General features: G+C 46.8%; 1 protein-coding gene across 1 annotated transcript; it reads left to right on the top strand.

Moving 5' to 3' along the window:
* The first annotated feature begins 6,663 nt into the window (after positions 1–6,663).
* On the top strand, positions 6,664–50,147 carry BCAP31 (B cell receptor associated protein 31). Its single transcript, XM_063119420.1, has 8 exons — positions 6,664–6,745; positions 10,945–11,105; positions 12,976–13,076; positions 19,524–19,671; positions 24,346–24,481; positions 39,290–39,416; positions 44,486–44,586; positions 49,456–50,147. The coding sequence occupies exons 2-8, from the start codon at positions 11,011–11,013 to the stop codon at positions 49,492–49,494; spliced, it is 747 nt and encodes a 248-aa protein (XP_062975490.1). The 5' UTR covers positions 6,664–6,745; positions 10,945–11,010; the 3' UTR covers positions 49,495–50,147.
* Positions 50,148–61,256: the final 11,109 nt, after the last annotated feature.

The following is a 61,256-nucleotide window of genomic DNA, read 5'->3' as shown; positions in this document are numbered from 1 at the left end:
CCTTATTGTAATTACCTGTATTAATAATAACAATGTTTCTATGCTGCCCCATAGCTAAAGCTCTCTGGGTGGTTTATATAAAATATAATTTTAATGTTGTTTTAATTTTTGTATCTTTTACTGGTTTACTTCCACTGCTCTGGAATCTGTTTCAGATATAGAGCGGTACACCTGTAAATAAATAAATAAATAAACTACACTTGGAATACTGTGTATAGTTCTAGTGGCTGCACTTCAAAAAAAGACATTGCAGAGCTGGAAAAGGTGCAGAAAAGGGCAGCTCAAATGATCAAGAAGCTGGAGCAAGTCCTCTTTGAGAAAAGCCTACAACGTCTGGGCCTCTTTAGCTTAGAAAAATGGGGAGCAAAGGGAGATGTGGAAGAGATGTATAAAATGATGCCTGATGTGGAGAACGTGGATAGGAAGACATTTTTCTCCCTCTCTCTTACTAGAACCAGCAACGCTTATGTTCTTAAGAGATATACAATTAGGGTGACCATATGAAAAGGAGGACAGGGCTCCTGTATCTTTAACAGTTGCACAGAAATTTATTATTATTTATTTATTTATTACATTTTTATACCGCCCAATAGCTGAAGCTCTCTGGGGGTTCACAAAAATTAAAACCATAATAAAACAACCAACAGGTTAAAAGCACAAATACAAAATACAGTATAAAAAGCACAACCAGGATAAAAACCACGCAGCAAAATTGATATAAAGTTAAAATACAGAGTTAAAACAGTAAAATTTAAATTTAAGTTAAAATTACGTGTTAAAATACTGAGAGAATAAAAAGGTCTTCAGCTGGCGAAGAAAGGAGTACAGTGTAGGCACCAGGCAGAACTCTCTGGGGAGCTCATTCCACAAGAGGGGTGCCACAGCGGAAAAAGCTCTCCTCCTAGTACCCACCTGCCTCACTTCCTTTGGCAGGGGCTCATGGAGAAGGGCCCCTGTAGATGATCTTAAGGTCCGGGCAGGTACATATGGGAGGAGGCGTTCCTTCAAATAACCTGGCCCCAAACCATTTAGGGCTTTAAATGTTAATACCAGCACTTTGAATCGGGCCTGGACCATGGCAGCCAATGAAGTTGTAAAAGGACTAGCATAATGTGATCTCGTTGGCCAGTCCCTGTTAGTAAACGGGCTGCCCTGTTTTGTACCAGCTGAAGCTTCCGGACCATTTTCAAAGGCAGCCCCATGTGTAACGCATTGCAGTAATCCAGACATGGATAATTGTAGCTAGGCTATCTCTGTCCAGATAAGGGCGTAGTTGGTGTACTACGTGCCATATCTAAAGATGTGACCAGATTTAAAAGAGGGCAGGGCTCCTGCAGCTTTAACTGTTGTGATGAAGAGGGAATTTCACCAGGTTCTCCATATATACAAATGACGCCTGCTGAAATCCCCTTTTCTATACAACTGTTAAAGATACAGGAGCCCTGCCCTCCTTTTCATATGGTCACCCTAATACAATAACACACACACACACACACAGATAGATGTGTGCCTGCCATTTTGGCCTCTCCTTGGGAGCCTGGCTCTGTAGATAAAGCCGTGGTTTAAGGTGTCTTCTAAATTACCTGTGCAGTGCTGCACTTCAACATTTACCACTACAGCAGTAGCAGGAAGGCTACCGCAATCACTGCATCTTCTTATGGTTTTATAGCCACATCAGGATCCAATAAACAGTTCCCTCTGAGCATGTACAGAGTACCATGCTTCCAGGCTTGCTGCTTAACTGGGCTAGCCAACACTGGATGGTACATCAGTGTGCTGTTTGACTGCAGCGTTGTCTCATGCTGCTATTGTAGTGCTATGTTCAACCCTCCGGAATCTATTTTAGATATGGCACGGTATATAAATATTATAATGTCTGAGAGCCACTTGGCTATGGTGGCAACAGGACAGAGGTGTTGAGCGCAGCAACTGCATCTGTGCTGCTGGCACTACAACATGAGGGGCTTCCAGTTCCTAGTAAAATCCTCCACACATGTAGGGGAAGAGTAGTGGAAGTACCAAGGAATCAATGCAAATATTTAATTAAAATAGGGCAGAGTTAGAATTTTCTTTTCACTGCATCGCTTTGACATAATTATGCCTTCTACCCTTGGCTGTTAGATAAAAGTTCTAAGGGGCTTTCAGCTGGAATGGGGAGTTAGGGAACTGAGGCTAACATTTCTGCCTTTCGTGATCTTCACGTGGGAAATTCTATTACCCGCAAATGGGAACCTAAAGTCTTGGGAAAATCATAAAGCCCGCTGCTCTTTGGCGTTGCCATGGCAACCAATGTTTTCCGTGTTGTTATGGCAGCTCACAATTCGTTCCCATAGAGATACAAGAACTTAGACTAACACAAAGTCTTAATTAACAGAAGGGAATTGAATGGAAGTTTTCCATTGGCCCTTGCATTTTGCTATTGCAAATCCTATTGGCAATTCGAGTAGTTCAATTTTATAGCGGAAATACTGCCCCCCCCATCCGAGTTGTAGAAATATAGGCTTATAACAAGACTTTATAAGTTTATGAATGAAACTGTATCCTCTCATTCGTTTCGCACTTCCTGGTAGTCGTCATGCCATTACTTCCGGCGACTTTTCTAGGCTTTAAAACACACACACGGGCGGCATTTCGGTTCTGACAGCGGACCAGGAATCATAGAGATAGGAAAAAAGAGACATGAATTTAGGATTTTAAACAAAAATCCCACTGCATCTCACTTCTTGGTTTGCCATATGTGGGTCAGGAGATGAGGAGCCGGTCTAACTCCCAAATCTCTAATTATACACTATCTTGTGTCTTTGCACTGCTTGCCCCCTTTTACAGAATAGAGTAGACTGTCAATTCATTTGTTTGTAGGAGACACTTCCCGATGTTTTATTTTGGCGCCATGTTCTCTCCCTGCTCCACCCCTTTACACTTTAGTGAGGTAAAAGCAACTGCTGCTCACAGGAGATGGTGGAGAAGGCCTAGACTTTAGCATAGGTGTGGGTTGTCAGGTGCATGTTCTCCCCAAACAAAAATGTAGAAGCAAAAATAGGAGCTTCTTGCTCTTTAAAATTCAAGTCTCTGGGCCAGAGGATGGAAATGTGCATTTTGTGGGAGTTGTTTTTTAAAAAAATAAAAATGCTTTTTTTTTAATTAAAATTGTTCCACAAATCCAATTATAGTCCAATTATTATCACCAAATTGCAGATTGGGAGAGGAAGAATGAGTCCGAGGAAATAGTTTATAGTGCATTCAGAGATGTAAGCCCTATTGGGACCTGCTCCCAGGTGAGAGTGCATAGAATTGCAGCCACATTCCTATTCCACGATTCCAATGCAGACTCTTCCCTCCCCTTTCCCCCCTGCCCTTGGGGGACTGTTATTGAGGGGCAAGAACAGGAGGGGAGAAGTTTAAACCACCAGGATCCTGGTCTGAATTGGGGCTGTGTGTGCTTACACTCAAGTTAGCAGAATATTTAGTTTGGTCCTAAGTACAAACGTGCCTTATAATTCTTTCCCTTATATACAGATACAGTTCTTTCCCTTATACAGATACAGCCATGTTGTACTCTCATTACTCCTACACACATTACCCAATGGATCATTACTTGGTAATATAATTGGCAGGTGCAGGGCCCAATCCTGATCAAGACTGCAGAGGGTGGATGAGTTAAAGGCCCCACAACTCCCAACTGTGGTCCTGATCTGAATTGGGGCCCCTGTCCCTGAAGCTTCCTTTCCCAAACTGGTGCTTTTCAGATGTTTTGGACATTTTCCAGCATTTTAAATGGATTCCAGAGTGGTCTTTTCTACCTTTAAAGCTGAAAGTATGTATCAGATGAGTCAGAAACTTGAAATTTAGCATGCTGATAGGTCTGGCTATACAATGTACTAGTAAAATCTAAAAACATGAACTTATTTTTAAACACAGAGTAACACTAAAACCCATGTCTGTTCAGTCAAGGAAGGCTTCCTGGGAAAAAAGCTATTTTCAGGTGGTGCCAGAAACAATATTGTCAGCACCTGCCTTACTAAGCCAGAGGGAGATTCATAGAAAGGGGGCCACCACACTGAAGGCTTTTCTCCAGATGGATTCCAATCTGAGGCCACAGGTCTATGCTGAACCAGTCAAGAGCTAATGGATGTTGAAGTCCAAAACATCTGGAGGGCATCAGGTTGGGGAAGGCTAAAGTAACCTGTGCCTCCCAGGGTTGTTGCTGTGAGGATAAAATGGAGAGGAGGAGGATTATGTATGCCTCCTTGGAGGAAAAAAGGTGAGACATTGACAGGGAAATCAGAAAAGCCCCCCTGAAGCGCCTCAATTTGAGGTGACACTTTCCCTCTAGCCCCCACCTTTGTGCCTTTTAAAACAGCTAAGATATAGAGATCTCCAAGGCTGTCCTGATTTCATGAAACACAGACTTGGAGACGTGCATTGTTTAATCTATTTACCATTGAAAGCCCTCTGACCAGGGATTTCTAAAGGGTCAGAGCGTAACTCTGGAATCCCTATCTCTCCTTGTGGTACTTATGAAGGAACAGAATGCAACGTTTTGTACAGATCATGTTGTTGTTTATTCGTTCAGTCGCTTCTGACTCTTTGTGACTTCATGGACCAGCCCACGCCAGAGCTTTCTGTCGGCTGTCGCCACCCCTAGCTTCCCCAAGGTCAAGTCTGTCACATCCAGAATATCGTCCATCCATCTTGCCCTTGGTCGGCCCCTCTTCCTTTTGCCTTCCACTTTCCCTAGCATCAGCCTCTTCTCCAGGGTATCCTGTCTTCTCATTATGTGGCCGGGGTACTTCAGTTTTGCCTTTAATACCATTCCCTCAAGTGAGCAGTCTGGCTTGATTTCCTGGAGTATGGACTGGTTTGATCTTCTTGCAGTCCAAGGCACTCTCAGAATTTTCCTCCAACACCACAGTTCAAAAGCATCTATCTTCCTTCGCTCAGCTTTCCTTATGGTCCAGCTCTCGCAGCCATAGGTTACTACGGGGAATACCATTGCTTTAACTCTGCGGACCTTTGTTGTCAGTGTGGTGTCTCTCCTCTTAACTATTTTATCAAGATTTGTCATTGCTCTCCTCCCAAGAAGTAAACGTCTTCTGATTTCCTGGCTGCAGTCAGCGTCTGCAGTAAACTTTGCGCCCAGAAATACAAAGTCTGTCACTGCCTCCACGTTTTCTCCCTCTATTTGCCAGTTACCAATCAAGCTGGTTGCCATAATCTTGTTTTTTTTTAGGTTTAACTGCAACCCAGCTTTTGCACTTTCTTCTTTCACCTTCATCATAAGGCTCCTCAGCTCCACCTCGCTTTCAGCCATCAAAGTGGTGTCATCTGCATATCTGAGATTGTTAATGTTTCTTCCTGGGATTTTAACTCCAGCCTTGGATTCGTCAAGCCCAGCACATCGCATGATGTGTTCTGCATACAAGTTGAATAGGTAAGGTGAGAGTATACAACCCTGCCGTACTCATTTCCCAATCTTAAACCAGTCCGTTGCTCTGTGGTCTGTTCTTACCGTTGCTACTTGTTCGTTATACAGATTCCTCAGGAGGCAGACAAGATGACTTGGTATCCCCATACCACCAGGAACTTGCCATAGGCTGCCTAAATATGGCATTGTTTATGTAAGAATGAGTTTCTGTTATGGAACATGTATGGGACTTGTGATCAGTCACAGGAGGGAGGAGGGAAAAGTATGACTTCATCAGAGAAACTTGGATGAAGTATAAATGTATGCTGATGTGGCTAATGGTTAGAGTCCCTGCTGTCAATGTAAATAGTAAATAAAGAGTCTCTGTTTCTGGACCGGTTGTGAAGTCGTAACAATATAAATGCAATAAATAAATAAAATAAATAGGCTGCAAACCTCTACACACACTTTAGCTTGGAGTAAGTCCTATTGAACAACTCAACGGGTCTTACTTTTGAATAGCCGAGGAGTGCAATTACAGCACAATTCAGTGGGACTTACTTCCAGGAAAGCATAGCGGACAGCAGCAGGAACAGCCTAAAACGGAGATCCCTGGTTGTGCTTTTTATACTGTATTTTGTATTTGTGCTTTTAACATGTTGGTTGTTTTATTATTGTTTTAATTTTTGTGAACCGTCCAGAGAGGTTCCGTCCCAACCGGCTATTGGGCGGTATAAAAATGTAATAAATAAATAAATAATAAATCCCTGTCAAACAAGTAACCGGGTGAGTGGATAAAATCCAATATAAGTCTTACTTAAAGTAGACCCATTGAAATGACTGGGACTTAATCATGCCTGTGGGCCTACTCTAAGTTGGATGTACACTAGATTTCACCCTGTGTGCGTGGAATTCTAGGACTATAAGTCCCAGCATGGCTGGCTGGGGGATGCTGGGAGTTGTAGTCCCAACACATCTGGAAGGCGCCGGGTGGGGAAAGGCTTCCCATATAAACCAAGAAATGTTTCTGCTCTGTACATCCGCTTTCCTTTCCTGTCATGGCGGAGCTTCCGGTGAAGTCTCTCCCCCTTTTTTTGAAATGTTATCACATGCGACACAAACACGTCTCCGGCGGTGAGGCCACGACTTCCGCCTTCCTCGTAGCTGTCTGTCTTTTCTTCTTCTTCCTTTCCTGCTTCCGAAAAGCCGCTTGCCGTTGGGTGATTGGGCCCCTCTCAAAGAGCCCACCCCCGAGGGGGCGGGGCTTTGAATCCTCCCCCTATTTCCGCTGTTGGCCAGGGCAGCTGTGGCTGGAGGTGGTTTCGGCTTGTGTAGGGCTTGGTATGTATTAGGTGTTGCTCTCTTTATCCCCCCCCCCCTTCCAGGTGGATGGGGAGTGGATGTCGGAGGCTCGTATATTAGAAGCCTTCCTGAAGGGGTGTGTGTGTGTGAGGGGTGGGGAAGGAACATTTTTCTACTAAGAGTTAAATGCGTCCCTCCCCTATTGATAGGAGTAGACTCTCATCCTGCATTTATGTAGCGTTTCCCCTTATTTATTTAGATGGGAAGAGAGGCGGGGCGGGGCGGGGGAGAAACTCTTTTTAGGGGATAGGCGGTGCAGCCTAGTTCCAAATTCCAGTTTCTGTCTCACAGTAGTGTATTCCTTTAACGCTAGTTCCTAGCTGTAACCAAATCTTAATCACGTGTAATTGCATTTTCCCAGCTCCTTGGGGTGCTCCACTCCTCTTCTCTGTTTTCCTAACTTTAGAAGGTAAGGTCTGGGGGTGGGCAAAGCCTATGGAACGCTTTCAGGGGCTGTAATCAGATAGAACACTGTATTAATAATGACTGTCATTTTGTAGGCATGGGGAGGTGTGGTGAAAAGGAGGTGGAGTGTGTGTGTCTGTGTGTGTGTGTGAGAGAGAGAGAGAGAGAGAGAGACATGCATAGACCTGTTCTGCAGTGCTTCCAATTCCCGCATGGCTCTCGAGTGTTCTAGAATCTAGTGAACCCTGCTGATTCTTCTAAACATAAAACCTGGAGCAAGTGAGAAAATATATCTTCTGAAACTTTAAGCCAAGCTTTTGAATAAAGCAGAATTTTCAGTGTGTGTGTGTGTGCATGCTCAGGTATTCATAGCAAAACACACTTTAAAAAAAAGTAGCAAAACATACTTTTTTTTTTAAAAAAAAGAAGTTACATTGATATTTACATAGCATGTTTCCTTGAAAGGAGATCAATTTTCTTACTGTCCCCACAAGTTGTCAGAAATGGCTTAAGGGTGAAAAAAAACCTCTCTGAGGCAGATAGAAGGCTTTCTGGTATTTTCTGTGGAAATCTGGGGTGTGGAAGTGAGGCAGAGAAGGCAGACGTGTCTCTCTGCTTGTTGTGAATCCCTGTTTAAGACCTGGATTGTATCTTTTGCATGGGATGTTTAAGCAATGGAAGTTGCAAAGCTGTTGCAACATCTTGGCAGTTCATATGTCTGTTTTATGATCTCCCTCATATAAGGCATAGATCAAGACAGTCTGTGGCAATTATTTGAGAAGGACTTCCCTATTCTGTAGAATTCTAGAATGTAGCTCCTGTTTATCTAAATATACTTATTCAGCCTTGGGGGCTTAGAAGCCTAACCAAGGTGGTCCACAAATAAAATAACAAACATGTAAAATCCAATTAACTAAAGCAACAGGCAGCATAAAAACATCTTGTTTCAACACAAACCAACAGATGAATAAAAATAATCATAGGGTTTGTACAAGAGTGATAAAGGATATATTAATCTCATAGTGCTTGCTTCTTACACATAGATAAAGAAGATTGCTGGTGGTGGTGTGGGAAGATGCCTTAGACATGTGACTTTTTTTCTTCTGGAGCCATGAACAGAAGACGACTTGGGTCTAGACAGATGTTTGTGGCTCTCCCCACATTTGACTATTCCCTTATGCAGCTTTGCAAATGAAATCTTAACCCCCCCCCCCTTTAACTTGTTTTTTTTCGTCTTGAATGTTCTTGGACTTACACTTTTAAAAGTTTCCAAAACCTATGTAAACTGAAGCTGAACTTTCCCTTCTTTCATCTCTTCTGTTGCACCAAGAGTGTTGTCTGCTTTGAGTATAACCCTAAGTCAGCAATCTTCACAGGAGCTTTAGCTCCAGGCACTGCTGCTGAACCACTTTGAGGACCCTTCCCAGGCTCTGGGAGAGGCCTCTCTGATCCCCCCCGCCTCCAGTCAAGTGGCAATATTGTACACCGGACTCAGCTGGAGGTGTTTTGGGGCCTCTCCTCCCTGTCCCCCTCCATGTTGTGGGTCACTAAGGGTGCAATCCTAAGCATCTTTAGACAGTAAAAAGATCTCCCAGTGCAAGGCTACATTGCTTGTTTGCTTGCTCACACATTCAGTTCCTTTTCCATCTCTGGTACCCATACAACGTACCACTGCAACTAGCCTCGTCCAGTCAATCATATTGCTCTTTGCTTCTTGGACTGGTTGATTGGTTCTGCTTCTCTCCCCCCACCCCCAGCCATCTTACAGCTGAGGAGTGGCAGGTCTTCTGATTCCCAACCCCTGAAACCTAGTCTGATAGCCCAGGTCACAGCAGCTGGCCCACCAGTAAAGCAAACAACAAGGAAAAGCTAGAGAGCTTCTGCTGAGAGTTAGCAGCTATTGCAAAAATAGAGGGAGGGCAGTGATTGGGAGCCACCAATGGCCCTCAAGCCTTGCAGTGACAATAGTTTGTTTGGATGATAGTTTCATGGAAACCAATTAATGGTGATACTAGCAAGAGTCTGGATTGATCCTTAATTATCAACTCTAATCCCTGCAACGTATTGGCTCATCCCTCAAATTAAGCTTGAGTACATCCTCTGGGTCAATGTATATGTCCTTGAGTATACTTTGGCCTGGTTGCTTCAAAGCAGAAATGCAGGTTGCTAACCACTTGGGCACTGGGAAGTTGGTGGTCCGCTTGTAGAGGCAAAGCGCTATTTTGGTCTCAAAGGAGCCAACACTGTTCTTTCAGGACCCCTCCCCTCTCACTGGGAAAGGATTAGACTGCTACTTCCTTGAGGGCCAGCATCAACTCAAGCACCTGTGCAACTTCTTCTAGGACTTTTCCTAGTTAGTAGTCTATTGATCATTGTGGGAGCAAAAACACTTTTGATGGTTCCAAAATCAAGATAGGTAACATTAATGAAGCATGCCCTGTTTGGTGTCCTACCGGGTTCAGGGAAGTTTTCTTCCCACCTGCATTCGGATAAGTTTAAAGATATATTTAAGGATAGGTTTTTCTTATCTTTAGGGTCCTCCCACAAATAGGCAGGATATTGGTGGCAGGTAATGATGGCCCTATAAAAAACCTTAGGAAGATGATGTGCAGGGTTTTATTTATGATCATGAAGGTACTCTCTCTGTGTTGGATTTGTTAGAGACAGAGCAGAGGCGGGAGCTTGCCTTTCCTTTTAGATAGGCTCAGTTGCTTTGAGTTAATTGGAACTGCTTGTTCTGCAAACATTTCCTTCTGCAATGTGGTCTAGCTGCTGCGGTGATCTGTGGATGGGCTGGAAGTGGCTGCATGAAATGTCCACTTGATATTCTTCTTGTGGCTCTTTTACACACACAGGGTTAAGGAAGTAGAGGGAGTAATTCCACCATCTGTTGGCCTAAGTGTGTCTGTATGTGTCATGCGATCTTTGACGATATGCAGCACTCTTCATCTTATCTGATTCAGCCTGGAGTAATTGGGGGAGGGGGAAGCATCATGTGCTTCCTGTAGGGCAGCGATGGCCAGCCGGTGGTCTGCAGGCAGAAACTAATTTTCAAGTTGATATGTGGATGCAGGCTGCTGTTATCCAGGACAGCATCACTCCCTCTGTGAATGTGGGCATCATGGATGCCACTTGAGCCAACAGTGCCACGGTTGGCTCCTCTTCCTAAGCGGTTTTGTTGGGGTGCCAGACCTGCCACCAACAGTCTGCTTGTGGTAGACCCCACTGTGCCTAAGAAAAACAAAACATGTAGTGGGTGGGACTCTTTCCTGATCCCAGAGGGACACCAGAATTGTCGTGGATGTATCCATCAGTCTAAGAACTACTGTGACAGCGCAGTCTGTCACAGTGGATTGTGTGTGTGTGTTTTCATTTCCTTCCTCCTTGCCATGTACACATTTTTATGGGGTGTTGCTTGTACCCCTTTCCTTGCTCATTGGTCGCCCCGGCCCTGTCATTGTGTGGTAGGGGAGGGCTTTCTATGCTACGCCTTTCCCCTCGGTTCCTGGTTCACAATCTATGGAGGGTAATCAATATTGAAGAGCTTGGGGAAACAGGTGGACTAAGGGAGTGATGAAAAGTTGGGAGGCTTACATCCAACGAGGTAGTAAAGCCCAGCTTGCCTTCTAAAGAGGTGAAGTCTGGCCCGTATTTGAGCTTCTCCCTCCTTTGCTGCCTGCCTTAAGGATGGAGCCCTGGTTTTGGAAATCGGTTTGACGTTGAGCCCATCAGTTGCTGCTGCTGTGTTCCAATGCCCTTTTCTTCCCTTCCAGCAAAGAAACTGCACCTGGCCGTGAATGTTCAGCCTCCCTTGAAGCAAAACTCCTTCCAAAGCTCTCATGATGAGTCTCCAGTGGGCAGCCGTGGCCACTTTCCTGTATGCGGAAGTCCTCCTCGTCTTTCTCCTGTGCATACCCTTTATCTCTGCAACGAGGTGAGTTGCTGGGTGGGGGTGGGATTATGTAATTTTGGGAGCCGTGACATGCCAGGACTTCTGGGTTGTGAAACAAACCAGTACATGTGTGCCAACTTTCTGTTTCAGTTTCAAGAAGTAGCTTGGGCTGATGTGTAGGAAGGAATGTATAAAAGAGAGCGAGAGCATAATTATTATTGTTGATGTCTGGTCACTGCTGAGACTCTTTGGGAGGCCTGAGTAATGAGCAGGGACATTTGTGGGTGATGGAGCTAGGTGAAGAGTCCCTTGGGCCTCCCTTTATTTTTCCTGAACAGCTGGTTCTGCGTTTGCAAACATCTGTAAGTGGCTGATCTGGGAATTTCTGTACCAGCATGATCATAGGACAAGCGTGAGGAACCTGCGGCCCTCTGGATGTTGTACTCAGCTGCCATCATTCATGGCCATTGTCCATAGTGGCTGGAGCTGATGGGAGTTGGAGTCCAACAACATCTCAAGGGCCACAGGTCCCCCACTTTGATTTAGGACATGGTCCATGGACCCTAAGGTCACCGTCAAGGCTGTGAACACTTGTACGATAAAAAGGTAATTCAAATTTTGCACCTAGAAAAGGTGGATTTGCTCTATAAGTCATTCCAACTTGTTCAGTATGCATAATTCAGTTTGTGACCTGGTCCGCATGTAACAACAACACTGAGTACGGGTTGTCTTTGAATTGTGGGTTGTTGTTACATGCAATCCCTGCACTATGGTTTAACATAACAACCCTCAATTCATCAACAGTCCACATTTCAGCCCATACTCTGAGTTGTTATTAAGTGTGAGCCAGACAAGTGAGACCTGACTTCTGGTAGTGGGTTGGGAAATCTTATGCTTGACTTGATTGGAAAATGAGAGACAGCTATGTATTCCAGTATTTGGTACCATATGGCCCAGCTGCTGCTATGTCACATGTTAAAGGTTTTATGTTGGCCCTGTTCAGAAGACACCTTAAACCCTGGCTTTAACCCCGGTGGTTAAGCCAGAAAGCCGGGCCATGTTCAGAAGACACCTTAAACCATGGCTTTAAACCACGGTGACTAATCTGGATCCTTGAGGTAGAAGCACCCTGGAGGAAGGAGAGCTCATAAGAAAGCTGCCTTATACTGAGCCTGTTTGCATGTCATGACAACCCACGGTGGCTTAATTGGTCTGTGGGGGCTACTCACGTTGTGCTCGGTGCCTGCAGGTGCTGTTTTTCCATGGCACTCATGGGCATCTGTCCTGCCAGACTTTGTCCTGTTGAGCAAACCCAGGCAGTAGGGTTATTTGAGGATTAAACAACCCTCAAATAACCCTAAAACAAGCCATGTCTAACCTTCAACCTCCAAAAAGCCTAAAAACAAGCCATGTCTAGCTCTCAACCCTAAAACAAGCCAGGTCTAACTTTCACACAATCCTTGTCACCTGGATTTGCCCGACACCACAAGCCATGGCAATCCGGGCACCACAGTGGGCTGTTGTGTCGTGTGAATCAGGTCCCTGACTCAGATCATGGGTCCATCTAGCTCGGTGTTGTCTGTCCTAACTGGCAGTTGCAGCTCTCCAGGGTTTGAGGCAAGATCCTTTCCTAGTCATACCTGGAGATGCTGGAGATTGAACTTGGGGCCTGATGCATGCGGATCAGGGCCTCTGCCACTAAGCCACAGCTCCTCTTGACATCACTTTAGCTGGAGCCCCGTAAACCTCTGTTATTGGTCCTAATGGGAAACTGCCCCTCTGGGGTGGAAAAGTTCAGTCCCGTCTCCTATTCTTTCCCCCTACCCACCCCCCGCGTGAGACACCTGTAGCATGTGTTGTAATTACATCAGTGTGCAAAGCATTGCTCCTAAACCCCAGCCTTCTTCCACAGATGGCAGAAAATCTTCAAGTCTCGCTTGGTGCAGCTCATGGTGACGTACGGAAACACCTTCTTTGTTGTGCTCATAGTCATCCTTGTCCTGTTGTTCTTTGGTGAGTGGAAGGTTGTGCTGCTGGGTGGGGGCAATCTTTATACTGCCGCATGCTCATGTGCTTCTCTGCCTACCCACCTGCTAGCTACTGTTCAGGTCCAAGGGATTTGTGCCTCTTGCCTCCCTAGTGCTACAGCAGCTGGAGACGCCACCCCCCCCCCAGCCCAAACAACCCCAGCCCAAACAAACCCAGCTTGTTTCAGAGTTGTTATTGTTATTTTTATTTATTTATATCCCACCTTTTGTCCAATGCTGGGCCTCAAGGCAGCATTACAAAATTTAAAACCTATAAATAGAATAAAGTTAAAATATATTAAATATATTACAATATTAAAACATTTAAACTGACAGTTTTAAAAGTCCTTGACACAGACAGAGGCCCCGATTATTCGCCAAAGGCCTGTCGGAACAAAAACGTCTTTGCCTGCCTCCTAAAGCATATCAAAGAGGGAGCCAGTCTAGCTTCCCTGGGAAGAGAGTTCCAGAGCACTGGAGCAGCCACCGAGAAGGCCCTCTCCTGCGTTCCCACCAGGCGTGCCTGTGATGGTGGTGGGACTGAGTGAAGAGCTTCCCCTGAAGATCTTAAAGCATGGGCAGCCTTGTAAGGGAGAATACGATCTTTCAGATAACCTGGACCTGAGCCATATAGGGCTTTATAGGTCATAATCAGCACTTTGAATTGTGCCCGGAGACAAACTGGAAGCCAGTGGAGCTGTTTTAACAGGGTAGTTACATGCTCCCTGTGACTAGGCCCGGTCAACACTCAGTTCAAAGTGCCAGTAACTGCCTATAGAACTGTGATGTACTCAAGACCCCTGGACATTTCAAGAATGTCTTCCTTCCACATGATACTGCGTGCCCACTCAGCTCACTGGCAAGTCACCTGCTGTGGTTCCACCACAGTCAAAACTGAGTCGGCACCTACCTGGGACGGGGCCTTTTCAGCAGCAGCACCTTGATTATACAACTCCTTGTTCTGGGAGACTCACCTGGTCCTCTTCGCTGTTAGCGTGGTCACATCTTGTAAAGATTGCGCTGCCCCATCGTGCCTTTCTGGGCTCGCTTTCTCCAATCCAGTTTTAGAATGCTTGTGTTTTGTTTTTAAAAAGACAGTAGCATGTCTCTCCATTAATTAGCCACTTGAATTGCCTTTGAGATAGAAAAGCAGCTTATATGTTCCAATATCAATAAAGTTAAAAGGCTGGGCATTACTTTCTTCCAGTCTCCCTCAAGAAGGACGTTGTGGGTGGGATGCAGGCATAGGCACAAGTTGCTCTTAAGAGCTGTGCCGTTCTAACGGTCCAAAGCATGGTGCACTGACAGCCACGAGCTCTGGCGGCTGAAACATGTCCAGTGAGGCACAGGTTCTCCTCTGTAAACACCTGTGGGCAGGCTGCTCTTCGAGTTTCTCCAGTTCTGGCTCCCTTGGTGAGAGGCCGTGTGTGGAGTGAGTGTTAAGTTGTTCCTAGAACTCTTACACAAGCTATGGTTTAGGCAGAGCTGAAGGAGCCAGTAGGGTAGGCTGAGAGCTGGCTTATGCTGGCCCCTGGAGGCTGTTCAGCAGTGTTCAGAACAAAGATGGCCACTTCGGAATTCTGAGGGAGACAATGTGGTCTTCTACAGACAGTGCTTTGGGAATGAGTTCACTTTTCTGTGCAAAGGGATCCCTTCATGGGCAAAACTGTTTGCCCCCAAAGATGCTACTATACTGGTTTTCGGGGAAACTGGGTCAAAGTAGGCTTAACCTTCCCATGTGTGCAATCCCCATTTGGATTTCCCACCTCCATCCCCTTGAGCTGCTATTTCAAAAAGTAAACAAGCCCAGGAGAGGTGATCAATGAGGCAATTGGCCTGGGAGAGACTATTTATTACACTTATAAAGAGCTCTCTGGGCGGTTTACAGAAATTCTAAAATTGAGATAAAAACAAGTATACAAAATGTTAAAATTCTAAAACACATAACATACACACATAAAGCATTAAAAACTGTTTAAAAACTAAACATGTGGGTGATTAAGATGTGCTGCCATATGCCTGGGCAAAGAGGAAAGTCTTAACCTGGCACTGGAAAGATAGCAGCGTTGGCGCCAGGTGAGCCTCGTCAGGGAGATCGTTCCATAGTCTGGGGGCCACCACCGAAAAGGCCCTGTCCCTCGTTGCCACACTCCGAGCGTCTCTCGGAGTAGGCACCCGGAGGAGGACCTTAGATGTTGAACGTAGTGACCGGGTATATTCACGTCGGGAGAGGCATTCCGTCAGGTATTGTGGTCCCAATGTGAATTTGTGGTCAAATTCAGTTTGCAGATGAATCATAGGAACATAGGAAGCTGCCTTGTACTGAGTCAAAGCAGTGGTCCATCCTGCCCAGTATTGTCAACACTGACTGGCAGCAGCTCTCCAGGTTTTCAGGCAGGAATTTTTCCAGTCCTAACTGGAGATGCTGGGGATTTGAACCTGGGACATCCCCCATGCAAAACAGGTGCTCCTTCCCCGTTATCTAGTTCAGGTCTCTAAGGCCTACATTTCTAGAATACTTGGAGACCTTGAATATCCGTAGACATCCTGCTTCAACTTTAGTGCTGTCTCTCATTGCAGTGGGATCCAAAGCTTTATTTCAAAATTTGTACCTGAGATTGCCAGGATTACGGCCCTCAAAACGGCTTGTGATATGATCTCCAGATAAGGCACACGTTCATTCAAAATGGCATGGAACAACAAAATGTAGCAGGTGGTGACACTGCAGTATAGAAATGTAATAAATAAATAAAAATAAATAAATAAAACGGCTACTTTGCTATTGAGGGCTTAATTTTTTAAAATACGAGAAGTGCCTGCTGATCAAATAAATGCCATTGGAGCTGGGCTGATTTGATTTAAAACGTTTCTCTGAATGACTCAATTTAAAGGATTTAAATCACAGTTGAAATTACTAGTCAGGAAGATTGTATTTAATTGTAATGTCGAAGTAAATTATTCAACGGTTTATTGCAGTCAATTGACCATTCCAACAAAAGTTACATACAGAAACACTTAGCGTACAGCTAGCTATTAAAAAGACAAGTAATCATAGAGGATCTAATAGAAATGGCCAAATTCAAAAAGTACATTATTGTTTAGTGTAATCTTAATACATTTTCAGAGATGTAGGTTTCATTAGAAGTTAGGTCCAAACAAAGCAATTACTCTGAATTGTTTTCAGATTAATTTTCATCAAAAAATGGGATAATTGGGTTGTCCTAGTACTAAAGCAAAATGAACTTGTGAAGTCATTCAGGAGATGAACCAAGCTCCAACTGTTGAATTAATCATGTTTTTGGGGGTTTTTTGGTCATGATGTGCCGGAATCACCACCTCCAAACAGACTTTTAAATTGTACTAATAAGATTGTTTATTCTTCTGGTTAGCTTCCTTCTTCAACAACATTAACGAAACACGCACAAGGATTTTTGAGTGGTGAACCGATTTCAGTTTTACATAAATGTAAAATTCTGTTTAGAAAAAAAAATTAGGCAGTTTCAACCACAGCAGGTACATAAACAAAATACTCCCAAATGGGGTTTCCTTTTATAGCCTGCTGCTGCCTGTCATCCTAGGCATTTCCCTTCTATGCTGGAGGATGTGTAGAAATTTCCTCAGGGCTGCCTGAATATGTTCTGTTCACTTTTGGTTTCACTTTGTATTTCTCTCCCCCATCCCTTGCACTTATATCCAGGCTCCTCTTCCTTGTTCAGGTCTATTCTATCTCCCCAAATTCTCTGTTCACTGACCTTCTCTATCTTTGCACTTAGAGAGAGGCAAAGCACACACACACACACAGAGAGAATGCACTTCTGTACACCACCTACCCTATTCCCAGTGGCAACCAGCCATGCCTTGGGCGGTTGGGATGTATGAGGTCTTGTGTGCCTATCCTGGAGTGGGTGACATGTAAAAAAGAAGAAGCACTCTGAGCTTTCTAGATCCAGGGTGCTGAGGGTTTTAAAGTTGAAAACCCCATACGTCTAATTGAGCTTGAAAACAAACTAGTAACTGGTGGAGCTCTCAGAAGAACTGTAATAGGGCTCCTGGAGGCTGGCTGCAGATGCAGTGCTGCTGTGCCCTGGGCCAGCTGAACATGGCTTGGGTGATGCCTCCACTGTAGGCCGATCACAAGTAATTGAATTACATCGCTGCAGCTGAGACAGCTTGCTCGGTTTCTGTCAGCCCAATAGGTTTTGAGTACCTGTTTGAGGTAATCTAGTCCAGGTCTCTTAAGGCCTACAATTCTAAAATACTTGGAGACCTTGAACATCCGTCAGCCGGTGGGACAAGCTTCCTACATTGCACACACGTTACCTTATGCCCCTTACTCTGAACTGTTCCCCTTCTCCAAAAGGGGCCACGTTCTGTTTATGCAGATATCAGGAAAATGGTGTGCTGACCCTGGCTCTTCTTGCAGGGTGAGAGGGAGATCCTTGGCCTGCCTCAGTTTCCCCTGTAACAAAGTGTACAGTATTACTTATGGAACACCTCTACCAACATGAATCTACCCGGTTGCTGCAATCAACATCTGGAGCCTTCCTCCGAGTGTTTCCTCTGAGGGAGACTAGGAAGGTGGTGACAAGGGAGAGGTCCTTCTCGGTGGTAGCCCCCGACTTGGGAGCGAGCTCCCCATTGAGGCCTGCCTGGCGCCAACACAGTCATCTTTTTGGTGTCAGGTTAGCCTGCCCTCTTTTCCCAGGCATTTAATGGCATATGATGGCGTAATTGCATCAGTTGTCTTGATCAGGTTTGTTATTGAAATTGTTTTTAGCTATTTCAATTATTTTTGAATTTTGTCTGTCCAACAATTTTTAGACTATGTTTTATTATAATGTTGCATGATATTTTAATGTAGTTTGTATTTGTTTTTTCTGCCTGGGAATTGTGGTGAACTGCCCAGAGAGCTTCAGCTATTGGGCGGTATATAAATGAAATAATAATGATGGTGGCAATTTATAACAAATACCCTTCAGGGAGTGGTCACCTACCTTAGCTCTGCTTTCATCTTCCTGCGTGCCCAGCCGCTCTGCTCTGCATAGATATTGTTGGCTGCATCTCTTTGGCGCCTTTCAGATGGCAGAATGCCATTCTCCTGGTTGCTTCCTGATGGCTAGGAGTTGCCTTCAGTTTATTGACATTCTTCCCTGCCTACTTAATTATGTTAGAGGGTTTGGGTCGACAGGGTACTAGTAAACATTCTTATGGGCTGTTGAATGTTCTTTATTTACAAGGCCACCTGGACATTCCAAAGGCAAGGAGGCCTTCATGGTGTAGGGGGGACCATGGGTTAGGCTCTCTGCCCCCCTTTGAGCCCTTAGCTCTTCAGAGGAGAATCTGCGAGTAAAGTTGCCTACAGGGCAAGAGCCTGATTACTGGCCTTGGTGGGTTTTATTTGGCATATATCCTGCCTTTCTGGCAAAAAAAAAAAAAAAGCGCGCCTCGAGGTGGCTAACAATAAAATCCAGATGAAAAACAAAATCTTAATTAAAATATAGGAAAGGACCCTCTCGTGCAAGCACTTGAGTCATTGCTGACTCCAAGAGGGACGCCTGCTTTCACTGACGTTTTCTTGGCAGACTTTGTAGCGGGGTGGTTTGCCGTTGCCTTCCCCAGTCGCAGTTACCTTTCCCCCAGCTAGCTGGGTACTCACTTTACCGACCTCGGGAAGGATGGAAGGCTGAGTCGACCTGAGCCGGCTGCCTGAGAACCAGCTTCTGCTGGGATCGAACTCAGGCCGTGGGGAGAGTTTTGGCTGCAGTAACTGCTGCTTACCATTTTGCACCACACAAGGCTCCTAATTAAAATATAACCAACAAATAAATTAAAAACACAGGAATCAGAGGGCAAGGCTACCTGTCTTGTAGGAAGTTTCACTGAAACTTAAAGGGGTTCCACAGTACTGGTTTGTCTCAGCCCACAACACTTAAAGAATTTGGCAATTGTATAAGTTCATTCTTTGCTGCAATTTACATACAAAGGCTTAGGAATAGAAAACTATATTAGCTGTGTCAATGGCATCCAGATTGCCTCACTCTTAACATCCAGTTCTTTACCAGCAAGACACAGGAGTGATTACTTTGGGGGTGTTGGGGGCTTGAAGGGCATGGACTCTTGCTGCTCAATTGCACTGGTTAATCCTTTTGGGGTCCTTCATGCCTAGCCTGGGCAAATGCTTGAAATGCCGTTTGATTATGCTAGTGATCTGGGCTTCTTTGGCACCTCTGAATAACACCCCGGGCATCAATTCACGCTCCTTGTTGCTGTTGCAGTGGGGACTCTTTGCTAGGCTTCCTTATTAGACAAATTCATAGCAATGTGCTGGGCTTGGGACTACATGGGTAGAAGCAGCCTGGAGCTTCAGTTCAAGGCGTCCTGGTGATTGAATCCCACCTGTGCAGAGCTCTGACTGTTTCTCGACGATTTGCAGATGCCATTCGCGAGATCCGGAAATATGACGATGTGACCGAGAAAGTGAACCTGCAGAATAACCCCGGGGCTGTGGAGCATTTTCACATGAAGCTCTTCCGAGCCCAACGCAACCTCTACATTGCTGGCTTCTCGTTATTGATGTCTTTGTGAGTACCTGCAGGGGGGATGGATGCTTGGGAACCTTGGCATTGCTCAGGTGGCAGGTGGGAGGCCTTGGGAGCACACCTGAAGGAAGGGCTTCCAGGGAATGCTGCATCAGTTGCAACCAGCATGCGTCATCCTAAACGATAACGTCATGCCAAGTAGACTAAATAGCTTCCTCCAAATGGGCGCCTTCCAAATGTCTTAGACAGCAACTACAACTCCCATTGTCCCCAGCCAGCATTGCCACTAGAGAAGAGTGTTTATTTCAGGGCCTTTGATGTACTACTTGCATGGAGTTCTCCAGGGAACGTCTCTGACCCTCCACCAAGGGAAGCTGTTATGAACTCCTTTGGAGGGAGCATCCTCTAGGCCACGGATTGGGACCCCCCACCCCACCCAATGGGAGGTCCCCATCTGGTCTGCCAGCTTCCCTGCCTTATCTCTGATCGGGCATAAGACACTTTCACTGCTCCCAGTCCCCTGCCCAGCACGCGGTAGTAAGACTTTGAAAAGGCCTCCATTGGCCTTTTAAAAGCTGAGTTGTGGGTTGGGTGGCCCTGCCTGCAGCAGGCATGTTGCCCTTAACATGTTTGCCCAGAACCAATTTAGCCCCCAGGCCCAAAAAGAGTCCTCAGCCCTGTTTTAGGCAGGCCTCTGCAGCTTCCTTTAATGCTGCCTTGTTTGGTTCCCTTGCGGCTATGTGTTTGCTGTAGAGATGAATTCAGTGTGGTGCAAACTGGTATATGTAGGACTTTAAAACCACTGGCCTGGTTGGCACATAAGGACAACCGAGAGTACCAGTTGAGTATGGGTTGTTGTTGAATCCTAGGTTGTTGTAAAGGAAACCACACTCAGCCAAACCGGCTGTCCACTGGATTTTGCACAGATCTTGGAATAAAGCACACAGCTCTCAAATTGAAAGGGTTAGGCCCAATCCTTTATTGAAATTGGAAGGGTAAGAGGCAAGCATCACATCAGATTAGCTACTAAAATTGATACAGAAATAACACCCTGAACCCCAATACCAGCAATACTAATACATTGTTACAGAATATACTTCCCCAGCCAGGTGTCCTTCAGCTCAGGCGCCAGGCCCCACGTTTGGTAGACTTTTATGGCCACTCAGCTATTCTACTCCCCCCTCCCTCCGGATGGGCCATTTTTTCCCTTCACAGATGCAAATTGCCCCAAGGCCACTTCTCTCGCCTTGACGGAGCCAGGAGATGGCCTCACGCCCACGGCCAGGTGGAGAGATAAGCGGTACTTCTGCAATTCTATAACAGACAATAGACAATGAATAAAGATTCTTAAAAACAGCAATTCTTTGTACACTTAACCCCTTCCTTACAGTTGTTACATGTGAACCATGCTCTATAGTTTAACTATGAACTATTAACCACGAACAACCCAGGAGGAGAGCCCATAGTTAGTTATTGAGTTGTGAACTCTGGATTGTTCACGGTTAACCCATAGTTAAACCGTAATGTAGGGTTCACATGTAGTGACAACCCTCAATTCAACAATAACCCGTGATTCAGTGACAACCTCTACTCACACTGTATTCTGGGTTGTTACATGTGAACCAGATGACTACATTCCAGGTGAATTCAGGTGGCATAAAAGTTAAGATTGGTGGTGGTGCATTGTATATATAGGTAAACAAGTGAAGAATGTGCTATAGTTTCACTAGAGCAAAGGGTCGGACAAGACAGTACACCAGGGGTGCAGGATGGGAGGTGGGGAATTGTCTCCTTCCAAACTGGATGTCAGTGCCTTCCCCCCCGCCTCCACCACTTTTTCTCCATGCTGTGAGAGGGATGGAGTTCCATTCCATGCTTCTCGCAGCCTGAAGAAAGGGACTCAGACGGGGCTTGGAGGTGCAGCCTCTCTTCCCAATGCGGTCCGAGTTCCCTGCCACCCACATCCCTGCTGTTACCTCCAGTTGGAGATAATGGAGATTCTTCCATGGGTCAGATGCTCAACCTCCTTGGGCCAGATTAGGCCCTCGGGGTGCAGGTTCCTCATTCCTGCACCCATTTTGCCATCCGAAATCCCTCCCGGCCAGTCTGTCTCTGTTGGATATTGGCTTAAAGCTCTACAAATCTTTCAGAGGTTACTCGACTCCCACCCACTTAGCCCGCTTAAGGATCACGCCACAGTGAATATGTTGGGCTCTTGTTCGCAACCACAGGCCAATGCACTGCCCTGACCTGGTCAGCAGCTACTCAGAGGCGGCGGGAGCGGAGTGCTGAAAACGTAACTGTTCTGTAGCTGTACGCACAGCTTCCTCTTGCCTCCAGGGAGACCAGATGGTCGCCCCTCATGGAGTCTGGCCACCTGTTGTCAGTCTGTGCTGTTTTCTGTTAGCTGCTGCGAAGCGCAACACTTGGAGTGAGATGGTGGCAGGGGCTGAACTGGGCAGCTGTGTTGCTGCCAGCCACGAGGGGGCAGCGCAGCAGCGTCGTTTTCTTACCTCTTCCTGAAAGGCAGGTCGCTCCATGAATTCATCGGCAGCAAAGACAGCAGCAGAGCTCCCCAGGTACTAAACTTGGCATCAGCTTCTTCAGAGCTAGGGCTGAACAAAATGAATAATTTCGGGGAAATGTGCATGGGAAACTGCTCATGTGTCAAAAATGCGCCAGACACCCTCTAGTTGATGGGTACATGCGTACAAAAAAGTGTACGTTTGGAAATATGTGCACAAAAATACAAATATGTGCACAAAGAAACATTTCGGGGTGGGGAGGCAGGGGCAAAGGCTCGCAATCTGATGTGGAACCAGAGCAGAACAAGTGTAGCGGTGGGAAAGATGAGAACCTGAAGATCAAGCCTTGGTGGATTTGCCCATCCGTAGCCAGGGCAACCATTGCCTGCATGGGAATTGTAGTACGGCAGATTCCCTTAACTTGGTGGCTTCCAGCTGGGTTGGACTACAACTCCAAGCATGCTGGCTGATGGATGCTGGGAGTTGTAGTCCAACACAGCTGGAGGGAAAACAGATCAGAAGGATGAGTCTTCCTGGCAGGCTTGGGCTCTGCCCCGCCCCAACCTGTTGAAAGTTGGATTTGATAGCAAGAAACGTAGTATGAGTGAAATTTCAAATGATAAATCGCCCCCCCCCCCCTCCAAAGGGCAATTGTGTTTGCCATTCATTTTGCTGTCTCCTGCTGCTAGTGGCAGCTGTTCCCTGCCCAGCTGAACCAAGGAATCGCCCCTTTTCCTGGCTTTGGGCACAGACCGCAGATCCCGATGTCCACTCCGGTGGTTGCCTGCCCAGCTCTCGGGTTTTAATTGGCAGCTGCTTTTGTCTGAGACAGCTGACGAATTGAGCGAACGCTGCCTTTGAGCTGTCAATCCGCTGTCTGCGGGCGCAGCGCTGCCTACAAAGGGAATCTGTGGGACCGGGCAGCTGGGGTGGGGAAGGGGGGCTGAGCGACTGCTTCCCAGTCTGGCCCAAGGGGTGGTCTGTCCTCCTCTTGAGAGGCTTCTCTGCTCCAAATCGCTGCAGGGAGGGCCCTTGGGCCTCGCCGGAATGGCTGCAAAGGGAGCGGAGGCATCCTTGGCAAACTCTCGTGCCCGTCTGTGGCAGCTCAGCCAGCGTGGCTTTGCCCTTCCCCCTTTCATAGTCCTGTCAACTCACAAGATGGCTGTTGGAGAGGAAGAGCCTGCTGTTCTCTTCCTTTGGATTGAGAGAAGTTTCTCTAAAAATCCAAGTGGGGCCTTTTTCTAGAGGATAGCTAATATCCTGCCTTGGATTCAGGTTTTTTTTCCTTGTGGGGAGATCTAGCTGTCCCTAGAAATAGCCAAGACAATGGAATATTCTCGCTTGATGTCTGCTTCATCACCATGTGATGAAGGAAGTTGCCCCAAGTTCCATCTCCCCTTTCCGCTGGTGTCCCCTTGCCCTGGCCACTGCATTGGCCAGTGGCTGCTAAGCGGGGCATGATGGTGGTCATCTGGTGGTGGGCAGAAGCCAGTATAACGCTGCTGATGGGGGACCACGATGGCCCTCCTGCTTGTCCCCTGCCTTGTCACTTTCTGTCCTGTTCCGGTTACTCTTAGATGCAGCTGCTTCCCCCTGGGCGGAAGGTTGCGTCAGTCTTTCCGTGTGGCAGTAACCTGTGTGATGGTGGGAGGTTGGTGGGTTGGGTCTCTGCATTTGCAGGAGTCTCTCCTGCAGCTGCTCTGTTAGAAATGGGGACGGCAGGATGGAGGCGACCAGGCTCAGCAGTGTTGGCATGTGTGCAGTTACTTTTCTCCGGGGCACTATTGATCGTACTTTTCAGTGGTAAGAAGGCAAGAATACCTCCTACATCCAAGGCAGTAAACCTAGGCATACCAGTTGCTGGGGAACATGGGCAGGAGGGTGCTGTTCTGCTCGTGTCCTGCTTGTGGGCAGCTGCTTGGCCATTGTGTGAATAGAATGCTGAACTAGATGGAACCTTGGTCTGATCCAAGAGGGCTCTTCTTACGGCCTTAGGAAGCAATGGGTTTAAGTCTCAGAAGATCTGAACTTGAACCTATGAGAATAGTTGGTTTTACAATTGAGAAGAGGCAGAGAAGCTGCCTAATGGTTTTGGACTTGACTCTGAGGCTTTTCAGGAAGAACCTTGATTTAAATTAATTCAGCCTGGGTTTGAGAGCCCCAGTTTTAACCAGTTTCTTTCCCCCTGCAGCCTATTGAGACGTCTTGTCACCTTAATCTCCCAGCACGCCACCACCCTGGCCTCTAATGAAGCCTTCAAGAAGCAGGCAGAAGGAGCAAGTGATGCCGCCAAGAAATACATGGAGGAGAATGACAAGCTGAAGAAGGTACCGTGCCGAGAGAGGAAGGGCTTGGACCGCAGGGAGGAGAGGGGTGCTCTGGGCTGTCCCTTTGGGATGTTGGCGATGATTTGGGAGTCATCAAGGAACTTACTGATGGCCCAGTGGATAACAGTTCCCTGTAGATAGGGCTGAATGGCAAAACCTTCCTATATAAGCAGTAAGATGCCTTTGCACCTGGGCCTGCCTAAACACATACTTTTTCTCCCACCTGAACTACACTCGGGCTCTCTGCATACTAGGGCCTGTTGTTTCTTTTTCATGATCACAATCTGATGCCGCATCAATCTCTCTACATGTTTGCTTCTGCCTATATTTTAAACCTGAAATGTGACCTGTTGGGTTGAGGCACTCCTGCTGAAACAGTGTCACATAAGGCTGGATTTCAATTATATTTCTCTTCCGGGAGTTGGGAACCTGCAGGCAACTTCCATCATTCCTGACCATTGGCCATGCTGGCCGGGGCTGATGGAAGTTGGAGTCAACAACTCCTGGAGGGCCAGAGGTTTTCCCACCCCTGATCTATTCCTTCCTGCTAGGGATAAAAATGGAGGTAAAATGACTGCAAGGCGTGTCCAAGCTAAGCAGGGATGTAGTTGTGGGGTGTTGTACTCTGTGCCGAAACACCGTGCACAAGTGCAGTCCGACTACTGTACTACTCACCCGATTCCTTGTCAGACTTTCTTCGGATGCTGGAATCCGGTACCAGAGGGGAGGGAAGGACATGGCTACTTGACAATAAGTGAGCATCATGGGAAAAGGGAAATGAATTACTATAACTATACGGGAAGACGCAGTAGAGGAAGCCTTGATCAACATTCCCTCTAACTAATTTAATCTCGTGCTAGCAGTGTATATCTGGACAATCCATGTCAAGAGGACTAGAAACAGGTGCTTTTAAATTTATATTTTACGGAGTTGTTTGTTAAACAGGACAAATGGAAGGGGGGAAGAGTTCCTGAGTTAATAGTAATAGGTAACAAGAGAACGTCCACTTCCTTTAATCGTGAATCATTCTGAAATAAAAGAAATTAAGCATCCAAGTCCGTGTATGCAGTCCAGATGTCCACATAGCTGCCTCGGAGTGGTTGTCTGTGATAGACTGCTTGCTCAGATGCGGGGAGGTTGGTGAGAGAGATTCTTGGCCCACTGGCGGAGAAAAGGAAACGGTTCTTTCCAGTGCTGGACAACCAGTCTTTTAAGGAGCTTTTTTCAAAAGCCGCAAACGCTTACAGAGATCCTTGGCAAGCCAATTTCAGCACCAAATTCTTGGGTCTGTGCTATGAACTTCCAGATGGTCCGCGAAGGTGAAATTTTGTGCATTTGGATCTCAAGGCAGGGATCCAGAGAGCTGCTCGAGGTGAGCCTGGGCGCTGGCATGCAGGCTGCTCTCTGTGGCATTTTTACTTCGATTGGCAGATCTCTGCTGGTGGCAGATCCCTGCTGTCCTGTGAGCTACTTTTGAGGCTCCCTCATTTCGAAAGTGGCTTGCGACACACTGGCCGGGAGGTGCGCTGCTGTTGAGGAAATGCAGATACAAAGTCCCTTGTGGACAGGAACTGGCACAGTGCTCTCCATCCTGTACCAAGACGCCAGGCGCCTGGTTTATGTGCTTATTGGTTTGTGTTGCAATCCTATGAGGCTACGGGTTTTTCTGTCACTCTATATGCTGGGTCCTCTTTTATAGCCGTAACCTTACCAATGGATTAATCACCCCACCGAGGCCTTGTTTTCTTCCAAGAATACTCTGTGGGTGATCTGACCCTCCTCGAGTGCTGTACTAGCAAAGGTCAAATATGCAGAGCAGCGGGCATTCTATCCCCACCTCCCGTTAGCCTGGCGTTAGCGAGAGACTTTGTGGCACTTAAATATGGGGGATACTGAAGAGGGCTCAAGGTGGTGTTCCCCCAGACGTCCGATGGCTAAGGCACACATCTTCTGAACTAAAATCCACACAGCTTGCCCACGTGTCATGGGAAGCTGTCTTTTAGCCAGCCCAACTGTGTCCATTTAATCCAGGAGTGTTCAGACTCAGGCCCGTGGCCAGATTTGGCCCTCCTGAGGTTCTCCAGGTGCCCACTTTCCCAGCCACTGATAGTTTGGTGGGTTCCTGATGTTTGCACAGTTTTTACCCTCATTCTAAAAAGCTGATATACTTCCCTTAAGGCTTAGTTCCTGGCAAAAAGCTTTTAAGCTAAAACAGGGTGGATTTGATTTAAATCATGATTTAAATCACAACTTAAATCACTACTCAGAAAGACTCGATTTAATCGTGTCTTTAATCGAGAAAGACTCGATTTAACCCCCCAAAAGTGCACTCTATTAATTGAATTTTTTGAAACTTAGCACTTAAGAGGTAAGGGGTTCATGCTGTGCACATAGATTTGCAAAGGAACAATGGGATTGTGATCTCTGCAGACACAAATTCACAGTTTTGAGAACTGTAAAACCAAGCATCTGTGATAATATCTTCTAGATAGAAAAAATGCCCAATAATCTTACAGAAACCTTCGGAAGAGCATGGCATTGTGAATGGATGAATGGAATTCATTTACCAAAAAATTTAAACATTGCATGAATATACAGCCTCATGCTACGTAATTAAAAACTAATCCTTATTTCATGATGAATCACCTTTGGACTATAATGTATCTTAAATAGAAAACTCTCTTTAGATAGTTTTTTCCTCAAAAAGTATTTTATTTTAAAAAAAATCAGATTTAAATAAAAAAATCAGATTTTTAAAAATTTATTTTTTAAAATCATTCATTTTTATCCATCCTGAGCTAAAATAGATTGGTAGTATTGGTATTTTAGCCCCACCCCTTTCACCGTTGGCTCTGCCTATCACGGGACTGCAGGCCCCAAGAGCTTCTCTGAAATGGAATGTGGTCCTCGGGCAGAAAGAGGTTCAACACCCCTGGCCAAGCCCATTTTTGTCTGCTTTGACTGGCAACGGCTCTCCTGGGTCTCCTGTAGAGGTCTTTTCCCATCACCTTCTCTCTGGGATCCTTCTAACTTGGAGATACCCAGGACTAAACCTTGGACCTACCGCATGCAAAGCTCATGCCTGTCACTGAGCTTGGGTCCCTGCCTCCTGTTTCTGCCCTAGGCATGTGTTCTGGGCTTGCCTCCCTCCACTGAGTGCAGAAAGCCAACGGGCCACTACTTCTGAGGACAACTCATTTGGACAACTCTTTGTTTCTGGAATACTGGAATGATCCACTCGGGAGGGAACAAGGCTGGCAAAGAATAAGGCACCACACAGGGCTCTGCAGGGCTCCTGACAGCTGGAAATCTTCAAGGCTCCTCGCCAGCTACTCCTGAGTTATTAAGAAAACATAATTTGCAGTGTAAACCAATCCTCAGATGCATAATTCTGCCCGGGTAGCGTGTTTGTTATTGTGGCAATCCCATAGATGGATTACTGCACGGCTCAGTTCTGTTTCTCCTGGCAAGGCTAAAGATGTGAAGGCCTGGGAAAAACCCAGAAAAATTCAGAAAAAAACCACTTCCCCCCGAAGCTTTTTTTTTAGCTTTTTCTGAAAAATTGGAAAAATTGAAAAAAATGAAGAAACAACAGATTACTGCATGTTTTATTTTAGCATGATGAATAAAATGTTTAAGACAAGGTGTTCAGATATTTACTTCTCCAAATGATTTCTAAAAATATGTACAGTATCAGATTATTACAATTTCTGTGCACCAAGGACAAGCAAGTCCTAGGTTGCCAACTGAGACTGCAACTCTCAAATGCAAGAACAAGATGCATTTCTGCCTCTAGGGGGCAGCACTGCCATTGAAGCAGGGACTGAAACTAATAGTGAAAGCTATAGTCAGAAAATGAGTCTGATTAAATTTCATGCATATTAATTCATAGAATCCTAGAATAGCAGAGTTGGAAGGGGCCTACAAGGCCATTGAGTCCAACCCCCTGCTCAATGCAGGAATCCACCCTAAAGCATCCCTGACAGATGGTTGTCCAGCTGCCTCTTGAAGGCTTCTAGTGTGGGAGAGCCCACAACCTCCCTAGGTAACTGATTCCATTGTCATACTGCTCTAACAGTCAGGAAGTTTTTCCTGATGTCCAGCTGGAATCTGGCTTCCTTTAACTTGAGCCCGTTATTCCGTGTCCTGCACTCTGGGAGGATCGAGAAGAGATCCTGGCCCTCCTCTGTGTGACAACCTTTTAAGTATTTGAAGAGTGCTATCACGTCTCCCCTCAATCTTCTCTTCTCCAGGCTAAACATGCCCCGTTCTTTCAGTCTCTCTTCATAGGGCTTTGTTTCCAGACCCCTGATCATCCTGGTTGCCCCATTGAATCTTGGTCCTCCCTTTTTCTCAGTTCTTTTTATGGGAATGGGTGCTTTATGTCTTGACACTGGAGAACTAGCAAAGACATACATTTTCTTTGTTGCTAATGTTGGTGGTTTCTTCTGTTGTTTTTTTAAATTGTTTTTTGCCTGCTCATAAACTGGCAGAACCAAAGAGATTCCCTACAGTTCAGGTGTTCGAGCTTGTAGCTCCATTTGTTATCAATTTTTTTTTTTTAAAAAAAAGTAAATTAAATTTGTAATAATTGTTTGAATACACTTTACTTTTAATGTCCCAAATGTAATAATTTTATGCCAGACCAATTTGGACATAATTACATTTTATGTTCCTAAAGTAACAAAGTGACTTTAAATCTGTAAAAAGTGCTAATATTGCATTATTTCAATTTTTCCCAAAAAAAATATCGTTTTTTCCTAAGAGTCCCCAGAAAAAACCATTTCCTCCCCCCATGGCTTCAAAATTTCCAGAAATTTTACATCTCTAGGTTGTGTGGCCTTCCAGATGTTGGACTGCAGAAATGTCAGAGGAGTTCCCCACCCCTGCTCACATGCTGCTTTCCTGCTGGCATTAAGCTAGCAAATCCTGCTCTTCCTGCCAAGAGGATGGCCAGGCCCTGAAGGCAGACAGAACAATTAAGTCAGGGCCTGGCTATTGGTCACATGTCTGTGTGGACAGTAGAGGCTGTTGCTGCAGAGAAAGGGGTACTGAAGACCGACACCTTCAGACCATTATTTCTTAAGCTTTTATCCCACTTGGGATAATACCAAGATTGAGATCTTCAGTTAACTTCAACTTCGTTCTTCAACCATTCTGATTTTCAATGGTCTTTAAATTACATTTTGCCCATATTTTTTTTTAAAAAATGACCAAGTAAACTGGTAGCCAAAATGTATGGTTGTCCTTGTTAGCCATTTTCCCAAGCCTGGTACTAGAATCATAGAATAGTAGAGCTGGAAGGGGCCTACAAGGCCATTGAGTCCAACCCTCTGCTCAATGCAGGAATCCACCCTAAAGCATCCCTGACAGATGGTTGTCCAGCTGCCTCTTGAAGGCCTCCAGTGTGGGAGAACAGCCCACCACCTCCCTAGGTCATGGGTTTCACTGTCGTACTGCTCTTTCTTGGCAAGCAGTTTGCCTGCTACAGTACTGTAGCCATTCTTTGACATAAGGAATGCTCCGGGGGGGGGGGGCGGGGGGCTAAGCACATTTCTGCGCCGTGCAAACAATTGCAGAACCTTTATTGAGATCAGCAGCTGTTGCTCTGTGATTTTGCAAGCTTCCGAATCTCACAGTGTTGAGCGGCTTGTAATCTTGAATGCGTCGATGGCAACAGAAGGTCCTCCCCATAAAACAGTGTCGTCTGCTCTCAAGAAACATAAAAAAAAGTGAATTGAAGTTACCCATATCCTGCATCAAGAAGTCAAGTAGTGCCAAACTATAAATCTACCTGCACTGAGTTATTTTGTTTATTTAATCCACTAAAGGGATGTGGGGCCTGCTCACACCTGATCTTCCTCTGAGGAAGAAGTAGTGGCCTCAAAGAGCTTGTACAGCCCTGACCACCAGAAGACTCGTTGATGGAAGTCACCACCTGGTACCTTCTTAATGGTTCCCTAACCCTAAGTTTATTGTTCTCATTAATTATTATCACGCTATTATTATTATTCCTTTTTTCTCGCTCATGGTAGTTTTTTCTAGACGGACATGATGGGCTTTGCCAAGTCTTGTCGTTGTTGTTGTTTCAAGGCAGATGCCCTCCCAAGGCGCTGCTAACTGGCTGAAAGACCGAATGCTGTTGCTCTCATTCCTGGTCTTTCCTCTGCACCTTTCTTTTCTGTCTCTTCACCGTTCCTTCAGAGCCTTCCTTTCCAACCTTGATCTTGTTTTTTCTCCTCACCGTCTCCCCAGAATCTCTTCCTCCTCCCCACGCCCTCCCCCTCCTGCCACACAGTCCCATCAGGGTCAAAAAGGGGGTGAACTTGAGACATCCTTCCAGAGGGCTGTACCGCACAGGGTTACACAGGGAAGTTCTCCGAATTCAGAACGAGACACCCCATTCTTTCTTCACGTGGTTAGTTCATCTGTGAAACGCACGAGCTCTGCCAATAAATTTCATTGCCCTTCCCAAGTGTGTTAGTTTTTCTGGGAATCTGCTGCAGCTGTAGCCTCTAATGGAGAATCCAGTGGTTTCCACAGAATCCTGGCGTTCCGGGTTTCTTCCTTTTTATTAAGAAAGAGCAAGTCTCTAGCTCATGATGGGCAAAACAGAAGGCCCTGCCTACATGTTGGGTTAAGGCTTTGGCCTCCAAGGTCTGAGCACCATTTTCAGTTGGTCATTTTTTTTATGTGCTTCTGCCTTCAGTTTGTCCTTAATGCCTTCTATTTTTATTTTATTTTACTCTATGTGCTTCTGCCTCCAGTTTTTCTCAAGGGTACTAATCCTGTGTTTTTTTAGTTCTTCCATAACAAAAAAAAACCAATGCTTGAGCATAGAAATTCCTTTTTTAAAAAACTAAACCAGTAGAATGAAGCTTACAAAGCTGCATAATTCCCATTTACAGAGTAGGTGCCAACATTATTATCTTTTCGGCACCAGGTTAAGACTTTCCTTTTCTCCCAGGCAGTTAACAACATATGCTGAGTTTTTTAAACTGACCCCAGAATAGCTGTTTTAAATGGTTATTGCTGTTTTTATGCTTTTAAATTTTTGTATATTTGTTCTTTAATGTTCATTGTTTTTAACTTTTGTAAACTGTCCAGAGAGCTTCGGCTATGGGGCGGTATATAAACGTAATAAATAAATGTTGTTCATCAGGGTGGATTTGATTTAAATCAATTTGATTTAAATCACTGCTCAGACTCGATTTAATAATGTGACCTCCCTCCCCCCAAAAGTGCACTCTGTTCATTGAATTTTTTGAAACTTCGTGTTTAAGAGGTATGGGGTTGATTCTGTGTACATAGATTTGCAAAGGAACAATGCGATTGTGATCTCTGCAGACACAAATTCACAGTTTTGAGAACTGTAAAACCAAGCATCTGTGATAATATCTTCTAGATAGAAAAAATGCCCAATAATCTTACAGAAACCTCTGGAAGAGCATGACATTGTGAATGGATGAATGGAATTCATTTACCAAAAAATTTAAACATTGCATGAATATATAGCCTCATGCTACATAAATAAAAACTAATCCTTATTTCATGATGAATAACCTTTGAACTATAATGTATCTTAAATAGAACACTCTCTTTAGATAGTTTTTTCCCTCAAAAAGCATTTTATTAAAAAAAATCTGATTTAAATTAAAAAATCCAATTTAAATTTTAAAAACCCATTGTTTTGGGTTTTTTTTTAAAAAAAATCATTGGTTTTTATTCGCCTTCTTGTTTATAATGGCAGCAAAGAAACTTGCCTATACTCAGAACTGTGTTTAAGCGGCCCCTATATTTTACAACCCTGTGTGGATCAGCCTCAAGGGGGCAGCCAAGAGCCACCGCTTCGGTTGCTGCAATGGCGGGATCTCAAACATGGTAGGATTTTTTTATGGAGTGGCGTTAATTAAGAGAGCATATTAGCAGAGATAGCCTTGAGGTGGTTGAACAGCGGCTCTGATATCTCTCCAGACTGCAGCCATAAACATGATGCCCAGATTTAAAAACCAAATGCAAGAAGTGTGTGTGTGTGTGTGTGTGTGTGTGTGTGTGTGTGTGTGATTATTGCTTGCCCGTCTGACAGTGCCTCGGATCCTTATTAGGGGTTCTGGAAGAGCTATTCCTTTCCGGGGATCTCTCCCCTCCCCTTTCCTGGGACATGGCAGATGGGACATGGCAGAGCTAGAGATGAGAAGAGGAGGTGGCGGAATGGACTTTCGACACAACACGCCCCAGGAAAAGTCGCTTTCCCGTGAGACTTGCTGGGTGGGTCTCGCATTGTAGGACTGAAATGCAGCATTCCAGGTTGGAAAGGAAAGTCCCTCTTCCTTGCTCTCTTCTCCCTCCTCTTCTTCCCCCACCCCTGCCTGTGCAGACAGGAGAGTCACAGGATCACTAGCCTACAGTGGCTAGTGTGACTGGGTCACTTGGAGTCACTTAGAGCAATTTCCTCTGAAAGTGCTTTCTTTGTCTCACGCTTGTCTCGCCTCGTGTAGTAAACACCACAACCCAGACCATGGTTCGTGGGTAGGATGGGGGTGGCTGATGGGTTGAGGATCCTTCCTTGGGCCGGAGCCCTCTCCCCGATGTCATTCTGGCCTTTTCCTGTCCCTTGACTCTGTGCACCCTGTGATTGTTGCTGCTTTTGGCTTAATGCTAGCACTTTGATAGGGAAGGGAAAGGAACTAGAGTTCCTTCCCAGGGCTAGGAGTAGGCATCATGTGAAAGGCAGTGTCTCGGGGCAATTTGCACAATCTGGGTTGGCTGTTCTTGTTCTCGGCCTGTGCTGTGGGGTGGAACGTGGAGCTGAGGCAACACCACCCACCCCGTGACTTGAGCCGTAGGCCTTGCCAGTTATGGTTTAAAGCTCAACTTCATATTCATTTTGGTAGCTTCTCTCTTGGAAGGCCATCGCATCGTGAAGGCATGGCGGGAAGGTTGATGACGTTCTGACGCAGTCTTCCCCCATCCTGGCACCATTCAGATCTGCTGGACTACAGCCAGGGCCGGTGCCAGACTATTTTGCACCCTAGGCAAGGCGAGCTACTTGCACACACACACGCACACACCCCAAAATTGCCAACTTCAATTTTTAAGAACAGATGTTTTGTAGAAAAAATAAAAAGCACAAAACTTGAACTTATTGTGTTTTTTCTTGAAACAGCTAATTTGTATAAAACTGTGACCCTTAAACGTCAGTACTGTGCCCCTCTGAGGTCTGCGCACTAGGCGGCTGCCTAGTTGGCTTAATGGTAGCGCTGGCCCTGACTATAGCCCCCATAATCCCCAGGCAGAATGCTAGAGGTGGCCATCTTGGCCCTGTGGGGAAGAAGAAAGACCGAGGGGACAGGAGCAGGCAGAAATAACATCGGGGCCTGCTCCTGCTGGACTCTCTCTCTCTCTCTCTCTCCCCTCCCTCCTTGACTCCTTTTCCTTGTGTGTCATGTCTTTATTAGATTGTAAGCCTGAGGGCAGGGACTGTCTTTTTTGCTAAGTGTAAGCCGCTCCGAGAGCCTTTTTTGGCTGAGGAGCGGGGTATAAGTATGATAAATAAATAAATAAAATAGAGGTTATGGGAACTGTAGTCCAACACCACTGGAGGGCTTCAGATTGGGGAAAGCAGTTCAGGAGCATTTCTAAATGTAGTAGCTTCCTTCTCTAATGATTTGACTCTTGGACCAGTGTGTGTGTGTGGTGGTGGGGGTTTATGGGAGTGCGTGTGTTCTCATTTGTTTGTTCAGTGAGCGCTTGCCTAGAGGCTGTTGTGTACGTTTACCTTCTGAATGCTGGCCCTGTTGAGGCATTGCTGAATGCCTTGGGAGGGGTGTGTAAAGACGGAGCAGAAGGTGCCAAAGCAAAAGCTTGCCCGAAAATGATGCCCTTGGGTTCTTGAGGCTGGCTTGATTGGTGAGGATTGTGTACTTTAAAAACACTGCAAATTGCTGCCTTTTTGAATAATGCAGGCTTATAAAAAGCCACTGGTGTGTGGCAGATAAATTGCATCTAGGTTACCAGGCAGGAAAGTTTAACAAAAGCTCATGTGTGTGTGTGTGTGTGTGTGTGTGTGTGTGTGTTTTGTTTGGGGGGTCACAAAATTCTTGCCTATGTATTGATAGGCAGGCTTCTAAAAGGGCTTTGAGGGCCAGTAACTCTTACCGACTGACTTGGAGGGCTGGGATAATGCCTTGCGTTGGATGCCAGGCAAATAACACAAGTTTTTAGTAAAGGTTATTGGCAGAGTAGCTGCTTCACACAGCACATAGTGAAGCTGGAGTTTGCTGTCGCAAGGTGGTGTGATGGCTGTCAACTTGGACGGCTTTAAAAAAGGGCTTTTAGACAAATTTATGGAAGGCAAGTCTATCAATGCCTGCTAGTTGTAGTGATTCTGTATTACCTCCAGCAGCAGAGGCTGAACGCTCGCGAACATGAATGGTTGTAGATCACAAGCTGAATATGCGCCAACAGTGTGATGTAGCTGCAAAAAAAGCAAATGCTATTTTGGGCTGCATTAACAGATGTATAGCTTCCAAATCACGGGAGGTCCTGGTTCCCCTCTATTCGGCCCTGCTAAGGCCTCATCTTGAGTATTGTGTCCAGTTCTGGGCTCCACAGTTCAAGAATGATGCAGACAAGCTGGAGCGTGTTCAGAGGAGGGCAACGAGGATGATCAGGGGTCTGGAAACAAAACCCTATGAGGAGAGACTGACAGAACTGGGCATGTTTAGCCTGGAGAAGAGAAGATTTAGGAGAGACATGATAGCACTCTTCAAATACTTGAAAGGTTGTCCCACAGAGGAGGGCCAGGATCTCTTCTTGATCCTCCCAGAGTGCAGGACACAGAATAATGGGCTCAAGTTATGGGACGCCAGATTCCAGCTGGACATCAGGAAAAACTTCCTGACTGTTAGAGCAGTACGACAATGGAATCAGTTGCCTGGTGAGGTTGTGGGCTCTCCCACACTAGAGGCCTTCAAGAGGCAGCTGGACAACCCTCTGTCAGGGATGCTTTAGGGTGGATTCCTGCATTGAGCAGGGGGTTGGACTCGATGGCCTTGTAGGCCCCTTCCAACTCTGCTATTCTATGAATGTGAGGGTGCTGTTGCACGTGCTTCTGGACATCTCATGGGCATCTGGTTGGCCGCTGTGCAAGCAGAACGTTGGACTAGATTGGCCTTTGAGCTGATCCAACACGATTCTTCTTATGTTCTTAGCTCAACCCTGCACAATCCTGCCACCCCTTTCTGCATCTGATTGTAGGACTGTAGAACACGAGTGAGTTCCCCCCCCCCCCGTTTTTTAAGGTTACTGTTTGAAATCCGTTGGAAGAATCCGTGTTTGTTGCAACATCTGGGGAAAAGGTAGTTTTTCATGGCCCTCAGGGTAGAGAGGAGGTGATGGGAGTGGAGCAATTGTTACACAACTGAGGAATGCACATGACATGCAAATCGTTTATGGGGAGAGAGACATACAATTCCCAGAAATGGGAATGCAAAGGACATGAGCTCAGCCACTGGGCATGACATGCCACAGGCTATTGAACCTATGAATTAATATAATTACTAGCCTTCCTTTCTGCCAAAATACGGTGTTTCAAAGCGTTTAAACAATAAACCAAATCTTCATCCAAACACAACATCAAAAGAAATATATTAAAAGCATAATAATAAAAGAAATAAGCAGCACCCAATGAGTTACAAACAAACAAACAAACACCAACCCTCAGCCATGGACCAGTTTATATGCCAAAGACCTGCCTGAATAAAAATGCCTTTGCCTGCCGGTGGAAGGATAGAGACCTCCTTATGAACGCCTTGTATAACATTTTTCTATATGTTGGGCTGTCGCTTCTGTGCCTTTTAAGCCAGTATTTTCAGTCATGAAGGTTGCTTATAAAAGATGAACAGTGATTGGAAAGCTTCCATCTCTTTCCAAACACAGGCTCCCTTTGAGGAGAAAAGGTTTTACCAATCTCACCCACCCACCCCGTCCCAATCTCTGCACTAGCCACTTACTCCTTCTGAAAAGTAAGCTTCTCTTTCCGTACCCAACAACCCTCTGCTTTTATCCTGGCTTATCTTGCTCATTCAACGCTGCGTAGAAGCAAGATCCATTTTTTTATGTCAAGTCCACAGTTGGAGTGGGTGGGCATGCCTACTGGTTAGGGAGAGAGATGGGTTATGGGGCAATTACCTTTAGCGTGCTGTTGCTCAGAGAGCATTGGGATTTTTCTAAATGAGAAACGTTGGAAGAGCAGCAGGGTTCCTCCGAGTTGCGGCTTGGCTTATTGCAGGCAGGGAAAGGATGTGGGTGTGAAGACAGTGGCCAGAACTTTATTTATTTATTTATTTATTTATTTAAGGATTTTTATGCCGCCATTCAGCCAAAAAAGGCTCTCATGGCGGCTTACAAAAGTATTTCTTGACAGTCCCTGCCCACAGGCTTACAATCTAAAAGACATGACACAAAAGGAAAGGGGATTGGGAGGGAGGAGGAGGAGGGGGAAAAGGAAAGCAAACTCAGGCACTACAATCTTAGTTGGAAAGTTCAGCAGTTACAGGTGACAGCAGGAGGGAGGGGGCTCTCAGCTGGAGCTGGACCCAGGCACGGTGGAGAGGTGCCTGGCTGCTGCTTCCTCCCTCTCTGGTGGCCTCTGCAGTTACAGTTGGTAGCAGGAGGGAGGGGGCTCTCAGCTGGAGCTGGACCCAGGCACGGTGGAGAGGTGCCTGGCTGCTGCTTCCTCCCTCACTGGTGGCCTCTCCAGAGACAGTTGGTAGCAGGAGGGAGGGGGCTCTGAGCTGGAGCTGGACTCAGGCACGGTGGAGAGGTGCCTGGCTGCTGCTTCCTCCCTCACTGGTGGCCTCTGCAGAGACAGTTGGTAGCAGGAGGGAGGGGGCTCTCAGCTGGAGCTGGACCCAGGCACGGTGGAGAGGTGCCTGGCTGCTGCTTCCTCCCTCACTGGTGGCCTCTCCAGAGACAGTTGGTAGCAGGAGGGAGGGGGCTCTCAGCTGGAGCTGGACCCAGGCACAGTGGAGAGGTGCCTGGCTGCTGCTTCCTCTCTCCTCAACTTTAAAGCTGCTTTCCCCAACCTGGTGCCCTCCAGATATTTTGGACTTCAGCTCCCATCACCCCTACCCAGCATGGCTAATGGCCACGAACGCCAGGAGACTTTGTCCAGAATGAGAGCATCCGCTGTTGGGCAGTATAGAAATGTAATAAATAGATAAATGAAACAAAGTCTGGAGGAGGGCCCCAGGATGGGGAAGCCTGGCTTTGCTGATGAGTGTCTAGGGCAAGGGAGAACCTCGGTTACATGAAACAAATCTATCCTGGGTCTTCTTATAGCAGGGTCCCCAGTTTAAGTCTTGTGTCCTCCATGAACTCCTTCCATGGTCTTAGACAAGCCTCTCTCTTGGCCTGGGCACATCCCCTAGGCAAATTATCCGTGTCCGCGATCTTTGAAAGGCCTCAGTAGTCCTTGACCTTGCATTGAACCGTGAAAGCACCCGGTCAAGGATAGTCCCCTGTTCCAAGCTTGGAGTGGAGAGTGTAGGGGGCAAGGCCAAGGCCTCATCCCTCTTCAGAAGCCTCGCACAGCTTTGGGACAATCTTTTCCTCCTTTCCAGCTCAAAGATTGGTGGCACCATCTTTGCCCTGGCAAGCGTGATGAAGGTCATGTGACCCTGAGCCCGTTGACCTAACTTTTCAAGGGAGCATCACAAGAGTGTGTACATGAAGTGCTTTGAAAACATACACGTGCTTATTTAAAACGAGCTTTGCCAGCAGGCTCTAAATCAGGACGGCCCCTTAAGTGTTCCTTCCCGCAAGTGACTAGCCATAAAGGCTCACCCATTACTTCCTTTCTCCGCTTTGTAATGCCTGTAACGGCTATAGAAGGACAAAAGCCAACCCCTAGAATCGAGCTGTTTCACTGACTTAATTTTAACATGGTTTAGTTTTTAAAAATCGAAAGAAATCTGCTTATAGCTCCACAGGAACTCCTTCTTGGCCCATCTACTATAGTGGTTTGTCTACCTTCAGTCTCTCAAGCTGTCTCTGCTGTGTCCAGAGAAGGGTTAGCACTGATGTTGTGTACGGTGGATTGAAAGGAAGGGCGAGGCCAAGTTGCTAGCAAGTATAGCTCAGTGGATTGTAAGCCATGTGTCAAGCTATCAAGAGCAGGAGTGGGTAAAAGAAAGGGGGTGTCCAAAACTCTATGGTGCACCCCAAAGGTAAAACGTCACTTTTTTGCAAGCTAAATATGTGTCTTTTAGGGCTCTGTAGAAGCTACACAGTCCTAAAAGAGGTCATATTTAGCTTGCAAATGAGCTGAATTTGACCTTTTTTTGTACTGTTGTGCTGCTGACACCATTTTTTTTCTTTGGAAAAATACTTTTTATTAAAAACAAATCATTTTGGGGTTGCCTATGGGAGGTCCTGGGGGCGAAGATGGCCCCTTCCCACTTCTGATCTAAAGCGATGGGGCTCCCTTGGAGCCTGGTCCTTCCCACAAATGCACAACTGAGGAGCCCTGTCTGTTCCAGAAGAGACAGGGATGCTTCTGGGTTTGAGAAGCTGATCCTGCTGCAGGACTGGGAACACGGGGTCTTCGAGATGTTGCTGGTCTGCATTTCCCACCGCCCCTCACCATTGGCTCTGCTGGTTGGGGCTGATGGGAGTTGCAGCCCACCAACATAAGAGGGGGGCCACATGCTCCCCAGAAGGTTAGAACTCCATCCCCCCATCTCATTCACCCCTTTCTCCTGTCTTCTTTTCTCTCTCTCTTTCCACCCCTCCTTCAACATTCAGGAGCTGAAGGCAGCAGGAGTGGAAGTAGCTGATTTGGACACCAAAGGAGCTGGAACTGAGGAAGAGAACAAAGCCCTCCAGGCCGAAGTCAAGGAGCTGAAGGATGAATTGGCCTCCGTCAAGAGAGGTGAGGAACTGGTGGAGGCGGCTGGGTGTTAATGCGGAAACACCCCCTCGCCCCCACTGTGAAATGGCTCTGATTGTACGGTGGCTTAGCAGGTTGTCTGAACAGGGTCACAGGACGAGAGGAAGCCACTTGAGCTCCTCTCTCCCCCCCCCCTCTCCAAATTGTGCACAGCTGGCTCCTCAGGGCTGGAAGCTAGTGCAAGGGTGATGCAGTACCTATTTATATCCCTCGCACTGTATGCCCATGTGCTTTCCTCGTGTGCTATCTCCAAATGCCCCGTCCCCTCCTCTCTGCTTAAAATAAGCCACTTGGCATCGAGCCCCCAAAGCGTTTGTTTGTAAACACTTCAGGTTTTTCTCCAGTCATGAGGCCGGCGCTGCTCTGGCCCTGCAAAAAACCCTCCCTGGCTTTGGGATCAGCTGGCTTATTGAAGAGGGCCCTGGCAATGGGGCTGCTTCTTGAGGATATTCTCTGCCAGCTGTTTATGGCTCCTCAGATCTTCGTGTGTGTGTGTGTGGGGCAGGGCAGGCTCGAAATGTTTTGGAGCTCCTTTCAAGCCCAGCTCTTGAAACGATACTGTTCCGTGCTTCCTGGCCTCGAAATGCTGCTTAAGCTACTGCGGCTCAGGCTGCTGACCCCTAGGCCAGGAGCAGCTCCAGGTTTTTGAGGGCCCTCAAGCCAGACCCCCTCCCTCAGTGAGTCCACCTTCTCACCACCATTTGCCACTGGCTCTTATTGCTGACGCTCCTCTTCCTCTTCATGGCCACCACTTGCTTGCTTGACAGAGAGCCAACACGGCAGCATCCTCGCCTGCTCCTCCTTCTCTCCCCCCCCCCCATTTTCTGGGCCACAGTATGAGGGAGGTCAGCAAGCAGGTTGCGAGGCTGAAGAAGGAGAAGCAATGCCCGGGGGCTCTTGATAATGGCCCTGCCTGCCCTTGATCCCGGCCCTACCGCGAGACAGTCCCCTTGGGCAGCAGAGTGGGGCGGTGCCAATCTGAGCCACGGAGCACCATCGAGAGGCAAGTTCTGTGGCATATTAAGCCCCGTTGAAAGAAATGGACGGTGGGCACGAGCACAGTCCTTTAGCGGGAAGTGGGGCGGTTTTGGATCTTAGGCTAGGTCAGGGGTAGGCAACCTCTTTTCTGTCAAGGGCGGCATTCCCTTGTTGATCACCTGTCACATGTCAGTAGTGGCGGGGCCAAAACCAGCGATGGGCATTAGCAAACACAAAGCTCAATGGGTTATCCTTCCTCTCCTCCTCCTTCTCCTTCCACTCATTTCTTCTCACTCTCTGTCTCCCTCTTCCTTGCTGCTCAGAGGGCTAAGGGACAGAAATGATCTTACACGGAGATTAGTCCTAGAGCCTCATAAAATTGGCCCTACGGCTAAAGGTTGCCCATTCCTGGCTACATCCTAGCTCAAACTCCATTAGCCTTGCTTCCTCTCCTTTTAGTCTCCGCTCCCCCCCGCCCCCCGGTCAAAATTAGACTGTAAGTTCTTCAAGGGCAGGGATCTTTGGGAGGGGTGTGTGTGTCTTCTGCATAAGCTACTCTGCATCATGCCCACCTACCTCATTTGTCAGGACACTCCCATGGGCTTTGGGATACCTGCTAGTGGATCCATTCAGCTGTCTGTAATGGGAGATAATCTAACACAAGCACTTAAACGTAAAAGAGATTGGAGGCAGGTGGGGTATAAGAGCTCCGTTTGTGAGAACAGCTGTTCCTGGGTCTTGGCAGTGGCCACCTTGTAAATTACTAGCTTGCAACAGGTCTATAGCTGGAACTCTTGCACTAAATAAATACTGGAATGTTAGGTTGGATGTTTTTTGTTTTGTTATTGTAGTGTTTTAATGCATTTGTTCTCCTGGTCTAATCATGTTTCGTTTATGACTGTGAGATGCCTTGAGTGCCATTTTTCTTGGTAGAAAGGTGGGGTCCAAATCAAATAAGTGAGTAAACACATACTGGGATGGGGGCGTAATGGGGGGGTCTGCTCTCAAGTGTGAATGATGGACATTTGCTTTGACTGGGGGCCGCACCAGGCAGAAATCTTTTAGATTAATTGTAGTAGGCAGGACAGTTGTAAGTCCCAATCCTGACCACCCTCATCACCACCACCACCAGTTCAGGAACTTAGGCAGGCAGGGGTACCCCTGATCCTTTCAGTGGCCCAGTGGAACCCTCTCTCTTCCTCCATTGTGTGTGTTTTTTAAAAAAATTGCTGGAGCTGCTGCTGTTCTCAATTGCAGTATCAGCCAGTCTGAACAGCTTTACTGGATCTCATTTCCAGAGTGAGCCAGTCAGAGGGGTTGACATCAGCCCTTGAGGAATCCTGCGTCTGAGGGTTCCTGGGTGGCAACAGCCCTCTTGACCTTCTCGATACTGAGTGGGTTTGTGTAACACTTCAACGTGGTCTTTTACTCCGCCCGCTCACCCCACCCCAATCCCACCAGATCAAATGGCACAGTGGCCAGGCAAGCCTGTATTGGTTCGCGCCTTAGGCAGTTCTCTCGAGAGACAGGCGCACACACGGTAGTCGAGTCTGATATGGCTCTTGCCTTATTTTGGGGACCGGAGGGGTGGAGTGTAGTGGAACAGCTGTTCGTGCATGCCTGGGTAAACGACCATGTCTCTTCTTCCAGCCTACCCTTTTTATAGCCATTGTAAAGGGTGGGTGGGGTACGTATCACGCCTTCTCTCCAGCACGTAGCACTCAACTGATGCTAACTGTTAAGAGGCAGGAAAGCTGCTAAATTTGGCAGGGCCGTTCCTGTAGATTGGAGGCGCTCAGTTCCTCCGCAAGTGAACAGGCAGTTCTCAGCCTGAGGATAGATAGCTGAGCGCTTTCCTGCTTTGTAGTTAACTTGCGCTGGCTGCATTTCCGCCACCCCACCCCTAAATTCTCAAAGACAAAGAACTCACAGAGACACACGTTCCTAGGACAATTGACCATAATTCACTCTTGGTACTGCGACGCAGGCGGCTGCGTGATCGGCGTTTTAAACCCTGGATTGATGGTTAAGGCTCCGAGAGTCCTGTCTTGTCCATCTTTTTGCTGCCCCAGAGCAGGCCATCTTAAAGGAGAGCTGATGTGGCATTGAGAGCTCAGCGGTCAGGCTGCAAGCTGAGGAAGTCCCCAATTCCATTCTCCTGCTGAGATGACGATGTCTTTTTCCTCCCTTAAGTCCCTGGCAGTGAATGTAAGGCAAAGAGGTGCGTAGGTCTAGAGGGATGGTAGTAGGTTGGCATTTTTGCCTCCTAGCCAACAAGGGATTAGGGTAGGAGCCTGCATGGTCTCAGTCATCATCTGTGTCTACCTTCTAGGCCGGCATCTGACAATAACCAGTAATGGGATTTCAGCTCCTTTGGTAATGCTGTCATGGGAAGCATGCCAACTGCTCTAGGACTTGGAGTTCCCTGCTCATAGCCTCCCTCCCTCGTAAAACCCAAATGAGTTACCGCTAGAAGATTCTTCAGTCGTCCCAGGGGTGCCACTTTTAAAAGGGGGAAATGTGTCCTCTTTAGGGGCTTGGGGAGAATTACTTTTGTCCCCTGCCACACAGTGCAAGATTGCAAACGTGCACATTTGTCAATCCAGAATCTACTGGATTTCCCCCTCCCTGCAAGGATTTGACATGCAGGATCTCATTTTATTTTCATACTGCATCTTCAAACCACTTTGTGATGTACATTAGGCTGAGAGAGAAGTATTGAGTCCAGTCCAGTTCCCTATCCACCACATAGGTTTTCTCTGTTATGACTATCTCAGCCCTTGGTTCCATATTTACAGTCGTTACTGTGAATTACTTTCTCTTCTCGCCAGCTCCAAACTTGCACTGAAACTGGGGCGGGGAGCTGGGATACATGAAACAACCCAACAGTGCTTAACCACAAAGTGGTTAAGATAATGATTATCTCCTATTCTCTTCAGAAACGTATTTGCACTGGGCCTGTTCAGACGACACTTTAGGCTGTGTGGTTAGCGAAACTTTGGTTCTCTGGGGTTAGCAGTAACCACAAGCTGTGCTGTCGCACATAAGACTTGAAGCCACGGTTACAGCCACTAACGCTGCTGCAGGCGGTCTGACTGTGGTTAGTGAGTGAGCAAGGTTTAGCAAAACGCATCGCACCTCAAACTCTGCTGCTTAACCAAAAGCCTTAACCAGCAGGGTTTAAGGGGTCTTCCGAACAGGCCCACTGAAAAGCTGTCTAGATCTTTGAGTCATCGTTTTAGCTTCAGTCTACCTCTGGGCCAGCCCAAGTCCTTCATCAGGAAGGGGTAGTTCAGGGGCAGTTCGCCAGGGCAAAAGTGCTTTAGCCCTCTGAAGTGATGTCAACTCTGCTCCCCTCGACAAAAGCAAGTGGCTAGGACTGTGAGATCCTTATTGGATCAGAGCTGGTACCAGTACAGTGACAGCCAGCTTCACTGTTGGGAATTTTATTTATTTATTTATTTTAATACATTTCTTAATTTCCTTTCTGCCAAGGTGCACAAGGTGGTTTACAGTTTTTAAATACTGAAACAAACAAATGTTACCAAAACACGCACACACCAACTGAAAGTCTCTTCAAGGGCTGATGGCAGGAGCCCCCTGGCCTGGCCTTCTCTTCTGCCTTCCCTCAGGGCATGCAGGTCTTCAGGCGCTCCAGGGAAGGTGGGGGAGTGGCCATGGATGGTGCCAGAGCCCCACGGCCCAGGCAATAACCGCTCACCTGAGTCCTCTACTTGTAGGAACAGTGTAAAATCTGAGGAGGTGATCTGTAGATGTTCACAGCTCCTCAGATTGGAAAAGCTGCAATTTTTCTAATCCTGAATGAGGAAAGGAAGAGCTGTGATCTAATGCAGACATTTCCTGGTTAATCTGAAGTGACCTATTTTTCTGTTCAGATCTCTCTCTCTCTCTCTCTCTCTCTCTCTCTCTCTCTCTCTCTCACACACACACACACACACACACACACACACACACACACACACACACAGCAAGAGACTTGGATTGTTACTCGGTGTCTGGAGGGTAGGGAGCTGGTTCTAATGTGTGTGCTTTTCTTCCCCCTTCCTCCCCAGTCTTGGAGAAGGCCAACAGCGAGGCACTGGCTATGCGCAAGCAGGCCGAAGGACTGACCAAGGAGTACGACAGGCTGCTGGATGAACACGCCAAGCTTCAGGTGCCCAGGGGGGAAGAAGAGAAGGGGTGTTCTGAGGTGGGAGTGAGTCGAGAAGGGCTTTAACAGGAGGCCGCTTTGTGCCTGGCTGGTCTGTTCCAAACCTGAAGTGAAGTCTCTCCCTGGCTTCTAAGGACCCCAATACTGTTGCGGTTCAATAGATGCCAGTTGCTGCAAGAGGAGAATGGTGCTTGGATGGTAGGCCGGAGCTGGAAGAAGGCAGCAGTCATGTGAGGGTCTCTGGCCTCAGCGGGCTAATTGAAAGAAGTACTCGGGCTGTGGACACTCTGGGAGGTGCAGTGCAAAGGTCTATGCCAAGGATGGGGAACATTAGGGGAACTTCAAATGTTGGACTACAACTCCCATCATCCCTCACCGTTGGCTGTGCTGTCTAGGACTGATGGGAGTTGCAATCCAACAACATTCGAAGGGGCACACATTACCCACTCATGGTCTACGCCAGCCTTTTCCCAATCTGGTACCCTCCAGAGATTTTGAACGAAATTCCCAAGATCCCTGGCCGTTAGTCATGCTGGCTGGGGCTGATGGGGGCTGAAGTCCAAAACTTTTGGAAAGCACCAGGTTGGGGAAGGCTGGTCTACACTCTATCGAGGAAGATTCACGCTCTTCAAGGGGACAAGAATCTTCAAGGAACTTCACCGGGGGTGGGTGGGCGTCCTTACTGGTGCCTGCCTTCTAGTTTCTTGTAGGTTCTCCTTCAGAGAAAAAAGCTGCTTCCTGCTGACCACAACGCTCAAATGGAGAAGAACTGGATGGGTCCAGGGTACTGGGCATTCTGCTGTAGTTACCTCTTAAAATGGGGGTGAAGTGGATAACCTAAGTGGAACTCCTTTCTCTGCCATGGGTCTGTTCCTAGGTGTCAGCCTCATGTGAGGGACTGAGTCCAGGGTGCTCCCTCCTGCTGGGCAAAACAGCTTCATGAATATCTTTCCCCTAAGGGGAGCAGTTGGGAGCTTCCTGCCTTTTTGGCTGCAGCTGGAGATAAATGCATGTCTAGAATTGTTCAGGTTTTCGGGGAAATCAGGAGTTATGAAACCTCAGCCGTGCTCCTCTTTGCTCCCAAATCCCTTTTTCAAAATATCCACCAGCTTCCTCAGAGCTAAGGCTGAGGCGTTCTGGAGTTGGAGTCCAACATTTCTGGAAGGCAAACGTTGGTGCATGCAGAGGGGTCTTCTGAACCCCCACTTCTCCACAAGCCCCACTGCAGCAGGGAGAGCTGCAGACGGTCTTTTTTCTTACAGACAGGGGTGCACTGGGTTGTTTTTTTTGTGCACACCTAAGGAGACCATAGCTGTGAGCCATCACGTGCCTTTTTCTCTCATCCTACACAACTGAGAAGGCTGGGCTGGTTGGCCAGGGTTACCTTACAACCCCCCAACAAGTTTAAAAATAATCTGGCCTCCGTTACCACGGTAACTTAATCCTCACACACAGCCCTGCTCAAGGGCTCTTCCTTGTCCTTCCCTCATTTGCTGGCTTCCATCAAGGGGGTGGAGCCAGGCAGGCGGAAATTCTTCCTGCTGAACACCCTCTACGTTAGTGGCAGCACGTAAACAGGTCACGGGATGCAGCCTCACCTGGGAGCTGATAAAGGTGAATGCGTTGAAGGCGGGAGAGACAATACTGGGCTGGCACGGTGCATGGAAATGCATGAGTGGGCAGGCTGAGTGGTGGGGCAAGGCCCCCTTTCTTTTGTTGTCAAGCTGGCTGAGTAGAGGGCACACTGCCAAAGATATGGGCTGAAGGATGCCCCAGGGCTTGGCTTCAGGAACTTACGGCTATAAACCGCCTCATAACAGTAGTGTGGAAACAGAACAGTGGAGGCCCTGTTTTATCAGAGGTGTCAGACTTCTCAAAGAGCCTCCTACCATCTCCTCCTCCTCCTCCTATTATTATTATTATTATTATTATTATTATTATTATTATTATTATTATTATTATTATTATTATTCTCGGCCCATGTGAATTGTTTGGGGCTATGTGCTCTGTAGGTACATGGAGGTGGGAATACAGCACTTCACCTGCCCTTGCTCTCCCATGGTGGTTTGGAATACTTTGTTCCCTGCAAAGAAGGAGCTAATATATGGAGGACATAGATTTCCTTTTGTGTAGCGGGACTGGGACGATACCTGTTTCTCCTTCCTTGGAATACAATTCCTGGCCATTGGCAATGCTGGCTGGGGCACATGGGAGATGCAACTGAACACATCTGGAAAACACCAGGTTGGGGGAGCTTCCTTAGGGTGAGGCAGTTTTGAGGTTTTGTTCTACTCTCCCAAAGAAAGCTGACACATGCTAAATGAGACTCAGCCCTCCAGCACATCTTTACCCCAACACAACCCCTTTGTGATGGCTGTGAGCATAGCCGGTTCTTGTGTGCAGTCCCTGAATATCCTTGTTTCATTCTTCTCCTTCTCCGCTTTCAACCCACAAGTCCTTACTGAGCTCTGTCTTGGCTCTGCCTGCCTGCCTGGTGCATCCACCTGTCCCCCCCCCCCCCACACACCTTCCTTCCATGTGGCCCCAGCGCTACTGTGGTCTGGCCGCCCAGTCTGAGTGACAGCTTGCCTCGCCAGCTGCCTGAAAGTATGACCTGTGTGTGGCTGCTCTGATGGCTTTCCAGGATGGCACAGCTGAGGAGTGCCCCCCGCCCCCGCAGCCCTCACTTCTCAAAGCAAAATTCCCCTGGCCTTCTGCAGATCAGGATTCCCTCACCCTGAGATGCAGCTGGGCGTCTCCCAATCACTTGCATGCCCTTGAGCATTGATCCCAGATAGTGCCTGCTGGCTCTTGTGCCAGCTTGTGCCTTCTGCTGAGGAAGTAGAGGCATGACAGAGTTGCATTAATGCAAATGGCAGGATTCAACAGCAGTTGCTGTCCCTCCTGGGTCACTGCTAGGCAAACCTCATTCCTGCCCAGTTAAGCCTGACCCTTAGGTGGGATTGGATTGCCTTGAGAGTCGCCACTTACCTAGGAGGAGGGCATCACTCCCAACACTGCATCTCAGCCTTTTCAGACAGGGCTGCTGAGAATTCCTGTTTTCAGAGGCAAACTGCTGTGCTGCTCTGGTTGATGTGGGGAGCAGCACACAAAATGGTTACTCTTAAAACAATCTGTACCAATATAATTTTGAAGGGGTGGACTCCCTGAACGGGTGTGAGGGCTCTCAAGCTGCCTGTCTTGCTGTTGGCTGCGATTTATTGTAGCATAGTTCTGGATTGTGATGTCCCTAGCTTGAATTTCACCTCTGCCATGAACTCACTAAGTGGCTTGAGGCAGGCTGCTCTCTCTCTCTCTGTCTGAGCTGCAGTCCTGCTGCCCTCATACAGCATAGGAACAGTAATGTCCTATTTTACAGGGTTGTTGTAAACACTTGCATCATTCTAGTTTTGCTACTGGTTAGGAAGGGCAGGAAACCTCAGTGACCCAACCACTGAAAATCCCATTCAGCCACCCTTTCTGGTTTCTTAAGATTTCAGCAAGTGTTGACAATGTACTTTTGAGCATATCTATAAGGACTAGAAACTTGTGTGTGTGTAAGCTGATGAGTAAGAAGCCAAATGCCCTGGTTAGTAATGCCATATTCTGTGCTCCCACAGAATCACAGTGTGCCCACAGCCCTGCTTAACTGTGGTCAGTGTATCTTCATGGGAATGCAGGAGGAGAAATACCACAACACTGCTTAACATGAGGCAGGTGTGGACTGACCAGCATTAGGCATGTGTGACACAGAGGCAAACAAATGTGACACATTTGAATGATGTGCCTAAGAACGGAACAGCTCATGACCTTGCGGAACACAAAGGACAAGGGCTTGAATGGAGATCTTGCGTCACTGGCCAGCAGGGAGTCGATCTGTTGGGTATATTTGAGCAAGCAGAGTCTTGTGACTAGCCTTTTGTCTGCCTGAAGTGACAATGGGCTTGTATTTAGTTTTCAGCAGCACAGTACCCACCAGCTCCACTGTCTAAAGAGCTCTGTGACTGTCTAAAGCAGGATGGTGTCTGTGTCTTGCTCCTGTAAGAGCGCAACAGAAGCATGAAATGTGGTGATGGGTATGGAATTCAGCTTCCCAGAATGCTAACTTATTTTTCTAAAGTTTCTACCCCTTAACGCAGGAGTGAGCAGCACGCGGCTCACGGGCTGCATGTTAGGTCTGCTGCGTTACTGAATTCAGCAGCAGTAGAGAGGGTTGGGCTTTTTTTAAAATTATTATTTTAGGGGGCGTCCAAGAGCACTACAAGGGTCACATTTAGTTTATTTTTTAAGGTAACATTGACAGATCTAGCATTCTGTAGCCTCTATGGAGCATTGCAAGAGTCAGATTCAGTTTGCAAACAAGCTAAATGTAACCCTTGTGGCATTACGGAACATTACAGAGTGGTTTGTCACTACATTTTTAGCAGTAAACCACCAATTTGTTTGTATTTGTGGGTCTGGGTGTGGGTGCAGCCTGCAGGGAGGGGGGTTTGGTGGTTGCAAATGGCCCCTGGACCCCCTGCCTTTACCCACCCCTGTCTGAATGCCTGTGTACATGCTTGAAAGTGTGCGAGGGTGGCGATTGATGCGATCTCAGAAGCCAGATGGAAGCTTGAATGCGATTCCCTGTGGCTTGGGGTGCCCGTAGATCTCCTGGCACCTCCCTATTACTGGCCAACATTGCAGAATAGGCTTTGCAAAACTGTATTATCTATATAGATTGCAGAGCTCACCCTTAACGGGATCCGAGTGCAGATATTTCCTCTTAGAGCTAGGAATACGCATAGCCCTCTTCTTCAGCTTGTGAAAAGGGAGAGAAGCTCTCCTGTCCTAACATCTTTCTCCCCCCCCCCCACCCTCTTCTTCTTCCAGGCTGCTTGCGATGGCCCAAAGGACAAGAAGGAAGAATGATCCCCCTATCAGCGGTTCTGGCCAGTCTCCATTCTGCTGCCTGTTGCTGTGCTTTCATCTTTTCTTTTCTTTTTGAGTGGGGGTGGGCCCTAACTGAGCCCCCTCCCTCACACTCTGGGCTTAGGTTTGGGGGAGTATACTCACCCCACCATACATTGTCCTCCCCCACCCCTGCCTCCCTGCACAGCCCTGTTGCTGTAGCTTTTGAGTCAACTGCTAACTCTCTCTGCCCTCTGCCATTTTCTATATAAAAGACTGGCGATACTGTAGCCTGACCAGGGGATTTTTCTCATCCGATCTGCCCACACAAGGGAGAAAGCCTTCCTTTTTGGGGAGGCAGGTGGGGCAGGTAGGCTCAGAAGCATTGTGTAGTCCTGTGGTGAGGGTGGACTGGCTATTTCAGCATGTGCTCTTAACGCTGCCCCTCATATTTCAGTTGCGCCTGCTCCCCCATCTCTGGGCATGCCTCTGCTGCATCCAGAGTTCGACAGGACGCAAGTGAGGCATGTGCCGTGGTGCTTAGGTACTCCTGTTGGTATTGCCTGGGTGTGAGGAGAAAGATCTGCCCTGTGTCCATACCTTCTGTATTTTTTTTATATATATTACAGACACGATGACTGTACAAAGCTTCTCATTAAATCTCTGGAACAACATTCTTGGTGTGGTTTCTGGGTGAAACAGGGATGGTGGAGCCCAATTCCCCTGTGCCTCAGACCTTGTACTGCTGGGTTCTGGATTAATGGGGTGGGCTTCAGGGTGATTTTGTCCTGCTCTCACTGGCTAGACTCAAAACCACCCCTGTTGATCACCTCTGAGGTCAAAGCCTCCCGTTCAGGCTTGGCCACACTGTCTGAGCGTGTCGTCTTGTAGCTCAGCTTCTGGGCCCTGCCCTAGTCCTACTCGGGGACTCTGATCCTTGGTTCTTTTGTGCTCTACTTCACCCTCCTAAGGTTAACCAGGGACCAGAGCAACAAGCTGTTACTGTGTGCAGTGTTCTTCATTTGGTGCCAAAAGGGTGCCCACAGGAGCGGCTGCTTGCAAGCCCATCTGAGCAAGGAAAGTGAGGCCCTCTAAAATCAAAAAAAGAGCAGGACTCAATGGAAGGGCTAGCTGGGGTGGAAAAAACAGGATCATTACTATCAAGGGATTTATCTGAAGAAGTTTGATGGGGAAGAAAAATGCAAGCGATGTTGTAGTGAATTTCATAGTTTAACTATGTGACGCTGTGAAGAAGTACTTCTTTTTATCTGTCCTGAATCTCCCACCATTCAGCTTCATGGGATCACCCCATTGGGTTCTAGTGTTAAGAGAGAGGAAGTAAAATGTCTTCCTATCCACTTCCTCCACATCACCCATAATTTTGTACACTGAGATGTACAAAACATACGTGCATTATCCTGAGATGAGGTTGCCTTCCAGGACTGCTGTTGACAAGGGCTGCAGAAGGAGGCTGTGTTGGGTTCCCCATCTCCTCTCTCACCTGCCTGAGACAAGAATTCTGAACAGAGCCTTGGGTTTTAGGGGATGAGGCTTCCAAGCAACCATCTGGCAACTTGGATCACACTTGAAGTGTAGAAATGTGTGTATCACCCCAGCTGTGGACTTTCAGGTTTCCAAGGAGAGTAGCCAGACTCACAGGTTTGCTTACAAGGACACTAATTTATTAGCATATTACACGTATCCGAATACAAGTGGACTAGACTGCGAAAGCTTCCTGCACAAAAGACCCTTTGGCAAAATCTGGACTCCCACCCCTGGGCACAAGAAAAATTATAGCATAACTGAACTTGTCATTGCTGCTGAGTTAAGCAAGTGATGGATTGCATAGCTGCTAATATCAAAGCAGTTCTTCTCATAGGGATCTATAGCATAAATCTACATTGTTGATAAACAAGGTACTACTTGGCATTTCTTTGGCACACACAAGGATCCTCTTCACCCAGGTGCACTTACTAATTGGATGAAGAGGCTGGAATGTCAGCTTGTTAGAGCCTCCAGATACAGTACCAGGTTACTTGCTGTTCTCATGAGTTCACTGTAACTGTGCTTTGATCCATCTTTCCCATAACACAAAGAAATGTTGCTGATTGGTACAGAAGGCAACAGTTTGCTAGCTTAGAAGCAGCCATTCACCCAGAAGCCTTTGCAGGCAGCCATGGTTTACCAGCCTCCAGGCCATACAATGTGATGGCCAGGGAGTTTATGGAACGAGGTTTTTAATGTTTGGGGCATCTTGGAGGGCATTTTCCAATTCTCATCTATCAGTGTGGAAGGAGGGGGTGTAACACAGGACAGAGACCTGAGTCGATCCTGCATTGGGCTGTACTTTTTTTGGTGGTGGTGGCCGCCATGCCCATGGAGAACCATGGAATAGTGGAAAGAGCTGAAGTTGTAGACAAGTGTGGAAGACTCCCTAGAGCAACGGTAAGCAAATGATTGCCCACCCTTGCCCTAGAACCATAGTCATAGGGAGTTCATTAAGTTAAGAAAACGAAGTTTGAGTTAAATTAGGAAAAGTTGGAACCAAAAGTAGTTTTGCTGGTGGGTGGGGAACATTCTCAAAGCAGGTTCAGAGGCAAGTGGGTTAGAAGCGGGAGGAAATGGAGCAAGGATACTGCTCTCTTGGGTGGCGGTGGGGGAATGAAAAAGTGAAAGGCATGGAGGAAGCATTTCTCCCTACTTCCAATTTGTGCACAGTCTTGTAGGTTATTACTGACGAGGCCATGGCATGGTTTGTGCTGACATCTGCGCTGACACATCACTTGATGGTGATGACTCATAGATGACTTGCCCCATTGAGAAGGTTGCAAACTATTGGAGGCACCATGGAAGTTGCCATGGCCCATCTGCCCACACAGGTCATGGCCTCAGACACAGTGTTGAACAAGCATGCCTTTGCATGCCACTGATTAGGCTTTCCCAAACCGGTGCCCTCTGGATATGTGGAACTACACCTCACATCACCCCAGCCAGTAGTGGGTGTTGTAGTACAACAGATCTGAAAGGCACTGGGTTGGGGAAGGCTGGGCCAATAGGAGGAGGCGGAAGCTGGGCTCTCTTGCAGGAAACACGGTTGCCCTCTTGTTGCCTCCCAAACAAAAATGTGGCTCTGCTGTTGCTCAGTGCCAGGTTGGTTTGAACCCCATCCTCTTCTGGCAGCTTGTGATGGGAGCACGTCTTTAAACAATCTCAAAAGTGGAACATCTTAAACCAGTTTAATTGGATTGCATGAACATTTACACCTTCAACTCTTTCCGCTTCCACCCTGCTTTTTGGAAGATGCTTGGCTTTTAGAATTCCCAAGGGGCAGAAGCTCTACCGGTCTGGTGTTGCAATTGAGCCTGCCACTCCTGGGCACGTACGTTATTGCAACAGGGGTTGAAAGGACCCTTGTCTATATATTGCAGCCTTCCAAAGCTTGAGCCCCTCCAAATGTGATGGACTGCAACTCCCATCATTCCCAGGCAGTGTGGCCATTTGAAGGCTGCAATTTATTTTATTATTTGTTTATTTATTGTGGCATTTATATCCCACCTTTTTTCCTTCAAGGAACCCAAGGCGGTGTATATAATAATCCTCTCCATTTTATCCTCACAACAACAACCCTGTGAGGTGGGTTGGGCTAAGAGTCTGTGACTGGCCCAAAGTCACTCGGTGAGTTTCCATGGCAGAGTGGGGACTAGAACCCGGATCTCTCGACTCCTAGTCCAACACTTTAGCCACTACACCACACTGGCTCTGTAATCACGATCCTACTGCCCCGAAATGTGTGTACGCTTAAGCATGTCTTGTTGCCTCACAGTAAGTATGTAAAAAATTCGAATGGTTTGTAGAGTGAGAGCAATGAGTTGTCCGTTCTTTTTATGGTGAGAGATTTGTGCCTTTGGGCATAACTGGTCTCCTTTCACCGCTTGGGAATGCACGGAGTCTGAAGCAAAGGGGACAGCAGTGAGGGTGTTGCCCACCCCTTTATAAATGACCCTCCCTGTCTTATGATGTGACCCTTGGTATATAGATCAGTCTCCTAGGTGTGCTGGGTCTAAAGAACTCGAGAGCAGCCAACAAAGTTTCCTGCACGCTGGCCTTATTCCTGTTCCGTGTCAGATGTGACTCACCCATTGCTCTCTACTGTCAATCATCTGTCACATGAGGGTTTCTGGAGTGTCGGGTGCATCCCTTGCTCCCATTCCTGCTGTGTTTTTCCTAATAACACTTGCCCAAGGACCTGCCCTTACTCGTTCTGCTGAGAAATCAGCGTTGGCTAACGTGTAACTTATTTTTATTTATTTATTTTTGCGAGAGAGGGGGATGAGTGGGCAAGAGAAGCAGGCAGGCCAAAGGTTATGCAGACTGGCACTGCAGGGTAGCTGCCCAGCCTTCCGAAAACGTACATCCAAAGTGGAAATTTTTTAGTCCCGCTCTCCCCGGCACCCCTGCCCTGGGTGTTTGTGCATTGGTGGATCTGTTTTCTCAGGCTCCTGCCAGGTGATTTATTATGGTGAAAACAGGGCCAAGACCAGGAGAATCAAGCCTTAAAACGCTTCTCAGGCGGCCTTCCTGGCAGGGTGGTGAAAGCGGCTCTCAATCGCGGGCCTGTTCTTTCTCTCCCTGTTGAGGGTGATTCTGGCCCAGAGCCCTGGAAAGGAGGGAGCCGTTCCCTGCTTTTTTGAACTGCAGGATGTGTTTTTCCTCTCTGACGAATGCATGTGTTTTTCAAGAACGTGTTTTGTAAGGAGTTGAAATACAAAAATTCCAGTGACTGCTCCTTTCTCCCCCTTCCCAAAAATGTTAGGGTTGAGTCCTGGCTTCCAGCTTTCCTTCCAACTCCTACATTCAAACTCCTTTCCTTCCAACTCCTACAGTCCGAATTCCCACTTGGAGCTGCCTATTCCTCAGTTCCCCTCAATTCTTTTATGGCCGTCCTCCGACAACAATCCCAGGGAGAAAGCAAACCTTGCGCCTCTCTTCCAGCTGGCCTCTTCTGTTTCTCGCCTGCCTGTCTCGCTTCCTAGAAATGGGAGTGTAGTAGAACTCAACACACTGAGCTCCCAGAAACCTGGCCTCCTGAATTCAATGCCTCAATTGGGCTCATTGTGTTGGTTGTAAAAGGGGGTGATTATTGCCGGTCCGCTGGAACGGCTTGTGCTTGACACTCGAGCTGCAGCAGCACACAAAGGGTGTGGGTTTTTTTTATCCCCTCCTGTGTCAGCAGCTTCACATTTCTTGGTGTTGGCAACTCCTTCTGCCTTTAGCAGCCAAGGCTTCGAGCAAGCCAGAGGCCTTTGGTTAGCTGTCCTTTGATAGCAGCCCGTGGTAAGGGTGTGTGCACCAGCTTAATTTCATGCAGCTTGTTTCTCAGGAGAGCATGTTAAATGGACGTCCACACTGCAGTTCATTTCCTATTTTGGCCTTCTTTTGCCGGCTGTTCTGTATCGATCCGCTGTTCCCGATTGAACCAGGCTATGCAGGGTGACCACTTACTTACACACCACTGGAAAATGCAACTTTTCCATTTAGCCATGTAAAATGTGCTGTTTTTAATATTTGTTGTTTTTAATGTTCTTATTTACTTGTTGCAAGATTTTATTGTTTTAAATTGTCTCGCGCACTGCCGTCGTGGTTTTTTTGTTTAGCAGATAAAGCCATATCTAAAAGTTAATAATGCTAGATTAAAAAAAGGACAAAAATATGGCATTTGCATATGCTAATTTATATACATAGACGAAAATTTCAAAATGTCTATAATTTAAACAGAAATACAATCTATCTCACCAAAGTAGGGAAGACAGTGACCCATGTGCCTGCTCAGTCTGCTGTCCAGGTGCTAAGTATTAATGGGCAACTCCCATTAATGAGAAATTCTCTCTCTGCTCTCCCTTTTGATGGTTCTTTACTGTTAAACTGGACTTGGACTGGACAGGACTGCAAATACAAGGATACCTTTGAAACAGAGGACAGTCCTCTGGCAGACCTTTAAAATAGAGGAGTGTCATCTGTAATAGGACACCTGGCCACCAGGAATTAGGTCCCACATAAGGACTTTTGGAGTACCCTCTCCTCTTCTTTTCTCCCTCTAAGCTTTTATGCCTATGAAGATAAACTTGAGATACGTGTGGGCAATGCCTACTGGAATCTCTCAGGGCAGGCGGCTCAATAAAACTGCTGTTCCTGGCTCAGGATGGAGCTCAAGTGCCTTGCAGGTCACCTTGCCCCTTTCCATGTTGAGCTAAAATCGGAATACACCAGGGAAAATAGTAAAAATTGGTGGAAATATTCTGTGGAAAAGCAGAAACTGCAAATTTGCTAAATCTACACGGATTGCTGAATTCCGCTTTTTCTTAATGAGGATCCGGGATTGCTCAGGTACAGACTTCTGACATGCTTTACGCAGGGGTGGGCAACTTGTGACCCTCCAGATGTTTGGGCCTACAATTCCTAGCAGCCAGTATAGCCTACGGTAAGGGATTATGGGAGCTGTTAGCCGATATGTCTGGAGGACCACAAGTTGTCCACCTCTGCGTCAGTGCTTAGTAATTTAACTTTCTCTCACTTGTTTCTCTCACAGTGGACCTATAACTTATGCTTGTTTAACAGTTTGGTTTTAACAGAACTAGATGGGTTTAACAGAACTCAGACTGATTAGGAGAAGCTTTATTTCTTTCTGTGTACCAGAATTAATCCCAATATCATAGACTTATATAATAGCCAGCTTCTGAGTGGACATTAATCACAACTGGCCCAAGACATTTTGCTTCCTGAGGTGGAGCAGTAAATGGCACCCCCACCACCCATACACCAGTCACCATGCTTGGACCTCTGAGACAGTCAAGTTATTTTGGCACCTGAGGCAGAAAATCTCATAAGTGCCTTTCCCCACCCATGGCAGTAAAGATACAGCCATAACAATTTGCTGCCCTTTTGTGACACCCAAAATATTCTGCCTGAGGCAGCTGCCTCACTCTACCTAATAGAAAAGCCAGCCCTGATCTTAAATGCATTTTTCTTTCTTTTTGTAAGCCATGGAGCTGAAGTCACAGCTGTGCCATAGAAAACAACGGAGAAATCCAGGATTTTATTGTATTTGGAAGTTCATACTCTTTCTCCCTCATGTCTTTTGTCTGAAAAATGGCACTTATATTCAGCTGTGTTTGATTTTTTTTTAAAAAAAGAAGTCAGTAGTGCAAAAACTTCAGCAAGCAATTGCACACTGGAATGGGACAGGGCAATTCAAGGAGATTGATCTTTGTTGCAACCTGAGTGTTGTTCTGAATGTGGAGTTTTGCACTGGGACGTCAAGCCAGCCTCAGACTTACCTATAACTTACATTATTTAGTGAACGACACTGCAGCGCTGTTATAAGGCTCTCTCAGATGCAGTCCATTGGCTATGGTGGCTAGGTCTGATGAGAATTGTAAGTCCAAATTTTTGAAGGGCCTAGAGTGCTCACTAGGAATGTGCTCCGCTCCAATTAGAAGCGGAGAATCAGAAGCGAATTGGCCTGCTCCGCCTTGCCCAGAGGCGGAGTAGAAGCGGACCGGGGACCCGTAGAAGCACGGCGAAGAGAAGTGCCCATACGCGGAGCGCTTCTCTTTTCACGGACCGATCCGATCGCCATTTTGAAAAATTTCGCCCATAGGATTGCATTGCAGAAAAGAATAGGGGATAACTGTGTTGTTTTTTAAGCTATCTTTCTGAAACGTCTTGTGCTTGGAGAGTTGTGCCTGGGGGTCATTTTGAGCCTACTCTCAGTTCTCTGTGTGCTGCGGTTTGCTTGCTAGAATTTTTGGGAAAATCGGGTAAAACAGCGGGAAAATGTACCTTTTTCGAAGGGCTGAGGGGCAGAGTCAATTCCTGGTCATGATCACATGATCCCAAAGTTGGAGGAGGGGATAGGCAAAACGGGTAACGGGATTCTGGGAACTTCTCTTTCTTAGTCTGAACGGACTTTTCCCAGTGTATTTTAAAACAGTAGCCCCACCAAATGCACAAACACAACCTGAAATCATATATTAAGCCAATAATAAGAGATAGAAAAAACACAGCACTGCTACCCACCCTAACTTTGGGGAACAACTGAAAAGATGTGGTGCAAGGGGATGAGCTCCCCTAGGGCATGTGGACGTGCCCTGTGCACTCTCCTGTCCTTGGAGGGCCATCAGAGCCCTCCAAAGGTAAATCAGAGAATGCCTATCATGAGTTGAAGTGATCGTTTGCTTCTTAAAGACTTGTACCTAGACAGGACCAGTCAAATTGGCAGATGATTCCCCCTCCTCTTGGGCACGTCCACTCCCCTCTTACTGGTAAAAGACAGATATAGCCTTTTTTTAAAAAAATTCTTCTTGTTGTTTATTCAGCAACACTGCTGCTTTTAATTCCACCCCTCCTTTGTTTATTTATTTATTTATTTATTCCATTTTATATGCATTACTGGCTTTGAAACTATCCTTGGCTCACTTCCTTGTGCCCCCAGAAATGTCTGCTGCCTGCCTGCCTTCTCTCCGTCCTCCCCTGCCCACCTCGCAGGGATGGTTTTTGTGTGTCTTGCTTTGACTCAGGAGAGAAGTCCTTCCTGTGCTCAAGTTCCAAATCAATTTTTCAAGTGTGGAAGAAGATTCATATTTAGGTTTATCTCTACTCCCCAATTCATGGCATGTTGGGATTTCCTTTGAAATGGGCCCATTGAGCTGTCTGCAGATACTGGGGTGTCCAACTTTCATAAATTCCCCCAAAATCCGGGGATGATGGGATTGGCTTGAAACTTGGCATCCATGTGGACACATGGGTAAGCTGTCATGGGACCGAAGGTGAGGTTTCTGACATGCAAATTGACGTAGTTGTAAAATGGGACTTGATTTGGGGTGAGTTAAAAGGTTAGAGCCCCGCCAAAAATCAGGGGATGATGGGATTGCCTTGAGTCTTGGCGTGCATGTGTATCCCTGGATAAGCTATCATGGTGCCGAGTTTGAGGTTTCTAACGTGCAAATTGACGGAGCTATCGAAAGGGGTGTGAATGGGGTGCCCGATTTTCAAAAATTCCCCAAAAATCAGGGGATGATGGGATTGGCTTGAAACTTGGCATGCGTGTGTATACGTCCATGAGGTGTCATGGTGCCAAACTTGAGGTTTCTAACTTTAACAGAAAAAAAGTTTTTAGCTTTCAATGCAAGCCTATGGGGGGGGGGGGGGAAACGGAGCTCTGATCCGGATCCGGAGCTCCGCAGCGGAGCGGAGTGGACATAGTCAGAGCGGAGCGGCCCGATCCGCAAATCGCGGATCTGGAAGAGAAGCGGAGCGGGGGGTCCGTGCACACCCCTAGACTGCTCACCCCTGTTCATATCTTTATGGGCAAAAGAGACTGCTTCCCAGGAAAGCATTGGAGAAATTGGAGAGAGGGGGTCTGGGTTTGTTAGGTCTTGTGTCTTCTGTAGGGACTTGCAATACAAACGACTTCTCTCAGGGTGAAACTTGCTGTGACATGGATTAATCATGACTGGATCTCCCAATGTCTCTGTCAGAGCTTTATAAGCACCTGCAAGGGGATACTGAATTGGAATGATGGGTGGGTGTGGTGGTGGTGGTGTGAACCTTTTCCTCATACTGTTTCTACTTGAAATTTTATCCCTTACCATGGCCAGCTCTACTAATAGGCAGAATGAGGCGTTGCCTCAGGCAGCAGATTTTAGGTGTCATGAAAGGGCAGCAATTTTTTTGTTATTTACATGGCTATTATTGTATTGTTTTCTTTCAGGCATATGGACAGGTGCTTGTGGGATTTTCTGTCTCATGTTTTGTAATAATTTTGCAGGGTTTTGGTACTATGTTGTGTCTTGATTTGAGTGAGGGGAAGGCCTTTGCTGACTGCCTCAGGCAGCAAATGTCTTCGGTCATTCCCCGCTCCCCAAGCTTTGACAGAGACATTGTAGGGAAAGACAGGTCCCTGTAATGTGCCTGCTTCTCCCCCCCCCCCCCACCAGAAAAGGCTGCTGGGATTGGGTTGGATGAGGAAAATTGTGTATATAGAAAGGGTTTATTTCCGCCCCCCCCCCAAATCATTGTGGCAGTTTTTAAACTTTGAAAAAGGTTGTGACGATGGTGGTAGTAGCAGTTCTGATCATGTCTATTTTGACCCTCATCTGAGGGCAAAGAAGCTAATCTAATTAAAGGTAGTGCTAATCTGGAATTTCTAATCTTTTCTGTTTCATAAACTGATTTTTATTCTTCAACCAGCCACGAACAGCTTGTACTATGAACTACTCATCCTGTGAAAATTCCAAGAGGTCATGGACGCTAGGTCAACATAAGATTCACAAACATATCGATCCCTATCTGGATTCTTTTGGCACAGTCTCCTCAGTATATGTTTAAAAGTAAGGACGTAATAATTGCTTGGCTGGCTTGATAAGACAGAACCCCTGCAAGTCCAGTATCAGCCAGTTGCAGAGGTTCTATTTAACTATCACGGTTAATAAATAGTCTTTCACCCACTTATTGTCCATGAATTTTACTAAATCTTTTTTTTTTAAAGAAATCTGGACCAACGCCTATCACCTTGTTTTGTATTTTCATCAGTTAATGATACACAATGTGAATAAATATTGACCGTTATCACTCCTGACTCTCTTGAAATAAATTTCATTGGGTGTTGCCAAGTTCTAGAAGTGTGTGTGTGTGTGTGTGTGTGTGTGTGTGTGTGTGTGTTGTTGTTTTTTCTCTATCTCTTGCTCTTTCATTTTATCTTCAAAATTTTATAAATTTCGGTTCTGTTCTCATTCCCCATAAATGCACAACTAATTTACTTTATAAACTAAAAAGCTGCAAATGTTCTTTGTTTTTCTTGTAGGATTTTTTTTAAAATCTGGCTCTGCCTACTTGTCTATCAGATTAATTGACGGTGAAGGCAAATGATAGTGAGGGCAGAAGAACAAAAACTATCAAGGGGAAGTTGTTGCCATTTTTGTCATTGGCTTTGATCTATGCCAATTTGTCCATCAGAAATTGGTATCTGGTTGTGGTTCTCAAATGCCTGTAAATCCCAGTTTAAACAAAGATGTGGCCTGTGTTATACTGGGTGTATATCAAAAATTGCAAATATGTTAAGATTTCTAACATCTTATTTTGTAACCATGAAGACTAGAACCTTGGCCGTGGGAATGAAGAAAACTAACTGTACCCTTCCCTTATGTATGGATACGGAGAGGTAAGAATAAGGTATGCAGAAGTACTGAAGATATGCAGAAATTCATGTTCTTAAATGCTGAAAAGCCCAGTCAGAACTGAGCATGCTCTCTTGTCCTCCAAGCGTCACAGAAGATTGGAAATGTAGGGAGGTCAGATACGCCTGTTGAACATCTGCCTGGCATGCAGCTATTTAAGCTGACAGAATGCTACTTCTCCCCCACCCACACACCCAAAAGAGGGAAGTGGCAATCACAGGTCTCAGGGTTTTTTTTGGCAGGCCTGAGTAGCTGACTTGTGGCTTCTCGGTTTCTCTTTCTGAGCCTTCCTTTCTTCTGGACCTGGCTTCTTTGGATCTGTTTCAGCGCTGTCTGTTGAGCTGCCAATCTTGGCAGCGGGGAAGCGGAGGCGCCAGCGGAGACAGAACTTTGGCCTGCTAGAACACGCCCTAGTCCAAGCTTGGAGCCATTCTCTGCTTCACTGAACAACAGAATCAGACTTCCCAAACCTGCTCTAAGCTTTCCAGCCCTGGAGGTAGCAGGGGCAGAGGTCCAAAGCATCCTTAAAGCATCCTTAAAGCAGGACTT

Source organism: Elgaria multicarinata, chromosome 3 (genome assembly GCF_023053635.1).
Source record: "Elgaria multicarinata webbii isolate HBS135686 ecotype San Diego chromosome 3, rElgMul1.1.pri, whole genome shotgun sequence".
Lineage (NCBI taxonomy): Eukaryota > Metazoa > Chordata > Lepidosauria > Squamata > Anguidae > Elgaria > Elgaria multicarinata.
Note: the sequence above shows the minus strand (reverse complement) of the source record. Positions and strands in the feature narration are given on the sequence as shown.

Excerpts from the sequence above, each read along its gene's own strand:
- BCAP31 (XM_063119420.1), top strand. The coding sequence starts at position 11,011 with ATGATGAGTCTCCAGTGGGCAGCCGTGGCCACTTTCCTGTATGCGGAA. Across the intron at positions 13,077-19,523 it reads CCTTGTCCTGTTGTTCTTTG|ATGCCATTCGCGAGATCCGG; the intron begins GTGAGTGGAAGG and ends GACGATTTGCAG. Across the intron at positions 44,587-49,455 it reads ATGAACACGCCAAGCTTCAG|GCTGCTTGCGATGGCCCAAA; the intron begins GTGCCCAGGGGG and ends TTCTTCTTCCAG.